A 60,948-nucleotide genomic window follows, 5' to 3' on the forward strand; every position below is an offset into this window, starting at 1 on the left:
CAGATTGCTAGAGTCTATACTAGAGTCCAAAGTGATGTTGAGTACGTTTGGAAAGATATCATTTTTATGATAATACACTCATTCGAACATGGAGATGAATACCCACTTGTGAAAAGAATTGGTTGATATATCAAAGATAGAGCATTCCTTACAATGAAGTTATTCAATCTATTGGTTTTAAGGCGCTTCAAAATTCTATTTGCATTCATGATAAGTGTTTGAATTTTGTCTTTATTCATGTTGTTGTTTCTTTTAAAAATCAAGTCTGAGTTTCTCTAGCTTGATAGAAACGATTCATGTCGAGTTTTCCTTTTAAAGTTTTTAATAAAATGGCGCTGAGTAGTTTTAAAAAAAAATGATGGTATACTTTCAAAATTCAAACATATATTAATATTTCATTTGATAAAATAAAAATATGTTAGAAAAATATTAAAATTAACCAATAATATAACTACTTACCTGGGGAGAGGAAGACCATAACATATATGATGTTACCTAAAAAAACACAACATCATTATTAATTAATTAATTAGTTAAAAAAAACCACAAAAATATTTACAAATAAAAATACATATGATACAAAGGCAAAAGGAAGTGGGTACGAAGCTCGAGCCATGAGAAGTTTCGTCGTCACACTTATATATAAAAACATAAACGTACAAATAAAAAGATAAATGAAGAATAATTTAAAATAAAACTAAACTATCATTTATTCATATTTAATACATTATTTATTTTTATCTATTCTAGGAAGTTATTTATTGTGTGAAGAATAGATAGAGTACAATATCAAAATATTCTTACTTATTAAAATATATATAGAAAGATGGATCCCAAACAAATATCTACTTATTAAAATATATATATATATATATATATATAAAGAGAAACAACTCATAATCCTTTATTAGATACACAAGATATGTCTATAAACTTTAAATCATAAAACTTTGCAAAATATTTAGTTGACTAGTGGTGTCTAGTTGTGCTTAATATTAATATTTATTACCATTGCATCAGTGCATCAATGATGTATTATTTATAGATCATAATATCCAAAGTAAAAAAAAATGAAACTCACTGAACATGTTTAGTTGCAGGTGCTGCTGGAGTGGGTTCGGCTACTTTCTTAATTGGTCCCTGTATAAAAAAAAGTTGAATAATTAATAACTAATGAATAAACCTGAGTTAGACGATCTTCCCTGTATAATGGGTTTCTTTATAAATGATTATTGATATGGGTAAAGATCTCGATTATAGAGATATAAATATGGCTAGGAAAAAAAATGTTAATAAAACTTCAATATGCAGTAACTGGAACTAGCTGGATTTGAAAAATGAAGACCAACACTATTGATCACTAAACCTCCAACTGATACATTTCTAATGAACTCCTTCAGCTTCTTGTTTATATAAAATGCATCTTACAAGACTCTTAATCTACAACCAAACATAAACAGATAGAAGAAGAAACTATAGTACCATACACTTACAAATTAAATATCATCATCATAACAATTTTAAACTTTTTTAATTTCAATTTTCATTCAACCAAAACTCAACAATCTTTCAATTTTCACTTACTACTAATAATAAAAGCACAATCTTTGTAGCTCAACAACTATAAATGTTTGCAAAACCAAATGCAGGATGATACTTCTGTTTCATGGAGGAAAAGAAATAAACACATTTTTTCTATGGCAACCTGGCGAAACCAGTCCCATTAGATGCATTATAAGATGGTATTGTCAGAAAGATCAAGAAATAGGAGGTCATCATGATAGTTATAGGGAAGGATAAACATAATTTGGTAACAGTTATCACATTAATATATAAACACATGGAATTTTACCTGCAATTGGACCTACTGGGATCAAAGGTTTCCATTGCTTTGGAACTTCTGAGGAATTGAAGGTCTTAACACCTTCAGAGGGCTTTAGGCTAAGTGAAAGATTGGTATCAGATTCAGAGTTGGTACAAAGTTAAGGATTGACCTGTCAAGTATCAATTTCTGTATTTTTTTTCTTTTCACTTCGAGAGAGAAACGCACCAAAGAACATAGCAGCTTGGTAAAGAATTTACATATGTTACTGCGGAAATAACTTTTCAATTTTAGACAAATCAACATCACATGACAAAAGAAGACATTTTTTAATGAATGTTAATAGATTAGCATATACATACAATAAGATCTGATAGGCAAACCTAGCTCAAACAAAACAGTTAATACCACTTATTACATTTGTCGCATATGGATGACGTGGTACTGACAACTTGACAAGTAACGACAAATTTTCAAGTCGAATTTGTTCACAAGACAGTAATTAATGGGCGAACTGCGGGATCTTACAGGACAATTATAAAGTCTTGCATCCTAAAGAATTGGATTACAAAATCAAAAATCTGAATTGGAGCACAATATTTGATCAAATGATTCATCAACTAGCTAGCATTTCAAACTCTTCTAAGATAACAAAAAAGCATAGTAAGATACTCAAGTGTATAGTGCAGTCTAGGCATGAGCAGTCATTGAGTCCTATAGCAATCTTCATTTGTGTAACAATAAGCTAATTTTTATCTCCCCGACAAATACTCAATGAGATAGGTAGCTTGAACATGAATTTGTATGAAAATAATGAAACAAGCAAGAAAAAAGTTGATATGGACAAATTAACAAAGCCAAGCTACTTTTATTCCTATCATAGCTCAATATACAGATTTAATAGAAATCCATATCCAACACAAATGTCCAAGATGAGGGATTTATGTTTGTTTGATGTTTACCCTTTTATCACATTAGGTTGAATCACCATGCAACAATGTTCAAATGCGATTATATTCACAAAACCCTTAAGATGTAAAAAAGAAAAATTAGATATCTTGTTAGTGATCACATATTCTTAAATCCTTCTAGCTAGCAGGTCATAATCCCTAGAAGACGATCAAATATCTGGAAACTGAAAAGCTAGATATATACAAAAGAAAGAAAACATAGTCGGAGGTGGAGCTAACCGGCGAGTTATTGAAACCCGGATGTGGTTCTACGGATAAGAGATCTGTGCGTGAGGAGGGATAGTCATTGGAGATTTGGAGGGTTTGGGGGATGAAATCACAGATGAAGATGAATGGGAAGTTTGTAAGTAGAAAGGGAGAGATTGACTGGAAGCGGAAGGTGTACAGAGTTGATATCGCGGATGGAAGACTGGATCTATCCATCTGAATTTGAGAGAGAAAGGGGAGCGGTTTCTAAGAGGGGAAAGAACAGACATGTTAATTAAACTATTTTTTTTATAGTGTTATTTATTTATTATTAATTTAATACTTAAATATATATATATAAGTGATTAATTCATAAATATATATATATATATATTTAAATCATATAAAATAAACTAATAATAATGTACTTATAAAATAAACTTTTACGATTTCATCGATTCATAAAAACAAAATACTTAAATCATATAAAAAAAAACTAATAATAATGTCCTTATAAAGTAAAAAACTAATAATAATGTCCTTATAAAAGTAAACTTTTATGATTTTATCGATTCTTTACGATATTATAATTGAACAACGATATTAAGTAAATAATTGATTTTCATTGTTTTGATCAAAATTGTTACTTCTTGTTTAATTCAGAAGTTTTCGGTTAAAAATAAAACTTAAAATCTTAAAAATTAATAATAAATAAATAAAAGAGACTTTAAAAAAGGCAGACCTCCTCACTTCTTTATCTCACTCTCCACTTCATGTCAGACCTCCTCACTTCTAAGTGTTGAATCACATTTTATTTTTGTAAGTTTCTCTTAAAAAAATTGTTTAATTAATTCTTCTTTGAATAATAATCATAATGGGTGTCTTTAAATATTTTTTAGATTGAATGTGTTTGTTCTTAATAAAATTGTTTACAAAGATTAGATTATTAAAATATATCATAATTAATGTTAATATTTTTCATTTTAAGGAGGTCAACCCAAGGGTTCCAAGTGATCCTTTACGCTGTAAGACTAATTAGTGCAATGTTACTATTGTATTACCCGTGGCTAAAGACAAATAATTTAATACTCTTGATTATAATAAATGCAGTCGAATGTTTGGTGGAGTCGATCTACATTAGCATTTACATCTTTTATGCACTCACAAAGATAATATTTAAGTTAATGGAGTTTCAATAATTTTTTATAAAATATTTTTATTACTAATTAAATATTGTTAAATACTCTCATACCACAGCTATGAAATTCGTTATAGTTAGAACTTGGGTGAGCATAACTATGACCCCAAATGCTTCCAAAGTCCTTCCTTCTAACGCATTTTATAGTTATGGCCTACATTGAATATTCAAAAATCTTTAATTTGTAACATAAACATTTTATAAACAAATTTATGAAACTCCATTAACTTAAATAATATATTTGTAGAATAAAAAAATGTAAATGCAAATATAGATAGACTCCAATCATTCGAATGAATTTATTGTAATTAGAAATATCACATTGTCTATCTTTAACACCCGTAATACAATAGTAACATCACACTCATTAACCTAACAACGTAAGGGATCACTTGGAACCCTTAAATCGACTTCATGTTTTTAACTGTAAAAACGTGGAGTTGTTGAAATGAAAATAATTAACATTAATTATGATATATTTTAATTAATCTAATGCTAAGAACTAACCCATTCAACATACAAAATATTTAAAGACATTATAAATACTGGATGAGACCAGAAGGTAGTAAGCGAGCTATCCCTATCCATTCCGCTTTGTTAGTTCGTGATATTACCCTGTCTACTGCATTGACCGTGTTCCATCCGCTGACCCGAGGCAAAGAACTTTCCATTTGGAGGAACCATGCTCTTAGTCGAACTGCTGTATCAAACAATCTTTTAATATTTTAAAAAATATGATTGCAAAATAGTCAACCGAAGTAATTTTGATAAAAAAAATTGAAATAAAAACAATAAAATTGCTCCAACCAATCAAAATAATTTTATAGACAGTTTTTAATATATATTGGTGCAGCAAACTTATAACCTAATTAAGTTGATTATAAATGTGAGATAGGTAGAGATAAAAATGGTGTATTTTTAAAATTCAAATATATATTAATATTTTATTTGATAAAATAAGAATGTATGGAGTGTTAAATTGCTTAATCTTATCCCGGAGAACTTCACACCCGAAAAGATTCAAGATTTCTATCTCATTTCATTTTATAATACGATTTATAAAATTATTTCCAAAATTATTTTTGAACACTTTAAAACTGTCATTTAACATCTGATTAGTCCTGGGCAATCTACTTTTATTCCTGGTAGATTGATTTCACATAATACTCTACTTGTGCAAGGATTGTTAAAGGGTTACGGTAAAAAGTCAATCTCACCCTCAGGTGACTTTCAAGGTTGATATCCAAAAGGTTTTTTATTCCATTAGATGGAACGCTATTAATTTTTTTTTAACTATTTCCTTTATCCAAATGCATCTTTATTGAGTGGATAATGTAGTGTGTTTCGACTCCTCATTTTATTGTTAGCATAAATGTTATTCACGATGGATTTTTCAAGAGTGAAAACACAAGATTCTCTTTAGGTTCGTTGGGTGCATTCGAGATTCGTAAGGAATGAGATCAAAATTTGGACGTGTAAAATCAAAATGATAATAACATGGTCTTTGACTTTTTTTTGAAACTCAAGGAAAATTCTTGTAAGATGCTCAAAATTCTCAAGATTCGTAATGACAACGGCAAATGAACTTTGTTTTGACATGACCCTTAGTTCGAGAATCAACCAATCATCTATAATCAAGAATTCACTCTTACTCGAATCAGGCAGGAATGTTAATTGGCTTCTATTTATGAAGTCAAGAACGAGAATTGGAACACTCATCTGAGGAGTATGCTAAAAGGTTTGAGAATCCTCAATTACTTAGAATCTATCCATTTCTTTGATAGTGAGGATTCTCGGGTTTGAAATGTTGAATGTGATAGCAAATTTACCTCAAGTTTAGTATGGGATATTATGCGGACTAGAGGGGATACAGTTTCATGGTTTCATATTATGTGGTCTACGAGAGTAATTCCTAAACATCAATTCATCTTATGGTTGGTGTTTCGAGAAATGTTGAATACGAGAATTAAGAAGTATATGAATATTTCAAACTCTAAGTGTCTCTTGTGAAGGAAATGAGGAAATCATTGATCATTTTTTGGAGGCTGCCCATTTGCTTCATTACTTTGGGATAGGTTGTTGGGATCTAGATCGACGATAGTGGACCGGGGTCCGGCTAAAGGATAATCTCTGACAACACTCAACAGTTGGCGCTAATCCGGTTAAGAATTAACATCGGTTTTAATACTACACAAACTGTCACAAACCCTTGAACCGAGTTCAAGTGCGGAAGTGGTTTGTTTCAGATTGAAGCAACACACACACAGGATGGATAGAGATGAGATTTGGAGAATATCGGTTTGAAGATTAGTGAGGCGGTTAGGATGATATGAGTCGGTTCGGATATGGAGCCGATAGGAAATAGAGCACAAGACACAGATTTTTATGGATGTTCGAAGATAAAACTCCTACGTCACCCCTTCTTCTCAAACAACGAGAAGGATATTCACTAAGGAATATTCACACATAATACACGATCAAGTCTTATTTACTGCTCGATAATCACTCTTACAACTCTCACAGGAATTGTAATACACTTCACAAATGCACACTTAAGCTTTGAATCTTTTAGAGAGATAAGGGCTTTTGATCACTTTGTAACTTCGTAACTTGTTCGCTCATAACTCTACTCTTCAGCTTCTCCTTTTATAGGTGAAATGTGCCCGAGTAGCCAGTTACTGGTGAAGGCCGTGTTGATGGAGCAGGAGGTGCTTGAGAGACCGGAGTTCGTTGAGAAATAGGACTTGGAGGAATTGTTCGCAGTGGAATCACATTGATCGGAGGAATCCGTGTTCTTTTCAGCGGTTGAACATTCTCCTCAATTTCATCAGAGTCTGATTGTTCCAAGTTGATTGGTGGTACACCGGTTGGTTCAGCATAATTGTCCATCAACTTTTGAACCTTTTTAGTCGCTGCCTTTTCGACATGTTTTCTCTTTTTCGTTTCGTGTTGTAGGGACAACCGGAGTAGAGGATGTTTTAGGTCTTTCATTTAATTCTTCCTCTATCAATGTCTGTTAATTAATGTAGTCGCTTCCTTATTTTTCTGTTCCGTCAATTTCGGATCGGCATTCTCTGCTTCATCAACCTGTCGAGGCGGATGCAAATAAACCTATTGGGCCAGATTTGCATCCGCATGTTCCATTTCTTTTAAAACTCGCAGTCTTTCACTTTCGTCCTCTTGGACCTTTAAGGCTACTATCTCATTCTGTTTGATTTGTGCTTCGTCGGCTGCCATCTTAGCCGCGATCATTTCTCCAAGTTGTACTGATACTGCTTGCATTGAAGATTCGGTTTGAGCATGTCCCTCTTCAAGGGTTGCAATCCTTTGATCCGTTGAACTAAGCTGTTGGTTCGTAGACTCAACCATTCGATGAGTTGTTTTTGTCCGTTCCTCCAACTTTGCCTGCCACGGTGCGATGGTGTCGCGGAAGAGTTCTTCGAGGTATGCTTTGATTCTTTCTTCGGATATTGTCATAGCAGACGCCATCGATTGATCTTTATGTGGGGACTCATTCTGACTAGATATCTGAGTATCTGTCCCGGTTTTAATATTTTGTCGGTCAAAAGACTTACCCAAAGAAGTCTTGACCGGGGATTTTGGTTGAAGAGAGGCGCTGTCGGCCTTCTTTGAAGTTTGTCTAGCTTCAAACTTTGATCTTCGTGAAAGTTTGAAGCCGAACAAATTTCAAAATTCAAAATTGAGTAAAAAAACAGGAACTCTTAAAAGAGAGAAAAATATCAAAATTTTTAACAGAGTAAAATGTTATCCTTTAATTTAAAGATGAGAAATAAAATATTTTAAAAATCACGATGTACAAGCCTTTCATTGAAAGAGGCTTATCAAAAACAAAAATACTCATTATCCTGAATATAAATGTTAGAAAAAATAATTTTTATTTTGTAAAAACTAAAGTAAAATGCATGTTGTAAATGGGGTCACTTTGATGATTGATTAATTAATGGCCTTGAGAATTGCATATTATTTAATCTTGAAACTAAATGATAAACAAATAGCAAATAACAACAAAATAATAATGCAGTGGGAAAAGCTTAAAAGGTTCTTTACTTCTTTTTATGGATATTTTATAAGAAAAATACTGAAATCTAATAAGTCAATAATACATTCCTAAATATATTATGCTATTTATTTATATAAATTGGGTTGTGTTTGTTCAAATTTTAAAACATTTTAAACAAATTAATTGGATTGTTCTTAAAGCCTATGTTTGTTGGGGCTTGGAAATATAATAGAAGTGAACCAATTCTCAATCATTGAAAGGAGAATATTAAAATAATTATCAAATATTTTATTATATTTGGGTTACAATCTAGGCCTAGCCCAAACATTTATTTGTGAGATGGATGACAACGAATCCATAAGTTTGCAGGCCCAGTTTAAACTAGGTCAGACAGAAAAACAAGACAGCAGCCAGGGCCCAAAAAAATGTCAATAATTAATAATAATAAAAAAATTAAATAAATAAAACAATAATATATATATATATATATATATATTTATATATATATATATATATTTATATATATATATATATTTAACCATCTATATAGATAATGATGATTAATTTTTAAAGTGTCCGGATTGTCAGGTCGAGAGTTATGATTAATTTGGATATATGTGAGAGTAAATTGATACTTTGGTCGGATTATGGGTTGACCTGCCCATAAAAATTTTACCGTAATATTTTTTTCACGATTTTTTATATTATTATTACTCATGAAAATACACGGGACATATGCTAGTGTGATTAATAATAAATCATAATGATAATAACATAAATTCCACAAATAAAATAATATAAATATATATATATATTTGTATTAATTTTGCAAAAACAAAGGATTCCAAACATGTTCCTGTCCCAAAATTGAGCTGGCCATGTGGATGGCAATAATAGACAACCAAACAGGACCTAACAAAAATCAATGTCTCGTCCATTTTTTAGTTATTGTTTACCAAGGAACGGTTAATTAATTCCCTTTTCAAATAATTCAGTAACAAAGCTCTACATTTTTTAATCTCTTAAATTGATCCATACAAGTTTTAAATCGATACATTTGTAGATGTATCGATTTAATTGACTTGAGAGTCGTCGCTTTAGTTTTCTTTCCAAAGAAACTAAAGAAAAGAAAATCAGTGATTCGTTTAAAATTCGGTGTTTGGTTACGTATCGGGAAAGGGCTCATAGCGGTATGTCTCATACACCTGTTTTTACAAACAGTCTCTACTCCTAAATAATTGGACATATGATGTTTGAAGAATTATTACGTTTTCGTTATTGTGTGAGAAAATTTAATCATTTTGCGAAGGTTTAGTCCTATTCATGAGGTGTTTGACGAGGATAAAACAATGAAAATCATGTAGCACGATTCCCGGGGGAGAACGAATGAGCGTAAGGATGAGAATGAGGATTTAAATCAAGGATTAGAAGTTTTTTTTAAGTTTTAAATCAAAATAAAAGGAAAAGAAAGTCCAGGGTCCCAATTGAAAGGAGGGAAGGAGTTCAGGGACTACTTTAATTTCGAATTAATAAATTAATTCGAAATTAAAGTTTTCAGGTTATTTTAAAAATAAAAGAAACCTAGGGGCCTCTTTGCAACTTCGACAGAAGTTTGAGGAAATGAATATAACAGAATTAGAAAGAAAAAAAAGTTTGCTGGCTCCCCGCCCGTCTCCGGCGACTCCTCCGGCGATGGCGATTTCCGGCAACAACAACCTCTGAAGCAATGCGTCGCCCGAGTGCCCAACACGACGCATCTTCACGGAGTTCTTCATCTTTATCGCCGCCTGTTCGATTCCTCAACCTCAACAGAATCTCAACCACCGAAGAACAGAATCAAGATTATTCCCCCATATCGCAGGGTCTTCGAACGGGCGTTGTCCTGCACCTCTTCTGCCTATGGATCGCGAAGTCCCCAGCCACGATGGTTCGTCTCGTTGACTGGGAACTCTTCTGCACTTTGGAGCTACGCTTACACTCACACAATCGAAGAACACTTTACAGAACGACTGAAGAAAACAGTCTGTACTTTCTTTCTTTTGTCGAATACATGCCGGTTCAACCGAAATGAATCAACCGTTTAACATGTCGGTTCATGTACCAGCTTCACTGGCGACCTAAGCAGAGCCGGCCCCGAGGTTTGGGCTGCCCCAGCCCCGGTAGAAAAAGTTCGATATACTTTTTTTTGTTTCCCTAAGTCTAGTTTTTAAAATTGATAAAAAAAAATTGTTTTTAATGAGATTTGAACACATAATCATATTTATATGAATTTCTCTATTTATGAGCGGATTTTTCGACAAGAATGATATTTTTGTCACATGTACCATCTCACCCGATTCTACCCTATCTAAACACTAATAAACAACAATAAATATACTATCTAAATTTTTTATTCTACCATATCTTGAACACTAATAAACAACAATAAATATACTATATAAATTTTTATGTGTTGCACAATATAAAAATAAACATCTCAATATTACACAACTAATATAAATGCAATTATATATAATCATCAAATAAAAGTTGACAGTGATGGATAACCAATTTTTAATAAGTTAATAAATAAAATTTTATAATTTAGGATATCAATTTTATTAATAAATAAAAATGGAATAAATTTATAACTAATGAGAGAATAAATTATTTAGTCTTATTAACAAAAACTAGCATTTAGCCCGTGCAATTTGCACGATTAATAATATAAATCTAGCATTTTTAATTTTATTTCTAACCGTTTTAAATTTAAAGGCGGGTTAACCCACAATCCGACCCAAATATTCAAATTAACCACAGCTCTCGACCCGACAATCCGGATATTTTAAAAATTAAGCATCATTATATATATATATAGAGAGAGATTAGTTAGTTAAAAAGTTGAACTTATATTAATATTAAGACGTCCCGCGTTTATCAAATTTGGTGTTGAATTTAAAATATAAAGTCTTTGTAGCCTAGTTGGTTAAAGAGTTGTACTTGTTTTGTTAGGTTGCAAGTTCGAAACATACCTTTAGCATTTTTAATTTTATTTTTAACCGTTTTAAATTTAAAGGCCACAATTCGACCCAAATATCCAAATTAACCACAGCTCTCGACCCGGCAATCCGGATAATTTAAAAATTAAGCATCATTATATATATATATAGATTAGTTAGTTAAAAAGTTGAACTTATATTAATATTAAAACGTCCCGCGTTTATCAAATTTAGTGTTGAATTTAAAATATAAAGTCTTTGTAGTCTAGTTGGTTAAAGAGCTGTACTTGTTTTGTTAGGTTGCAAGTTCGAAACATACCTTTAACATTTTTAATTTTATTTTTAACCGTTTTAAATTTAAAGACGGGTCAACCCACAATTCGACCCAAGTATCCAAATTAACCACGGCTCTCGACCCGACAATCCGGACACTTTAAAAATTAAGCATCATTATATATATATATATATATATATATATATATATATATATATATATATATATATATATATATATATATATATATATATATATATATATATATATATATATATATATATATATATATATATATATATATATATATATATATATATATATTACAAAATCTATCCATTTTCTTTTGTTCACGTTCCTTCTAAAAATCACACAATTTTATTATATATATTAATATATATCTTTCATTATCTATTATTATCTACCTATTTTAGTCCTTGTTTAAATTTTTTAATTATTTTTGAATCCAAACTATATTTAATCTAATCTAAGTTGTATATCTCTCGTTAGCCTAGCTAATAAACATCCTAATCCTAATTAATATGTCATTGTTATCAATATAATAGTAATTTATTTTTTAAACTTACAACTTAATATATTTACACGTCAATATTACACATTATTATCTACCTATTTTAGTCCTTGTTTAAATTTTTTAATTATTTTTGAATCCAAACTATATTTAATCTAATCTAAGTTGTATATCTCTCGTTAGCCTAGCTAATAAACATCCTAATCCTAATTAATATGTCATTGTTATCAATATAATAGTAATTTATTTTTTAAACTTACAACTTAATATATTTACACGTCAATATTACACGTATCTCTTTTATGTATGCCATCCAACTGAGATATCAATCTTCAATCTAATCTTTTATGTATCATATAACTTGGGTGAGCATAGTTTGGGTACCCAAGTCCTAACCTAAATCCAAAATTTTATATTTACTTTTCAAATCTAATTAATTGGAAAACGTATAATTATATATAAATACTCAATCTATTGTTGGTTAAGTTTGCACAATTTTTTGTTTGTTTAATTATACAATATTTTGTATGAACTTTGCAGCATTATATAGTTCAATTTAAGGGTGGTCAAAAAATCCGATCTGAAATATCCGAATCATTGATCCGGCTAATCCGATTCGAAAAAATCTGAATCCAATGGATCGAATTCGGATATCGATCCGATCCAATATTTTTACCGAATTTCCGAATCGGATGCGGATCGGACAAAAAAATCGGATACCCGAAGTCAATCCGGTGATTTTTAAAATTTAAAAATAAAATAACATATCTATATATATAATGATGCTTAATTTTGAAAGTGTCCGGATTGCCGGGTCGAGAGTTGTGGTTAATTTGGATATATATGTGAAAATAAATTGATACTTGGGTCGGATTCTGAGTTGACCCGCCCATAAACTTAAAACGGTTAAAAATAAAATGAAAAATGTTATAAGTATGTTTTAAACTCGCAACCTAAAAAAATAAGTACAACTTTTTAACCAATTAGACTAATAACACTTTATATTTTAAATTCAATAACAAATTTGATAAACGCGGAACATTTTTAACTAACTAATATATATATATATATATATATATATATAATGATGCTTAATTTTGAAAGTGTCTGGATTGCCGGGTCGAGAGCTGTGGTTAATTTGTATATATATGTGTGAAAATAAATTGATACTTGGGTAGGATTCTAGGTTGACCCACCCATAAACTTAAAACGGTTAAAAATAAAATTAAAAATATTATAGGTATGTTTTGAACCCGCAACCTAACAAAACAAGTACAACTCTTTAACCAACTAGAATAATAACACTTTATATTTTAAATTTAATACCAAATTTGATGAACGCGGGACATTTTTAACTAACTAACTATATATATATATATATATATATATATATAATGATGCTTAATTTTGAAAGTGTCCGGATTGCCGGGTCGAGAGCTGTAGTTAATTTGGATATATATGTGAGAGTAAATGAATATTTGGGTCGGATTCTAGGTTGACCCGCCATAAACTTAAAACGGTTTAAAATAAAATAAAAAATGATATAGGTATGTTTCGAACTCGCAACTTAACAAAACAAGTATAAATCTTTAACCAACTAGGCTAATAATACTTTATATTTTAAAATCAACACCAATTTTGATTAACGCGGAATGTTGTAACAATATATTTTTATCTGTGTGCATCGCATGGGGATCTTCCTAGTTTATAATAATTTCAAACCCAAACAAAAATCTATCTTTTCTTTTAGTTTTCTTCATTTTCCCTTTATAAACCAAAACAAAAATATTATTAAATAATTACAAACCCAACAAAAAAAAAACTCTTTCTTTTATTTTCTTCTGTTTTCCTTTACAAATCCAAACAAAAAATATATCTCTTCCTTTGGTTGTTTTTCCCGTTTCCCTTTAGTTCTGTTTGTGAATTTGGTCTCTTTATATGGAGACCTAATTTTATAGCTCAAATCGTCTTTAATTATTGGATGCGTAGAGGATGGAGTATATGAAAAAAATTAGAAATATAAAAAAAAAATCGGATCGGCGGGTATCTTGCTTGCCGATCCGATCCGGTATTTTCGGATCGGATAGTGATCGGATACCGGGTTTAAAAAAATAGAGCGAATATCCGATTTAAAATACCGTATCGGATCGGATCGGATTGGGAGGTATGTCCACCCCTAAATGTTATAAACCAAAATTAATGTTATCTAAAGATGGGTTAAACCCTAGCTAATTATCTACATTAGATAAATCATTATGTAATAATCAGGACTAAACCCTAGCAAGCTAATTAATGATCTACATTACATTGGATAAAACCTTTATATAATTTCCAAATTAACAAGACTTACAAAAGTAATTAATGTTATCTAAAAATGGACTAAACCCTAGCAAGCTAATGAATGATCTACATTGGATAAATCCTTTATATAATTTCCAAATTAACAAGACTTACAAAAGTAATTAATTACTTTATATAAAGCTATAAACCAAAATTAATGTTATCTAAAGATGGACTAAAGCCTAGCTAATTATCTACATTATTGATACTTCTTATTACACGAGTTTTGATAGAACTAAAGAGATATCCTTAATTTAAGGTTTGTTTTTGGTATAAAGAGTTCAGTAACCCTTTCTCAAATAAAAATTTAAGTTGCAGTTCGGATCTTAAAGCTCTCTGGATCTCTCTCTAGATCTCGATCGGAAAGGGAACCGTGATCCGGCGAGGATTTCTTACCCCTCTCATATTGAAACGAGGTAATGAGAGGCAGAAGGAAGAAGGAGGAGTCCAGGCATGACGAACGGACCGGAGGGGAGTCGTCTTCGAGCAGCCTTCGGTCTCAGGTGCAAGGGTCGCCAGCCGGAAATTGCCTTGGCCGGAGGGAGGACGGAAGGCAGCCAGAGACGGGAAGGAATTTTTCATTTACGAATTCCCCAACTTCTGTGGAAGTTGAAAAGAGGCCCATGGGACTTTTTAATTTTTAAATAGGTCCATGCATTTTCATTTCGAATTAAATATTGAATTCCAAATTAAAATGGATCTTGAACTTTCCTTTTCTTTTTAATTGAATCCCTGAATTTTCATTCCCTTTTATTTTGATTTAAAACTTAAAAAAATCAAAAATAAAATAAACTTTAAAGTTATGTTTGTTTCCCAAATTTAACAAACAACTTTAAAACGATGATTCAAACATTCAAACCACTTTCAAATTTTTCTAAAAATTCAAAACAATATTATTTTCTTAAAAAATAATTTTTTTGAAATTTTTAGGTCCCGTTTGGCAAAATTCGAAACTTTAAAAATTTATAACTTGAATTTAATTAGTCCTAAAATCATGAAATTATAATGTACATTCTTAAACATATTTTCCATGCCCATAAATTTTTTATAATTTTTGGAATCCATTTGAAAAAATGTCTATCTTTATAGTATCATATTTGGAGTTCTATAACTCCAAAAATTCCAAACTCCTTCTTTTAAGCTTCTAAAAATATTTTTGACCATCATGTGAAGTTTAGAGAGTTTTGGGAATTATTTTTAAAAATGAGACGTTTTATTGTGTTATATTCGGAGCTTTCTTAACTTCAAAAATTTCGAAAGACATTTAGTACTTTGGATTAATTTATTCTCTTCTTTTCAAATGAATAAATTTCTAATCTATTATCTGAATCATTGTCCTCCTCGTTTACACTCATTTGTTCTCCCTCGGGAATCATGATTATGTTCTTCCTTATGAATTGTGCTACATGTTTTTTATTACTTCATCCTTACCAAATACCTCATGAATAGGGTTAGTCCTTTTGTAAAATAATTAAGATTTGTTCATACAAACAAAAGAGTTCTGAACTCAGAACGAAAACGTAACAGTCCTTCAAACATCAATTGACCAATTACTTAGGAGTAGAGACTGTCTATTAAGACAAGCGTTGTAGGTCATTTCTTAATACGTAACCAAACACCGATCTCTCAAAACAAATATCTGATTTTCTTTTTTTTTATTTTCTTTGAGAAAAAACTAAAGTGATGACTCTAAAGTCAATTAAATCGATACATCCGCGAGTGGATCGATTTAAAACCTGTACGGGCCATTCTAAAAGGCATATGCTAGAGAACTCTATTTTTGGTTCCTCATCCTTTCCACTTATTGCGGGATGCAGTGGAAGGTAAGTCAATGGATTCTTTAACATATCTCGTCTTAACACACAAAAAATTGTTTTCTCTTAAAAAACGGTGCACATGTTAAACCTACCATAAAAATCATTCGTCTACATAATGAAGAGTAATACCAAAAAATTTGATGGGAAATTCGAGCTCCAATAGATTTGGTTGTTTATTGGAGGAAAATTTTCATCAAAATTGGCGATTTTCGACCTAAGAGAGTTTAATTTGTCGTAGATATGGAATCCCTTACAAAAAAAAGTTTTAGGAAGAAAGATTTATAAAATATATAATATGAATTTACAAAAATAATATATATATATATATATAATTTTGTTATATGATATTATAAATATTATTTTTTAAATTAATTTTAATAAATTTAAGTAAAATAAATTTTTTAAGTATATATATATGGTATTATATATTTTAAATAATAATAAAATTTATTAATTTTGTGAATAGTTTAGTTGTTAAAGATTGACCAAACTTTTTTTTTTCTCGTTATTATATATGAACATAATTATAAGATCATGAATAATTGCAGCATATTTTTAAGTTAGGGATAAATTTAATAGATGACTACAACTTCAAGGGGTAGAATCCTATTATCCTTTAATAGGATCACGCCCGTTTTCAGTTTTTTCAATAGTTTTCTCTTAATTAATCATACATAGATGGTTTGATTGAATATGAATTGACTAATTTTGAAAAATAATTTTTAGATTTAATTAGTTAAAATTTAATTAATCCATAAAACTTGGTTTTGAGGTTTTGAATTAATTATATGAAAAATTAATTAATTAATTAATATTAATTAACTTGTTGAAAAATAAATTTAATATTAATTAATTCACGAAAATATAATTTTTCTTAAATTTTTTTAAATGCATACAAATGAATTAATTTTTAAGAAATTTTTTAATGCGTCCATCAACATAGTCAGCGTGTAATTTATACATGTTAAAATCAAAATAATTTCCAAAATCCCAATTAACTCAATAAATAACACAACAAAATACATTGAAAAAATTATATAATGTTTGATTTAAATACTAAATTTATTAATATATAGTACGTATTTATAAATGATATTGATTATTTTAAAATAATTAAATCTTTCAAATTAGACAATATAAAAAGTATTTAAAACTAATATGTTTTAAGTAATAAAATCCATTTTATTTGGTATAACCAAAATTGGGCTCGTTAAGAATTACAGCAGACAAATAGTTGGAATTGAAATTGGGTTATCCTTAAGTATCAAACGAACCAGCTCAGTAGTCTAAATTACTGGGCCGAAAAATAAATATTTGATCGGACCTGGGCTTTTAAGTATCAGATGTATAAGCCCTGTAATTAAATTGGGCTGCTCTAGATTATATTGGGCCGGTAACAAATAGTTGGAATTGTAATTGGCCTATGACTCCAGATCGTTTGTAGGAGAAAATAAAAAGAAACGTTTTCCTATATTTTTTTATTATTATTCCACTAATAATTTAAGCAACAATTTTTAAAAATTGAAAATATAATATATTCGCATTAGTGTAGGCATTTAAATTTCACACAAATCTAATGATAGTGTAGATATTTAAATTCCACTTATTATCCGAAGAGATTTTCGATATATTTTCACAATTATGTTGCGATACTTTCAGTTGGTTGGATTATTCCAAACTTTATTTTATTGTTAAAAACCGATTATGTTATTTACTATCTATACTAACTATATATTTTATTTATTAAATTTCCAATTACACTTGACATACTATAAAATTTTCTTCAAAAAATCAGTAATAAAACTAATGTGAATAACATCTCATTAATATAGCTGATAAAATATTGATATAATATCTAAACATATGTTAATTCCTCATAAATTGGTCAGGCACAAGTTGGTGAAATTAAAAAGTTTTATTTTCATAAAACATTCTCTATTCACATGTGTCTTTAAATTTATCTAAAATTTATTATACCAACCTTATTTCAACACATATCGATTCAAAATATTTATTATATATTTATCTATTCTTTTATGTTACATCGTAACACAATAATTTTTTCTTATCAATAACCATTGATATTAATGTAAGGGCAAGAAAATGAATTCCCACCTATCTTCATATATATATATATATATATATATTATTGAAAACAACCCAATTCACATAAAGTCATGAACTAAATACCCATCTGAAAATTTTATGGGAAAAAAACATATCAAAATTTGTAAGTAAGCTATTTAACAAAAATGATAATACCCACTTATTAGTTTGTATAAAAATTGACTTTTTTTTATTGCATTTTAAAACATTAATAATTTATCATGTATATAAGTATATACATTTATTTTATTCATACATAATTTTAGTATCAGTGTATATTATATCGAATTTCATGGTATATCAAAAAAATCAATATTTTGTCGTATACTTTTTTGGTATATCAAAAAATTGAAAAAGTTAAATAAGAAAAATAATTTTGTATAGGAGCTAATTAATATATATATCATAATTACAAATCTTATCAAATATTGATTACTGTCTAGATTTTTTTTTTTTTTCAAATCTACTTATCATTTTCATAATTTATTTATATATAGATATATGAAATAAATACATGACTTAATTATATATTTGGGATTTGGATATACTAACAATTCGGATATACTGGATCATGTACCAAAGCCCAGCAATTAAGTAAACCATGAGATTTTACCTTATTGAGAGGTGATGTTATAACTCTCTTCATCCGACTTGTTTTTGTCAAGATTAAACTTTGTTTCTCCTTGAATGTTTAATGGATGATTTAAAATATTAATAATAGTTGAAGAAATTATTAATTGGTTTTGATCCTTAGTTAATTTTATTAATTATAATATAAAGGAAAATGTAATTATTTTGAGAACAACTTTTATAATATAATTTCCAGTTTACATCATTCTTTTCAAAATTTTAACATATATATATATATATATATAATTGCATTTGATGAGGCGATAAATATAATAAATTAGCCCCACTTGTTATTGGGTCGAAGCTTCTCTCCTAGAAACAAGATTATTTTCCTTCTGGCCCAATGACTTCTCGCAGGTTTATTTAAAATTAGAAATATACCATGTGTTAAAATTTGTATTTGTCAACTATCTTATATTAAAAAAAATAAAAACATGAAGTTGTGTCAAGGGTTTCAAACCTTTGTCTTCTCCAATGCAACGATACCATGTGATATTAAACCTTTATTTTAATTTGGATGTTTTAAATTAGTAGAAATTTGATTTTAGAGTTTTGTTTCTTCACGAGGACAAATGTATTTTCTTTTTTTTTTGGTATTACAAATAAATATTTAATGAATTAAATGAAAACTAAAGTGTTTTAAAGGGATGGAATGCATTAATTTAGTGATTTAGTTAATTAAAATTGTTTTAAATAATTAATATGAATTAATACTAACTTGTATCATTATTGAGTGTGTCAAGACACGATTGTGTTGACACGATGATAAAATATAGTAGGAATAACACGTAACACGAATTTAAACACGAGTTAGCACGACACAAATAAACTCGTGGACACGAATAACACGACACGAAAGAGTCCGTGAATCATAATATTTTGAGTGGGTCAAAACATGATACGACACACATAAGATTGAGACACACAAAAACACGACACGATCCAACACGATATTTGTACGAAATAATACGATACAATATTATCTCACTCGGGTCTTGGGTTGACACGATATAAACACGAGACGACACAGTCACCACACGATTATGAGTTTATACGATCGAAACACGGTTACGAGTCGACACGGACACGACACAAGTATATACACGATACAATTACTAAAATATTGTTGTTAAATATATATTATTAAGCAGGCTTTTAAGGAATGGGGATTGTCATGTCCCTCTTAATCAATTTACTTAGAAGAAATGCAAATATTAGGTATTTATAAAGATGAATGGATCTATTAGTAAAATCAATTGATTTCTATTCTTCTTAATCCATCAGCACAAGGCATCAATCAGAAAAAATACAAATATTAGGTATAAAGCTAAAGATGAATGGATCTACAGTTCATTAATAAAATCAATTGATTTCTATTTTTCTTCATCCATCATCAGCACAAAGGTATCAGAAGAAATGCGTACGTACCTGGTTGAAGGTTGAAGCTATGCATCTCTTCCTTGTTCAAACAGGCATTTGCTGTTGCTGCTTTTTTTTCTCTTCCAACTTCATCATCTTACTTTATGAGACTGAACTTTGCCATAAAAAGCATGTTGATAACTTAAAAACTTAATTAAAAATTTTAATTGCAAAAAGAAAAATTCACCTATGGAAGGCTGAACATAATTAAGATTCGTATGAAGAAGACGTACTGGCTGAACTTGAGAGCGTCGTGTTGCTTGCCTAAGAGTTGGAGATTTCCACTAACGAAGAAGACAATCATTCCACCAGCGGGACCAGAAGGCTGAGTATCGCGACCAGTAGTGGTCTTACTGTTCTAATCTACATTAATAATATATATTTAACAACAATATTTTAGTAAAATAAAAAAGTGTCGAAAGTTAATATTACGTAATTTTTTGTTAAAATAAAATAAATTAAATGTACCTTTCAAGGTGCGTAAAAGATGTAGAGTCCGATATAAATCGACTTTATAAAACAACCAAACACGTTTATAGTGATTAAGAGTATCTGGTTGTATGTTTTCAACTTATAAGCGTAGTTAAATAACAAGATAGTACTGAAAAGACTACGAAACGTGGGTTTGTAAAAATTAAAAAAAATCATATTTATGTTAGTAAGAATGAGTTAAACAAATAATTAAGTAAACACAAATTAACTTACATGAGTGTAGAGATGGGCATCGTACATAAACGTTCGTATTTGACTCAGGCAAGTCGTGTTAGACTCTCAATCGTGTCGTGTCTAAATCTTATGTGTGTCGTATCGTGTCTTGACCCACTCAAAATATTATGATTCACGGACTCTTTCGTGTCGTGTTATTCGTGTCCACGAGTTTATTCGTGTTGTACTAACTTGTGTTTAAATTCGTGTTTCGTGTTATTTTGACTAGATTTTGTTATCGTGTCAAGACAATCGTGTCTTGACACACTTATGTTAATTAATTATTTATTTATATATATATTAAATTATATATTGTTAGTAAAACTTATAAAATATTATTATATTATCAAAGTTAAATTATTATCATATATTTTATTTGAATGTTTTAATAATAATTAAAATTTTAAAATAATTTAAAATTTTAAAAATAATATGTAAATTAATAAAAGTAGTATGTGAGATAATTATTATGAGATTCAAATTTCTATTCATATAATTTATTTAATATTTATATTTTATTTTAATATTTTAGTATATTTAATTTTAATTATACATATTACATTTATAAAATTAAATAATTTATAAATTTAATGAAAATGTAAATAAATTTAGAGAGACGTGCTCATTTGATAATGTTAATGTAAAAGCGGGTAGTTTGAAGAAAAAAATGAGAGAAAAAGTGGGAAAGGTGGGTAAAATTTATAAATATATATTATTATATTATTAAAATTAAAATTAAAATATTATCATATATTTATTATTTAATGTATTAATAATAATTGAAATTATAATTAATTAAAAAATTAATAAGTAATTAATAAAATAATATCGAAGAGAATTATTAATAGATTCACATTTTTATTCATATAATTCATTTTTTATTTATATTTTATTTTAATTTATATTATTTAAGTTAGTATTTTATTTTAATATTATTATTTAGTGTCTTTTATTTTAATTATAAATATTACATTTATGAAATTAAATAATTTATTAATTGAATAAAAATGTAATAGGTTCAGAGAATGTTAATTTATACTTGTGCTCGTGTCTATACTTGTGTCGTGTCTATACTCGTGTCCGTGTCGACTCGTAACCGTGTTTCGATCGTATAAACTCATAATCGTGTCGTGACCGTGTCGTCTCGTGCTTGTATCGTGTCAACCCAAGACCCGAGTGAGATAATATTGTATCGTATCATTCCGTACAAATATCGTGTTGAATCGTGTCGATTCGTATTTAGCTAATCCATTTCCCAACTCTAATCCTCCTTATCTTTACAACTTCCTCCAGTAAGGTCAAGAAGAATGATGAGATTGATGGTGGTATTTCTTTTACTCCGGAAGGACATGTATATGTCATTAATATCGTTTCGGATGTTCCAGCACCATTGAAGGTGAGATGTAAATCAGGCAATAATGACTTGGGTCTAAAGACATTGAATAAAGGACAATATTTCTTTTGGAGATTCCACGAAAATGTTTTCGGACCGCACTCTACTTTTGTCATTTTTATTGGAATGAAAAAGACACAAAGTTTAACGTTTATGACGATCGTATCAAGTCATATTGTCAAGTCAAAAGTGAAATTGAATTATATGTATGTTATTGGATGACGAATATAGATGGTTTCTATGTTGGGCAATATATCGTTTGCTAAAATAAATAATTGGTAATTAACTAATTATAATGGATTTATAATAGATGCTATTACATTTCATCTATTGGCAAGGTTGTAATGTTTACCTAATAAAAGATGTATGGTCATTTGTTTTCTACCATAAAAAATTCTAATAAAATATTTATATGTAATCTACATGTTAGTAATTTAGTATATGTATAGGTTGGCTCTGATACTAAATTTCCTCAATAGAATATATAATTACTCTTCATTTATGCGAGCCACAAAAATACTTATCTAAAAATAGAAAAGTAAAAAAATAACAACTATATTTTCATCAGCATGAATTTGAAAACTTTAATAACATAAGGTTATCATTGCATAAATAAACAAATAATATATCTTTATAAAGTTGCATAAAATAAACCCAACAACCTATTAGTGAAAAAATGAAATCACCAAAATGTTCAATACCCAACCAAGAACCTCTTTTATAAAATAAGAAGAATCACAAATACAAACAAGTATGCAAATTATGAATTAGGCCTATATAAATAGCATGAAATTAGATAGAAACAACATTAATTAACTTTGTAAATGAGAATATAGATACTCATTTTTACACCATAATTTTATAATAATTACAAGTCAAACGAATTATTTTAGAAAATATAATATGTGTGTTCATTGTACTAGATTAAAATAAGTATTTTTCTAAAAGAAAAAACCGCAGTGAACAAATGATATATATCTTTATAAGGAAACACCTCTATAAATATGCAAAAATGACCTAAAAATATTATAAAGTTACAAAATAGTTATTATTCTTAATTTAATTTAAAAAAAACAAACTAATTTATGTTGTTAATTATTAGGGATCCGCGTTTAACTATTAGCGTTTTTTCGATGAAAAGTTTGGGAGAAATGTTCTACTTAATAGGGATAATATTTCTATCTATTTGGCTTTGGGTTTGGAGGCTGGTAACAAAAAAAACAGAATAATTCTTATTTAGACTAGTAATTATTTTAAAAATTATAGTATAAAAATTAGTGTATATAGTCTCGTTTACAAAGTAAATGTTATTACTATCTAATTGGATGCTATGTATATATGCTAATTCATAACTTGCTTACAACATAATTGTTGTCGTTGGTTCGTGATTTTTTTCTTATTTTAGTTTTAAACATTGTTGTTCATGTTTGTGATTCTTCTTATTTTAGTTCAAGTTCAAGTTGGTTGGATATTGAACATTTTGATAATTCTTTTTTGGGAAAACAACAATTTGGTGTTATCATTTTTGCACTAATAGGTTATTGGTTTTTTTATGCAACTTTTAAAAGATATTTTGTTTGTTTATTTATGCAATGATAACCCTATGTTATTCAATTTTTAAAATTCATGCTAATTAAACTAAGTTGTTATTTTTTACTTAATAAGTTTTCATTCTATTCTATTTTTGGATAGGTTTTGTGAGTCACATAACATAGAAGTAAATGTAATTATTCCATTGTTATTTTTTCATTTTCATTATTGTAATTAAATCTTGAAGGTAATCAATTTAATATCAGAACCAACATATTTATATACTAAATTACTAACATATAGATATATGAAATTAAATTCTTATAAATATTTCACTATTTTTTTTTATGAAACAAAACAAAAGACAATAAAGAGCACACATATTAGTGATTATGCATTTTTTATTAGGTAAACAATAAACTTTATCACTTGATAGCATGCATTATAATTACCAATAATTTATTTTAGTAAATGACTTATTCCCACCCAATAACGTAAATATAATTCAATTTTGCTTTTGACTTGAGAACATTACTGGATATATAGTATTGTCATAAACGTTAAACTTGTCTCTTCCATTCCAATAAAAATAACAAAAGTAAAGTGTGCTTTCAAAAGTATTTTCGTGAAATCTCATGAAAAAATATTGTCCTTAACTCAATATTTTTTTAGTAATCGTTAATTAAGAAAATCTTAAAAAATCATCAAAAATTGATTAACGTAAACAACGTTAATTAAAAACGAAGAAAAAAACAACACATATCACAAGATAAAATATAAGATCAGCTTTTTTTTTTTTTGCAAGATTAAAGGTTAACTCAAAACCTTGATGACATAGAAGATTACCCTAAACCCTAATGGAGTAAATGAACATTTTATAAACTCAAAATTGAGTAAAAAAATAGGAACTCTTAAAAGAGGGAAAAAATATCAAAAACATTAAAAGAGTAAAATGTTATCCTTTAATTCAAATAAGAAAAATTAAAGATTTTTAAAAATCATGATGTACGAGCCTTCTATGGGGCTTATCAAAAACAAAAATACCCATTATCCTGAATATAAATATTAGAAAAAATAATTTTTGTTTTCCAAAATTTAAAGTAAAAAGCATGTTCTAAATGGGTCACTTTGATGATTGATTAATTAATGCTTTGAGGATTGCATATTATCTAGTCTTGAAACTAAATGATAAAACAAAGAGCAAATAACAACAAAATAATAATGCAGTGGGAAAACCAAATAAAAGGTTCTTTACTTCTTTTGTATGGATATCTTATAATAAATCAATGATACATTCCTAAAATATTGAGCCCATTTTATGAAAGGGTATTTTCTATCTTTTTCATCAGATAAATATATTGTGCTATTTATTTATATAAATTGAGTTGTTTTTGTTCAATTTGTAAAACATTTTAAACAAATTAATTGGATTGTTCTTAAAGCCTATGTTTGTTGGGGTTTGGAAATATATAATAGAAGTGAACCGAGAATATAAAAATAATTATCAAATATTTTATTATTTTTGGGTTACAATGCGGCCTAGCCCAAATATTTATTTGTGAGATGGATGACAATGAATCCATAAGTTTGCAAGCCCAGTTTAAACTAGGTCGGGCAGAAAAACAAGACACTAAGCAGCCAGAGCAGAAAAAAATGTCATTAATATTAATAATAATAAAAATAAATAAATAAAATAAAACAAGAGTATATATATATATATATATATATATATATAACAATGTTATTAATAATAAATTGATAATAACATAAATCCTACAAATAAAATAATATAAATATATATACATTTGCATTAATTTTGTAAAAACAAAGGATTCCAAACATGTTCCTGTCCCAAAATGGAGCTGGCCATGTGGATGGCAATAATAGACAACCAAACAGGACCTATCAAAAATCAATGTCCCGCCCATTTTTTAGTTACTGTTCACCAAGGAATAGTTAATTAATTCCCTTCAATTGGAATCTACAGTGGCCGTACAAGCTTTTGAAAAAATGTTTGCAATTTGAGAAATATTTCTTTGAACTATAACAATTCATTTACAAGTGTTTAGTTCACTAATTGTAAGCGTTTTTTTTTCCGCTTTTGTTTACATTAGAAAATACTCCATCTTTAAGGACAGTTTGTGCGATCCGAAAATTATCGACCCCATGCCTTACCTTCCTCACGTGCTCCCACTGTCGGGAGACGATGTTTTTTTAGAGAAAACATTTTTCGTGTGTTAAGGCGAACTTTGTTAAAGTACCTCTTGGCTTACCTTCCTCTGCATATCGTAAAAAGTGGAAAAGGATGAGGACCGAAAATAGTGTTCTTTAGCATAGGCCTCTTGAATTGACACGCAAATGTTTTAAATTGATACATTTGTGGATGTATCGATTTAATTGACTTGAGAGTCGCCACTTTAGTTTTCTTCCCAAAGAAACTAAAGAAAAGTAAATCAGATATTCGTTTTAAGAATTCAATGTTTGGTTACGTATCGGGAAAGGGCTCACAGCGCTATGTCCCATACGCCTATTTTTACAGACAGTCTCTACTCCTAAATAATTGGTCATATGATGTTTAAAGGATTATTACGTTTTCGTTTTGAGTTCAGAACCATTTTACTTGTGTGAGAAAATCTTAATCATTTTGCAAAGGTCTAGTCCTATTCATGGTGCTTGACAAGGATAAAACAATGAAAATCATGTAGCACGATTCACGAGGGAGAACGAATGAGCGTAAGGATGAGAATGAGGATTTAAATCAAGGACTAAAAGTTTTTTTTTTTAAGTTTTAAATTAAAATAAAAGGAAAAAAAAGCCCAGGACCCAACTGAAAGGAGGGAAGGAGTTCAGGGACTACTTTAATTTCAAATTAATAAATTAATTCAAAATTAAAGTTTTCAGGTTATTTTAAAAATAAAAGAGACCCAGGGGCCTCTTTGCAATTTCGACAAAAGTTGGAGGAAATGAATATAACAGAATTAGAAAGAAAAAAAAGTCTGCTGGCTCTCCTCTCGTCTCCGGCGACTCCTCCGGCGATGGCGATTTCCGGCAACAACAACCTCTGAAGCAATGCGTCGCCTGAGTGCCCAACACGACGCATCTCCACAGAGTTCTTCATCTTTATCGCCGCCTGTTCGATTCCTCAACCTCAACAGAATCTCAACCACCGAAGAACAGAATCAAGATTATTCCCCCATATCGGAGAGTCTTCTGCCTCTGGATCGCGAAGTCCTTAGCCGCGACGGTTCGTCTCGTTGCCTGGGAACTCTTCTGCACTTTGGAGCTACGCTTACACTCACACAATGGAAGAACACTTTACAGAACGAATGAAGAAAACAGTCTGTACTTTCTTTCTTTTGTCGAATACATGCCGGCTCAACCGAAATGAATCAACCGTTTAACATGCCGGTTCATGTACCAGCTTCACTACGGGCGACCTAAGATGAGCTCCGTGGCGACTGGGAGGGCTACTTGACATAAATGGAAAGATAACTCAAAGAACTTTCCAATGGTAGCTCATACACTCGAAATGAATATGTGGTTTAAAAGATTTGATTTTTAGAAGAGAAACGTATCCCCAGTTAGCTCCTGGGATTTGAATTCATAATGTTGCTTCTCTTTTTCTGATCGGAAGAGTGCCTTAAATGTCGAATCACGGTTCGAGACCAGTGCCATTTGCAAGGTATGTTAATCAGCTTCTCAACTCAACTTGAATCACCCAAAACCATCAACCATAGCTCATGTTACGTATTTTTAAGTGAAAGAGTGTTAAGATTAAATCTCTCAAGAACACCTTTCATTTATGACGATCTTTCACTTAGATCGAGGACATCATCGGAAAATCGGACTGAACACAATAAAAGGGAACCCATTTCTCTTTTCAAAACATCTGAGATCATCGAATTCCATCAAGTATTGGAGTCCTAATGAATTTATGAAGCTTAAGAACTCATGCAATTTGAGAGGGTTCCAAAGGTGGAAATTACTCATTTTCTTTTCAAATAATTCCTATTTTCAAATAATCCAATTCTTCAACTTCAGAAGACCGGTCAACCACTTCATCCATTAGGTTGACTTGTGTTTGACCCGCCTTTGACCCGGGTTGACTCGTCGATTGACGAGTTGACTCGGGTCCGCCCCGTTCTTTTGTTTTCTCCTCTTTTGAGCACAAATTTGTAAACAACAATACTATACTCAAAATTCAAGATTTTTCGTGCCGATTATTCTAAAGGTATGAAGGGACTCGGGACTTGAGAATTTTTGAAACTTGTCATTTGAATCATCGTTTTTTAGACTTTTTTGGGTTGGTTTTTAAATTTTTTTTTAGATATCTAAGGTGTAAAAATGGAGTGTCTACACTAATGAAACACTTTATTATCGAAAATATGTATTCGGCTTGATTATCACACTTTACAAAATTGGTCATTGAAGACAAACGTCATAATTAGTTAAGATATAAGTAACTCAATGTCATTCACATATTAAAAACAACCATACTCCTATATTTGACTTCAATAGATGACACAATATTTTGTTTTTAATTTTCCAAGAGATTAGGGAATCACCACCTAAACTAGTAAGAGATTACCGTGAGTCTAAACATGAAGCACAATTAACATCATAATAAATCTGTAATTTAATAGAATTAAAATCACAATAAAAAAATCAAAGAATAAAGTGCTTTTAAGACATTTTACCAATCTAAGAGTTACTTCCCAATGAGATAATGATGGAGTATGCATGGTCTAGTAAAACCAAAACCAAGGTATATAAGTCGACAAACTAGCTTCTATATCTATTTGGAGCGTAAAAATTTATCATTTTGTCATTGCACACCATTTAAGAACCTTGGTCGATCGTAATAGTTCTAGTAGATTATTTTATGCTTATTTATTGTTCCATCAACATTTAACTTTAACTTATATACCCATTTCAGTCAAAAATCCAAGTATTATTTTTGTCAAATGCATCTAGCTATTCTTGCATTGCATCAATCAATTCTTGAGATTTGCATGCCTAATCAAATGTGACTGGTTTTGTAAAATAGACATGTACGAATGATCTAAAATGAAAAAACAATATATGGATACGTGGTTGGTGTATGACTAGAGATAAATCTTGTATAATTAGAATGAAACTGTTTCGGTTTCTGTCTTAGAGACAATTTAATTTGTCAATCAATGATTATTAATGTAAAATTTATAATCATTCACACCCAAGTTGGTGTTTTCTTCATTATAGTACTTTGTCTTACTGTGTCATTCAACTCAATAGACAGACTAGATAGTAAAGACGAATTTTCAGGAATTGGTGAATTTCGAGACAAAGATAAATAATTATCTATAGGAAGATTGAATGGTAAATAACTAATTATGTAGTATTTGACAAACTAGATTGATCATAATTGTGAATGAAAAGTGGCCTAAGAGTTATTTTTTATTCAGATTTGGATTAAACAAAAAAAAAAAAACACATCTTCATACAAAATAATACTGATGGTTACAATTATTTTATCCGTATGCTTTATATCTATTTTTTCCATCATTATAACTTAGTTGTTTATTTTAAGTTATATTGAAATAAACTCAATGATCATCTTGCTGCCTCTCAGCACTCTTCCTCCTCGTCCTCAAGCATTCAGGTGCATCATTTTTGTCTCTGTTATGTAATTATACATTTATGTATAAATCTGGTAATAGCGGAGTGTACTAGTATAGACGAAGCCAACACAAAATCTAGTGATGTCGAAGAACAAGAGCAGAAGCTGCTACAAACAAAGCCGACTCCCGATTTGAGATCCAGTCGCCTTCATTGTTGTTGGTTAGGGATCGAGTCGTATGTTGCTAGTCCTCTTCTCCGTCAAGTAGTGTTCTTCCTCTTTTGATGAGCTTATGCAGGCCATACAACTATTCTCATATTACAGCCTCTTATTTCCTATATTGGTTCGAGATTTTTAATCTAGGTGGGTAGTTTCTTCTCAATTAATTTTCTATTAGCTGCTTACCAGTGTTGGTTCGGTAAGGAAATTGAAAAAGAGGAGAAGAAAAATCAACACTCTACAACTGACAAGGACAAACTCTAAGTATTACAAGAATGAAGGTTATAATCAGATTTTTTCAAACAAATATAGTGTTTGTCCTTTATTCAAAATATTCAATAACTTGATTTTTAATAATGAGGTTGATATTTTATTGATTATTTTGAAAGGTGTCATTGGGTTTTAGATAGCATCACCTACTCATGATAGCTCAAATGGTTGAGATCTCAAGTTTCATTTCCACTTATTGAAGTAGAGAGTTGGGCTAGCCTCTCAAATAAAAACAATTGTCTCAAACTAAAAAAGAAACTTATGTAGCCTATTACTTTTTTTTTTTTTTTTTTTTTTGTATTCTTTTAATTTGTATTGACATGGACACAGTGAATATACAAGTTATATGGGTAGTTATTGCCAATATTTTGTATCAACTCTATCAATATCCATACCGCCATAAATGGGCTTGAAGTTGGAAAAACAATTGTTATTGCATTTGCGGTAAATGACCCATGTTTTTTGGATGATTATTTATTTGTTGTTGGTTAATAATAATATATAGAAAAAATATTTGAGATGTTTTAGAGTCTTTCCAGATGTTGATAAACGATGGTATGCAAATATGCAAATTGGATTATCTTCTAATTTTGAATACAAATCAGCACGTGTATTCTCAATTACCCACAATTTTCTTGACTCTACTTTCTTTTTCTTTCCACTAGTAATAATAATTAATGATGCATATTTTTTCTATTAATAATTTTGAACTCCAATCTTTAAAATTTTATTTAATTATAGGTATCTTTCCTCTGTTTTTGTAGGCAACACTTGTACATACTTTGCTGGAATAACAATGACTGTAGCGGTTATTTTTAATCCCTTTGGTAAGGTTTTTTCAACCCTTATATAATAACATAATTCCTACCTTTTGTGTTGTATTGAAACCCATATTATTCCCCAAGTTTGAACTTCCTCCGTTACTCAGGTTAGTAATAAATTTATCTCAGTTCATTAATTTTTCAAATTTTTGCTGAGTTATACCTAATTGTCCGATCAATGTGAGTTTTTTTTCATGACTTAGGTTTCAACTCAATCATTTTCATTTGAGCATTCTTAAAACAAATATGTAATATTGATGTTCCTCTTGTATCATACATCAAACAATGTAGATACATATCTTTCATATCTACATAGTTTAAATATTTGTTATCTCATAGAAATTGATGTGTCTTCAATATAAATTTCAAAGGATAAGTTATCTTGTATATATATTTTTAAAAAAAAATCTGTATTCATTACTCAAAATAGATTACTCACTTTGAGGCCTCGAACTAGAGCCAAACGATCCCAAGAGTATTAACAAAACATTAGTAAGATAAATAATAGAACAATGATTCTGAACAAACAATGATTCCCATATATGTCTGCGGTAAAAAGACTAACTCTACAAACTAAGTTCTATATAAACAACCAAAATCTGATAATTATGTCATAAAAGACCTCTCAAACTTCAAAGAAACAGAGTCATTAAAAAACGGTCCTCAAATTGGACTTCAATTAATAATCATACTATACTATAGACAAAAAGGTCACACTGTTTTTCATACCATGCGATCCATCAACGTGTTGCTGAAATTTGCACATGAATATTCATTTAACGTGCACACAAACTCATGAGAATCAACTAATTTTAAGTTGAATCTGATTTTTTGAGTTTACAAATAAAACAATGCATATAAAGTACCGGTAAAATTGACATTGAATTTAACTATTTTCTCCATGTATTTATCAGCACTCTCTCGTGTCTGCAAATGTGAAATTTATTAATTCGTAAAATATTAATATCGTAAATTTAAAACAGTTAAAATTTAACTAATCAAAATTTTATTTAAATAAACTAATTAATTATTTTAAATGGTCAAGAATTCAAAATTTTAAGGGGAGATTTTAAGTGTATTGTGAACAAAATTTTAATATTAAAACCATTTTATATTATCCGATAAACCCACAAATGTTCCTAATGTAATAATATTTTAATCTTTTTTTGGCAATATTTTGTACTAAAAAAAATAGCTTCCTCGGCTCAAATATGATATCATATATTCAATTTGATGTGGACAAAATAGCCAAGAAACTAACATGAACATATATAATATCTTAATATATATAAATTAAAAATAATAATTTAATTTGTTATAGCTAGCAATAGACTCTTTCTTTTTGCAGTTGAAAACTTTAATTTATCTACAGGTGCTTTTTATAATTAACTTCAGTATCATCAAGAAAGAAGATGAAGACCCATTTGTTTGAAGAATGAAGGATTTGGGAGAAACTTAGACGTTTGAAGAAGGAAGAGAAAGTTGTTTTCTTCTTCTCCTTCGATACAAAGCTTTGATACCTTTTATATAGGTAGCCTTTACAAGAAGAAGAGGAGGAGGAAGAGGAAGAGGAAGAGGAAGAGGAAGAGGAAGAGGAAGAGGAAGAGGAAGAGGAAGAGGAAGAGGAAGAGGAAGAGGAAGAGGAAGAGGAGGAAGAAGAGGAAGAAGAGGAGGAGGAAGAAGAATACAAATCCTAAACCTCTAGGTACATACATTACAACCGTTGTTCCAGTGCAGAAAACTTCATTAGCATTAAAACAACTCTTCTACACATACCAGTGTTCCTCAATCTATATTTTGTTGACATATTGGTAAAGTGGGAAAAAAGTCAGAGAGAATGAAAAAGCACCATAAATATACATGTTAGGTATTACAACCAAACTTACAACCAAACTTACAACCAAACTCAACAAAACTCAAAATGATGCAGTGGAATAATATCATAATATAACATAAGTTCAGGTAATTCTTAACAACTACAATGATTAGTTCAGATAATTCTTAACAACTACAATGATCAGTTCAGAAAATAAAACAGGAAATTATACCATCTCTTTAATATTATTCCCTACAACCACAGGTAAATTAACCGATCCAACTCCTCCAGCAGCAACAACATTATTGGACGAGACAAGCCTATATATCCAATAAACTATCATATGAATAATCCCAAATGATACCCCCAAAATATTTGGGAACTAAAAGTAAAAAAATCAAACAAAGAAATCATGAGTTAGTCATTTTATATATATATATATACATACATATATTTGTCTAAATTAATTAAGCTACTTACCGAGATGATAACATTCTTCATAAATAGTCCATAAAAAACCAAATGACATTCTTCATAAATAGTCCATACTTACCGAGGTGAGTGTAAGAGTCAAGGTGAGGGGCATAAACTCCACGCTGCCCGTCTATATCACCTGTTTCTGTAAATTAAATACAATAATAAAGATTGTTGAGATTTAAAATTATAACATATATTAAAAAAAAGAACATATGAATTATAATCATATATTACCAGGATAAGAAGGGGTGATGCAAAAAGGCAAACGGAAAAGCCTAAGCATATCCATTCAACAACTCTCAGTTGAAAGAAGTGTTCTTTTACCAGAACTTGTGTTAGCATAACAATAACTCCAAATCCTCCCAAAGTCCCTATAACACATCCCACAGAGGTGGCCTGCACAGAAAGTATTCAACAAATATTTTATAAACAATTTTTATGAAACGTCATTAACTTAAGAGAAATGAATGGGAGATGGAATTTGAGGGAGGGAATGATGTGGCAAATTTTGATTATAAAAAAAATAACAAAATTTCTCTCACTTCTCTCTTTCCTCACCTTTTATCCTTTTTCCAACTAGTGATGTAGTGACACATCATTCCCTCCCCCATTCTCTCCTTCAAATTACATCCCTTTATCACTCCTCTTAACTTAAATAATACCTTTCTGGGTGCATAAAATATGTAGATGCCGATGTAGATTGACACCAAACATCCAAATGCGTTAATCGTAATCAAAAGTATTACGTCGTCGGTCTTTAGCCATGCGTAATAGAATAGAAGCATTTCACTAATCAGTCCTACGACATAAGGGACCACTTGGAACCCTTGCGTAGACTTTCTATTTCTAATAGTAAGAAAAGTGTGGTTAAAAACAATTTCAATACACATTCAACAAAAAAGACATATTATTATTATTATTATATCAAACAAACTTTTGATATTTAAAAAAATGGAGAAAAAGAAGAAGGAGAAGGAGGAGGAGGAGGAGGAGGAGGAGGAGGAGGAGGAGGAGGAGGAGGAGGAGGAGGAGGAAGAAGAAGAGGAAGAAGAAGAAGGAGGAGGAGGAGGAGGAGGAGAAGGAAAAGGAGGAGGAGGAGGAGGAGGAGGAAGAAGAGGAGGAAGAAGAAGAAGAGCGGGCTGCGGCGGGTGGCGACAAATGGATCCAGATGCGATTTCGAAGGCGTTGGTTGAGCACTACTATTCCACATTCGATATGAATCGATCTAGTCTCACAAACCTCTATGATCAGGATTGGTCTATGTTAACCTTTGAAGGTCAGAAGATTCAGGATTGATTTTACTAATAAACTGTAGAAACATTCATCTTTATACATTTATCTGCTTTTTACTTAATATTTGCATTTCTTCTGATGACTTTGTGCTGATGATGGATGAAGAACAATAGAAATCAATTGATTTTACTAATGAACTGTAGATCCATTCATCTTTATACATTCATCTTCTTTATACCTAATATTTGTATTTCTTCTGATGCCTTTGTGTTGATGATGGATGAAGAAGAATAGAAATCAATTAATTTTACTAATGAACTGTAGATCCATTCATCCTTATACATTTATCTGCTTTATACATAATATTTGCATTTTTTTGATGCCTGAGGAAGAGGAAGAGGAAGAGGAAGAGGAAGAGGAAGAGGAAGAGGAAGAGGAAGAGGAAGAGGAAGAGGAAGAGGAAGAGGAAGAAGAATACAAATCCTAAACCTCTAGGTACATACGTTACAACAGTTGTTCCAGTGCAGAAAACTTCATTAGCATTAAAACAACTCTTCTACACATAACAATGTTCCTCAATCTACATTTTGTTGACATATTGGTAAAAGGGGAAAAAAATTAGAGAGAATGAAAACGCACCATAAATATACATGTTAAGTATTAAAGCCAAACTCAACCAAACTCAAAATGATGCAGTGGAATAATATCATAATATAACATCAGTTCAGGTAATTCTTAACAACTACAATAATCAGTTCAAATAATTCTTAACAACTACAATGATCAGTTCAGAAAATAAAACAGGAAATTATACAATCTCTTCAATATTATCCCCTACAACCATGGGTAAATTAACCGATCCAACTCCTCTAGCAGTAACAACATTATTGGACGAGACAAGCCTATATATCCAATAAACTATCATCTGAATAATCCCAAATGATACCCCCAAAATATTTGGGAACTAAAAGTAAAAAAATCAAACAAAGAAATCATGAGTTAGTCATTATATATATATACATATTTTTCTAAGTTAATTAAACTACTTACCGAGATGATAACATTCTTCATAAATATTTCATAAAAAAACCAAACGACATTCTTCATAAGTAGTCCATACTTACCGAGGTGAGTGTAAGAGTCAAGGTGAGGGGCATAAAATCCACGCTGCCCGTCTGTATCACCTGTTTCTATAAATTAAATACAATAATAAATATTATTGAGATTTAAAATTATAACATATATTAAAAAAAAGAACATATGAATGATAATCATATATTATCAGGATAAGAAGGGGTGCATAACTTAAATAATACCTTTCTGGGTGCATAAAATATGTAGATGCCGATGTAGATCGACTCCACCAAACATCCAAATGCGTTAATCGTAATCAAAAGTATTACGTCGTCGGCCATTAGCCATGCGTAATAGAATAGAAGCATTTCACTAATCAGTTCTACGACGTAAGGGACCACTTGGAACCCTTGCGTAGACTTTCTATTTCTAATTGTAAGAAAAGTGTGGTTGAAAACAATTTCAATACACATTCAACATAAAAGACACATTATTATTTTTATTATTATATCAAACAAACTTTTAATATTTAAAAAAAGGAGAAAAAGAAGAAGGAGAAGGAGGAGGAGAAGGAGGAGGAGAAGGAGGAGGAAAAGAAAAAGGACAAGAAGGAGAGGAAGAAGGAAGAGAAGAAGAAAGGAGGAGAAGAAGGAGAAGAAGGAGAGGAGGAAGAAGGAAAGGAAGAAGAAGAGGAGGAAGAAGAAGGAGGAGGAGGAGGAGGAGGAAGAAGAAGAAGGAGGAGGAAGAAGAGGAGGAAGAAGAAGAAGAGCGGGATGCGGCGACAAATGGATCCAGATGCGATTTCGAAGGCGTTGGTTGAGCACTACTATTCCACATTCGATACGAATCGATCTAGTCTCGCAAACCTCTATGATCAGGATTGGTCTATGTTGACCTTTGAAGGTCAGAAGATTCATGATTGATTTTACTAATGAACTATATATATCCATTCATTTTTATATATTTATCTGCTTTTTACTTAATATTTGCATATCTTCTGATGCTTTTTTGCTGATGATGGATGAAGAAGAATATAAATCAATTGATTTTACTAATGTACTGTAGATCCATTCATCTTTATACATTTATCTGCTTTATACTTAATATTTGCATTTTTTCTGATGTCTTTGTGTTGATAATGGATGAAGAAGAATAGAAATCAATTGATTTGACTAATGAATTGTAGATTCATTCATCTTTATACATTTATCTACTTTATACATAATATTTGAATTTCTTTTGATGCGTTTGTGTTAATAACGGATGAAGAGGAAGAGGAAGAGGAGGAGAAAGATTAGGAGGAAGAGGAAGAGGAAGAGGAAGAGGAAGAGGAAGAGGAAGAGGAAGAGGAAGAGGAAGAGGAAGAGGAAGAGGAAGAGGAAGAGGAAGAGGAGGAGGAGGAGGAGGAGGAAGAGGAGTAGGAAGAGGGAGGAGAGGAGAAGGAGAAGGAAAAGAAAAAGAAAAAGGAGAAGAAGGAGAGGAAGAAGGAAGAGAAGAAGAAAGGAGGAGAAGAAAGAGAAGGAGAAGAAGGAGAGGAAGAAGAAGAAGAGGAGGAAGAAGAAGGAGGAGGAGGAAGAGGATGAGGAGGAAGAGGAAGAAGAAGAAGAAAAGGAGGAAGAAGAGCGGACGTCGATAAATGGATCCATATGCGATTTCAAAGGCGTTGGTTGAGCACTACTATTCCACATTCGATACGAATCGATCTAGTCTTGCAAACCTCTATGATTAGGATTGGTCTATGTTAACCTTTGAAGGTCAGAAGATTTAGTATTGATTTTACTAATGAACTGTAGATCCATTTATCTTTATACATTTATCTGATTTTTACCTAATATTTGCATTTTTTCTAATGCCTTTGTACTGATGATGGATGAAAAAGAATAGAAATCAATTGATTTTTCTAATGAATTGTAGATCCATTCATCTGCTTTATACCTAATATTTGTATTTTTTTTGATGCCTTTGTGTTGATGATGGATGAAGAAGAATAGAAATCAATTGATTTTACTAATGAACTGTAGATCCATTCATCTTTATACATTTATTTGTTTTATACATAATATTTGCATTTTTTTTGATGCCCTTGTGTTGATGATGGATAAAGAAGAAGAGAAAGAGGAGGAGGAAGAAGAGGAGGAATAGGAAGAAGAAGAGGAGGAGGAGGAGGAAGAGGAGAAGAGGAGTAAGAGGAAGAAGAGGAAGAGGAGAAGGAAGAGGAAGAGGAAGAGGAAGAGGAAGAGGAAGAGGAAGAGGAAGAGGAAGAGGAAGAGGAAGAGGAAGAGGAAGAGGAAGAGGAAGAGGAAGAGGAAGAGGAGGAGGAGGAGGAAGAGGAGAAAAAAGAGGAGGAGGAGGAGGAGAAGGAAGAGGAGGAAGAGGAAGAAGAGAAGAGGAGAAATAAGAATACAAATCCCAAAGCTCTAAGTACATATGTTACAACAGTTGTTCTAGTGCAGAAAACTTCATCAGCATTAAAACAACTCTTCTACATATACCAGTGTTCCTCAATCTACATTTTGTTGACATATTGGTAAAGGGGAAAAAATAGAGAGAACGAAAATGCACCATAAATATACATGTTAGGTATTACAGCCAAACTCAACCAAACTTAAAATGATGTAGTGGAATAATATCATAATATAACATCAGTTCAGATAACTCTTAACAACTACAATGATCAGTTTAGATAATTCTTAACAATTACAATGATCAGTTCAAAAAATTAAACAGGAAATTATACCATCTCTTCAATATTATCCCCTACAACCACGGGTAAATTAACCGATTCAACTCCTCCAGCAGCAGCAACATTATTGGACGAGACAGACCTATATATCCAATAAACTATCATCTGAATAATTCCAAATGATACCCACAAAATATTTAGGAACTAAAAGTAAAAAAATCAAACAAAGAAATTATGAGTTAGTCATTTTATATATATATATATATATATATATATATATATATATATATATATATATTTGTCTAAGTTAATTAAGTTACTTATCGAGATTATAATATTTTTCATAAAAATAGTATAATTTTTTAATAATTAGTCATTTATTTTTTTTCTATATCAACGGTGATCTAATTTGAATTTGTACTGCAATATTTTCCTATATTCATCATATCCCTTTCAACCAATTTATGTTGTATAATGGATGACGGTATGATTAAGTTGCAACATCGATCCAATGGAACCATTTATATAACCATATAACACTCTTGGCCTGTGCTTAGCTTCAGTAGAGAGAAATAGAGGTTATTTCATTTCAAATAATATGTTTAATCATTATTTCAAGTCAATTAGTTTGTCGTTTAACACTATAATTTTTTGAAAAATTATTCAATAAAATGAGTATTGCTTATAGCTGAATTCATTATTTATTAACTTGCTCATAAACATTGGAGGAATAATTGTTAATGAATTATGATTTTTTTTCATATCTGTTGAGAATTAATCCCTTAAATATTGATTCCCTAGATGATGTTTTCTCAGGTATTATGATTAATATATATATACAGTTAATTTTTCTTGTTATTTGTTTTTGTCTTACTGGTTAATGGTTAATTATAATATTTTAATGTGAAAAATAGAGCAAATATTTTGGATCAATATTTTGGATCAATATGAGTTAAAATCAAGAAGGGTACAATATATTTCTCCTATCTATTTGTTTATCCTAGTTTTGAGATTAGATTGTTGTATGCATGCAACATCAATGTTTGGGACCATTTTTCTATATATATTTTAATAAAAAAGAATATTTTGATAGTGTACTCTATTTATTCCTCTAAATAAATAACCTCCTAGAATAGATAAAAGTAAATAATGTATTAAATATGAATAAATGATAGTTTAGTTTTTAAATTATTATTTAAAGTGTATGTTGCAAAATCTTAAATACCTATTATCAGCTCTAACTTTCTTTATCTCACTCTCCACTACAGGACAAACCTCCTCACTTTTACCCAATGGATCACATTTTTTTTAAAGTTTCTCTTAAAAAAAAATGTTCAATTAATTCTTCTTTGACTCCTAAGTTTGTATGATATAATTTTTAAATAATAATAATTATAATGTCTCTTTAAATATTTGTAAATATTTTTATATTGAATGTATTTGTTCTTATTGAAATTGTTTACAAGTGATTAAGGGCATCTCCAACCGGACGTCAAACGCAAACGCAAATTTTGCTCCAACCAGACACCAAACGCAATCCCATAATGAGAATTCACACTCTCTCCAAAAAAACCCATATATGCAATATTACTATTCATTTACACCATTTTTTGTCATTTTTAAAAAATGACCCTTAAACTTTTTTTTAATAACTTTTAATTTCTATTCATATAAATTAATTCTTAAACTTATATTTTTTTTATTTTTAACATAGAAAATTATAATATTTTTTAAATGTATAATTAAATTATTAAATTTATTATACTTGAAATTTTATCTAATTTATTTTATATTTTTACGTTATATTTGATAACTTAAATTTTATAAATTATACAAATAAACATAGAAAATACTTAATATGTTTGTTTTAATATAATATGTTTGTTTATTTAATTGTATTATTGAATTATTTTGTTGTTTATGAATTATTGATATATATACTTAATTTTATTTTATTATTATTAAATGAATGAAAAAAGATTGGGGTTAAATATGTAAAATTGATAAATATATAGATAATATTAATAAGGTTAAAAAATTAGTGTAAGAAAAGAATATTCTAAGAATATTCTTTTAGTTTGAAAATGGGTTTTTGGGTTGGAGATGAATTACTATTTGATGTGACGTTTACTGCATTTTGGGTTTGAAAATGAGTTTGTGGATTGGAGATGGTCTAAATGGATTAAAATATATCATAATTAATGTTAAATTTTTTCATTTCTACCGTCCACTTTCCTACGATTAAAAATAGGAAGTCGACTCAAGGATTCCAAATGGTCCCTTACATTGTGGGGCTAATCAGTGCGATGTTACTCTTGTATTACGTGTGGCTAAATGCAAACGATTTAACACTCTTAATTACAATGCATTCGAATATTTGATCGAGTCAATCTACATTAGCAGTTGCATCTTCTATGCACCCACAAAGGTAATAGAATTTTATAAAATTATTTATAAAATATTATTATTTTTAATTAAAATATTATTGAATACTTTTTATGCAGACTCGAATATTCAATGTAGACCACAATTATAAAATGCGTTAAAAGGATTTTGGAAACATTCGGGGTCATAGTTATTATGCTCACACAAGTTCTAGCTATAACGTATTTCATTAAATTCGTTATAGCTAGAACTTGGGTGAGCATAACTATAACTCAAAATGCTTCTAAAGTCTTTCTAACACATTTTATAATTGTAGTTGTGGTCTATATTGAATATTCAACAATATTTAATTAGTAACAAAAATATTTTATAAATAAATTTATGAAATTCCATTAAATTAAATAATATATTTGTGGGTGGATAAAAAAATGAAAATGCAAATGTAGATGGATTCTACCAATCGTTCGAATGAATTTATTGTAATTAAGAATATCACATTGTCTATCTATAACCACCCTATTACATGAGGAACATCACACTTATTAACCCCACAATGTAAGGGATCACTTGGAACCCTTGAGTCGACTTCCTGTTTTTAATCACAGTTAACGTGGAGAAGCCAAGGGCGAGGAGGCAAGAAGGTGAGGTGGGCTGATGTGTATGCCGAAAAAAAAGGTATTAGGCTGAAAAAATGTGTTGAATGGAACAAAACTCTCACATATAAACACTTTTGAGTGTTAGATAAAACACAAGATTCTCTTTGGATTCGTTGGGTGCATTAGAGATTCATAAGGATCTAACCAGATCTCTTTGGGTTCGTTGGGTTCATTCGAAATTCATAAGGAAAGAGATCAAAATTTGGACGTGTAAAATCAAAATGGAAATGACAAGGTCTTTGAATCTTTTTTTGAAACTAATGAAAGTTCTTGTAAGATGCTCAAGATTCGTAATGACAACAACAAAGAAACTATGTTTTGACATGACCCTTAGTTCGAAAATCAACCAATCATCTATAATCAAGAATTCACTCTTACTCAAATCAGGCGACGAGAATGTTAATTGATTTTTATTTATGAAGTCAAGAACGTGAAATGAAACACTCTTCTGAGAAGTATGCTAAAAGGTTTGAGAATCCTCAATTACTTACAATCTATTCAATTCTCCAATCGTGAGGATTCTCGAGTTTAAAATGTTGAATGTGAAGGCAAATTTAGGTCAAGTTTAACATGTGATATTATGCAGGTTAGAGGGGATACGGTTCCATGATTTCATATTGTGTGGTCTACGAGAGTAATTCTTAGACATCAATTAAACTTATGATTGATGTTTCAAGAAATATTGAATACGAGGGATTATATGGATATTCCAGACTCTACGTGCCTCTCTTGGGAAGGAAATGAATGAAAGAAATGAGGAAACTATTGATCATCTTTTTTGAGGCTACCCATTTGCTTTCTTTACTATAGGATATGTTTTCCACATCTATGGGTCTTCCTAGGTTTCCAAATGAATGAGTTTACATTAAAGAAAAGGATAATGTATTTACTTCAAACATCTTTAAGTGTTTCTTTGTCGTTATTGCATACGTTTGGAAAGAAATCATTTTTATGATAATACACTCATTCGAACATGGAGGTGAATACCCACTTGTGAAAAGAATTGGTTGATATATCAAAGATAGAGCATTCCTTACAATGAAGTTATTCAATCTATTAGTTTTAAGGCGCTTCAAAATTCTATTTGCGTTTGTATTCACGATAAGTGTTTGAATTTTGTCTTTATTCATGTTGTTTCTTTTAAAAATCAAGTCTAGAGTTTCTCTAGCTTGATACAAACGATTCATGTCAAGTTTTCCTTTTAAAGTTTTTAATAAAATGGTGCTGAGTAGTTTTTAAAAAAAATGATGGTATACTTTCAAAATTCAAACATATATTAATATTTCATTTGATAAAATAAAAACATGTTAGAAAAATATTAAACTTAACCAATAATATAACTACTTAACTGGGAGAGGAAGACCATAACATATATGATGTTACCTAAAAAAACACATCATTATTAATTAATTAATTAGTTAAAAAAAACCACGAAAATATTTATAAATAAAAATACATATGATACCAAAGACAAAAGGAAGTGGGTACGAAGCTCGAGCCATGAGAAGTTTCGTCGTCTCACTTATATATAAAAACATAAACGTACAAATGAAAAGATAAATAAAAAATAATTTAAAATAAAACTAAACTATCATTTACTCATATTTAATACATTATTTATTTTTATCTATTCTAGGAGGTTATTTATTGTGTGAAGAATAGATAGAGTACAATATCAAAATATTCTTAATTCTTACTTATTAAAATATATATAGAAAGATGGATCCCAAACAAATATCTACTTATTAAATATATATATATATATATATATATATATATATATATATATATATATATATATATATATATATATATATATATATATATATATATATATATATATATATATATATATATATATAAAATGAAAAACAACTCATAATCCTTTATTAGATACACAAGATATGTCCATAAACTTTAAATCATAAAACTTTACAAAATATTTAGTTGACTAGGGGTGTCTAGTTGTGCTTAATATTAATATTTATTACCATTGCATCAGTGCATCAATGATGTATTATTTATAAATCATAATATCCAAAGTAAAAAAAAGAAAAGAATGAAACTCACTGAACAGGTTTAGTTGTAGGTGCTGCTGGAGTGGGTTCGGCTACTTTCTTAATTGGTCCCTGTATAAAAAAAGTTGAATAAACCTGAGTTAGACGATCTTCCTTGTATAATGGGTTTCTTTATAAATGATCATCGATATGGGTAAAGATCTCGATTATAGAGATATAGATATGGCTAGGACAAAAAATGTTAATAAAACTTCAATATGCAGTAACTGGAACTAGCTGGATTCAAAAAATGAAGACCAACACTATTGATCACTAAACCTCCAACTCATACATTTCTAATGAACTCCTTCAGCTTCTTGTTTATATAAAATGCATCTTACAAGACTCTCAATCTACAACCAAACATAAACAGATAGAAGAAGAAACTATAGTACCATACACTTACAAATTTAATATCATCATCATAACAATTTTAAACTTTTTAAATTTCAATTTTCATTCAGCCAAAACTCTACTACTAATAATAATAAAAGCACAATCTTTGTAGCTCAACAACTATAAATGTTTGCAAAACCAAATGCAGGATGATACTTCTGTTTCATGGAGGAAAAGAAATAAACACATTTTCTCTATGGCAACCTGGCAAAACCAGTCCCATTAGATGCATTATAAGATGGTATTGGCGGAAATATCAAGAAATAGGAGGTCATCATGATAGTTATAGCGAAGGATAAACATAATTTGGTAACAGTTATCACGTTAATATATAAACACATGGAATTTTCCCTGCAATTGGACCTGCTGGGATAAAAGGTTTCCATTGCTTTGGAACTTCTGAGGAATTGAAGGTCTTAGCACCTTCAGAGGGCTTTAGACTAAGTGAAAGATTGGTATCAGATTCAGCGTTGGTACAAAGTTAAGGATTGACCTGTCAAGTGTCAAGTATCAATTTCTGTATTTATTTCTTTTCACTTCGAGAGAGAAACGCACCAAAGAACATAGCAGCTCAGTAAAGAATTTACATATGTTACTGCTTAAATAACTTTTCAATTTTAGAAAAATCAACGTCACATGACAAAAGAAGACATATTTTAATGAATGTTAATAAATTAGCATATACATACAATAAGATCTGATAGGCAAATCTAGCTCAAACAAAACAGTTAAGACCACTTATTACATTTGTCACATATGGATGACGTGGTACTGACAACTTGACAAGTAACGACAAATTTTCAAATCGAATTTGTTCACAAGACAATAATTATTGGGCGAACTGCGGGATCTTACAGGACAGTTATAAAGTCTTGCATCCTAAAGATTTGGATTACAAAATCAAAAATCTGAATTGGAGCACAATATTTGATCAAATGATTCATCAACTAGCTAGCATTTCAAACTCTTCTAAGATAACAAAAAAGCATAGTAAGATACTCAAATGCATTATAAGATGGTATTGGCAGAAATATCAAGAAATAGGAGGTCATCATGATAGTTATAGCGAAGGATAAACATAATTTGGTAACAGTTATCACGTTAATATATAAACACATGGAATTTTACCTGCAATTGGACCTGCTGGGATCAAAGGTTTCCATTGCTTTGGAACTTCTGAGGAATTGAAGGTCTTAGCACCTTCAGAGGGCTTTAGACTAAGTGAAAGATTGGTATCAGATTCAGCGTTGGTCCAAAGTTAAGGATTGACCTGTCAAGTATCAATTTCTGTATTTATTTCTTTTCACTTCGAGAGAGAAACGCACCAAAGAACATAGCAGCTCAGTAAAGAATTTACATATGTTACTGCTTAAATAACTTTTCAATTTTAGACAAATCAACGTCACATGACAAAAGAAGACATATTTTAATGAATGTTAATAAATTAGCATATACATACAATAAGATCTGATAGGCAAATCTAGCTCAAACAAAACAGTTAAGACCACTTATTACATTTGTCGCATATGGATGACGTGGTATTGACAACTTGACAAGTAACGACAAATTTTCAAGTCGAATTTGTTCACAAGACAATAATTAATGGGCGAACTGCGGGATCTTACAGGACAGTTATAAAGTCTTGCATCCTAAAGATTTGGATTACAAAATCAAAAATCTGAATTGGAGCACAATATTTGATCAAATGATTCATCAACTAGCTAGCATTTCAAACTCTTCTAAGATAACAAAAAAGCATAGTAAGATACTCAAGTGTATAGTGTAGTCTAGGCATGAGCAGTCATTCAGTCCTATAGCAATCTTCATTTGTTTAACAATAAGCTAGATCCAAATTCAGAATTTTTTATCTCCCTGGCAAATACTCAATGAGATAGGTAGATTGAACATGAATTTGTATGGAAATAATGAAACAGGCAAGGAAAAAGCTGATATGGACAAATTAACAAAGCCAAGTCATCTATTTCCCTACTTTTATTCCTATCATAGCTCAATATACAGATTTAATAGAAATCCATATCCAACACAAATGTCCAAGATGGGGGCTTTATGTTTGTTTGGTGTTTACCCTTTTATCACATTAGGTTGAATCATCATGCAACAATGTTAAAATGGATTATATTCACAAAACCCTTAAGATGTAAAAAAGAAAAATTAGATATCTTGTTAGTGATCACATGTTCTTAAATCCTTCTAGCTAGCAGGTCATAATCCCCAGAAGACGATCAAATATCTGGAAACTAAAAAGCTAGATATATACAAAAGAAAGAAAACATAGTTGGAGGTGGAGCTAACCGGCGAGTTATTGAAACTCGGATGTGGTTCTACGGATAGTCATTGGAGGTTTTGGGGGATGAAATCACAGATGAAGATGAATGGGAAGTTTGTAAGTAGAAAGGGAGAGATTGACTGGAAGCGGAAGGTGTACAGAGTTGATATCGCGGATGGAAGACTGAATCTATCTATCTGAATTTTAGAGAGATTCCTAAGCGTATGATGAGAGAGATTTCTAAGCGTATGATGAGAGAGAGAAAGGGGAGCGGTTTCTAAGAGGGGAAAGAACAGACAGGTTAATTAAACTATTTTTTTATAGTGTTATTTATTTATTATTAATTTAATATATATATATATATATATATATATATATATATATATATATATATATATATATATATATATATATATATATATATATATATGATGAATTCATAAAAAAAATATATATATACTTAAATCATATATAAAAAAAAACTAATAATAATGTACTTATAAAGTAAACTTTTACATATAAAAAAAACCTAGCTAGTTGCTTTTCCCATAAATCATATATGTTTGGGGATGTGATTAGATAAATGTAGAACTCATACTAAGATTTTTCCCTCGCTATTGACTAAACCATAAACCTAGCTAGTTGCTTTTTCCATGAATCGGGTGTCTATTTTCTCCTAACTAATCTTTTCAAATAAGTGTAAGTATTGAGGTTTTAGGAAGATTGTTGAGAGAGCACTAGTAAAATTACTAACGTTTACCAATCGGTACTTCCATGGTTACCAATCAGTATTTCCCTATATCAATTGATTTTGTTCCAATCGATCCCAATCGATAGAAGAGGAAGAGGAAGAGGAAGAGGAAGAGGAAGAGGAAGAGGAAGAGGAAGAGGAAGAGGAAGAAGGAAGGAGAAAGAGGGAGAAGAAGGAGAAGGAGAAAAAGGAGAAGGAGAAAAATGAGGAGAAGAAGGAGAGGAAGAAGGAGAGGAGGAGGAGGAGGAGGAGGAGGAGGGAGAGGAGGAGGAGGAGGAGGAGGGAGAGGAAGAGGAAGAGGAAGAGGAAGAGGAAGAGGAAGAGGAAGAGGAAGAGGAAGAGGAAGAGGAAGAGGAGGAAAAAGAAGAAGAAGAGCGGGCGGCGACAAATGGATCAGATACGATTTCGAAGGCGTTGGTTGAGCACTACTATTCCACATTCGATACGAATCGATCCAGTCTCGCTAACCTCTATGATTAGGATTGGTCCATGTTAACCTTTCAAGGTCAGAAGATTCAGGATTGATTTTACTAATGAACTGTAAATTCATTCATCTTTATACATTTATCTGTTTTTTAACTAATATTTGCATTTCTTCTGATGTCTTTGTGCTGATGATGGATGAAGAAGAATAGAAATCAATTGATTTTACTAATGAATTGTAGATTTATTCATCTTTATACATTTATCTGATTTAATATTTGCATTTCTTCTTATTCCTTTGTGCTGATGATGGATGAAGAAGAATAGAAATCAATTGATTTTACTAATGAACTGTTGATCCATTCATCTTTATACATTTATTTGCTTTATACCTAATATTTGAATTTCTTCTGATGCCTTTGTGTTGATGATGGATGAAGAAGAATAGAAATCAATTGATTTTACTAATGAACTGTAGATCCATTCATCTTTATACATTTATCTGCTTTATACCTAATATTTGCATTTCTTTTAATGCCTTTGTGTTGATGATGGATGAAGAAGAAGAGGAGGAAGAAGAAGAGAAGGAGGAAGAAGAAGGGGAAGAGGAGGAGGAGGAAGAGGAGGAAGAAGAAGAAAAGAAGAGGAAGAGGAAGAGGAAGAGGAAGAGGAAGAGGAAGAGGAAGAGGAAGAGAAGAGGAAGAGGAAGAGAAGAGAAGAGGAAGAGGAAGAGGAAGAGGAAGAGGAAGAGGAAGAAGAAGAAGAAGAAGAAGAGGATGAGGAGAATGAAGAGGAAGAGGATGAAGAGGAAGAGGAAGAGGAAGAGGAGGAAGAAGAGGAGGAAGAAGAGGAAGAAGAAGAGGAGGAGGAGGAGGAGGAGGAAGAGAAAGATGAAGAAGAGGAGGAGGAGGAAGAAGAAGAAGAAAAGGAAGAAGAGGAAGAAGAAAAAGAATACAAATCCTAAACCTCTAGGTACATGCGTTACAACAGTTTTTCTAGTGCAAAAACTTCATCAGCATTAAAACAACTCTTCTACACATATCTACATTTTATTGACATATTGGTAAACGGGGAAAAATTAGAGGGAATGAAAACGCACCATAAATATACATGTTAGGTATTGTAGCCAAACTCAACCAAAATCAAAATGATGCAGTGGAATAATATCATAATATAACATCAGTTCAGATAACTCTTAACAACTACAATGATAAGTTTAGAAAATAAAACAGGAAATTATACCATCTCTTCAATATTATCCCCTACAACCACGGGTAAATTAACCGATCCAACTCCTCCAGCAGCAACAACATTATTGGACGAGGCAGGCCTATATATCCAATAAACTATCATCTTAATAATCTCAAATGCTACCCCCAAAATATTTGGGAACTAAAAGTAAAAAAATCAAACAAAAAAATCATGAGTTAGTCATTTTATATATATATATATATATATTTGTCTAAGTTAATTAAGCTACTTACCGAGATTATAGCATTCTTCATAAATAGTCCATAAAAAACCAAACAACATTCTTTATAAATAGTCCATACTTACCGAGGTGAGTGTAAGAATCAAGGTGAGGAGCATAAACTCCATGCTGCCCGTCTGTATCACCTGTTTCTGTAAATTAAATACAATAATAAAGATTGTTGAGATTTAAAATTATAACATATATTAAAAAAAAGAACATATGAATGATAATTATATATTACCAGGATAAGAAGGGGTGATGCAAAAAGGCAAACGGAAAAGCCTAAGCATATCCACCCAACAACTCTTAGTTGAAAGAAGTGTTCTTTTACCAGAACATGTGTTAGCATAACAATAACCCCAAATCCTCTTAAACTCCCTATAACACATCCCACAGAGGTGGCCTGCACAGAAAGTATTCAACAAACATTTTATAAACAATTTTTATGAAACGTCATTAACTTAAATAATACCTTTCAGGGTGCATAAAATATGTAGATGTCGATGTAAATCGACTCCACCAAACATCCAAATTCGTTAATCGTAATCAAAAGTATTACGTCGTCGGCCTTTAGCCACGCGTAATACAATAGAAGCATGTCTTTAATCAGTCCTACGACGTAAGAGACCACTTTTGCTTCTTCTTCCAGGCTTTCTCGAAGCGTTCGAAGAATGAGTCAGTCGAATCTCCTGTCATAAGCTGAGATGGGCTCAATCCCAAGCCCGGACAGAGGGGAACACCAAGATCTAGAAGAAGAGAGCTTATCTGGGGAATATAACCGATGTGACGAGTGAAGATCATCCAGATTAGGTTGTCAAAGAGCAACCATGACCAGTTAACCGGAACATCATTTGTGATGGCGGTCATGATATCAAAGGTTTTGGTACAGAAGACATTGGTAACATCCTTTCTAAGGATGAACTTACCAACAATATCGTTGAGCAACTGATATTCAGCCCTCAACGAGGATCTTGCCCCGTGATCATCAACAGGGAGAGGAGAGCGAGAAAAGTACTGAAACATTGCAGCCTTTTGTTCCGCCGAAGGAGAAAAGTCGGTGAGACCTTCTCTAGGTAGTTCATAGCACCGAGCAAAGTCTTTCTCGGTCAACTCAAAAATTGTACCTCTCACCTTGGACTGGATGCGAGTGTCATAGAAGGGAGTACCGCGGAAGATTCTTGCATTTTAGAAAAACTCCATAACGGTATCTGGAAAGATGATGTGTCAGTCATCAAGGAAAGTCCGTAGGCCGGAACTTTCAATTGATTTGATCATCTTATAGATTTCAAAGTGGTTTGTTCCTAGAATTGAGTCAAACTCGATTTGAAGAATGTTTTGAAATGAGGATTGAGACATTTTGCTCTAGTGGGATGAGAGAGATTTTTAAGAAGTGTTGAATAATTTAAGAGTGTGATTATATGTTGATGTTCATCTAACTTATATATTAGATTGTAAGATGACAGATGATGGTATTGTCTAGTGGATGATGCATGATGTATGTTATTAACCGTCAGATAAAAGGTCTTACTAGGATTGGGTGTGGTTATAGCCTAAGGATGTGAGTCATTGGCCTAGACGGTGAGAGATAACTTATAGTCTATGGAAGAATATGAAAACTCCAGTAATTATTCGACGGTTAACTGGTTAAGAGTGTGAGTCATGAAACAAGATGGGTATTCATAAATAAGCTTAATGAAAACGGTTTGGTTACGAGGATGGGTTTAAGTCCAGTAATTACTGGTGTTTTCATATTCTTCCAACAAGGCCAAGAGTTACGAGGATGGGATATGAAAGAGGAGTTTTCATATTCTTCCAGTAATTGTTGCATAGTTTGGATGGGTTTAACCGCCCACTTGTTTCATGGTACAGCAAGAAGCAAACATCGGTTGCTACGTCAACCGCAGAAGCTGAATACCTGACAGCTGGAAGTTGTTGTGCTCAACTTCTATGGATTCAACAACAACTAAGAGATTTCGGTGTCATCGCCGACGAATCACCAATATTCTGTGACAACACAAGTGTCATAGCAATCACGTACAATCCGGTTCTACATTCAAGAACTAAACATATCGACATAAGACATTATTTCATCCGGGAACATGTCCAGTAGAAGCACATCCGGTTGGAATATGTATCAACCGATCAACAAGTAGCCGACATATTCACAAAGCCTCTGCAGGAAGCTAAGTTCTATTTTTCAGAAATATTCTTGGTCTTGCCGATATAAATCAACTTATTTCTTAAACTGAAATGTTATTCACTTAAAAAGAAACATCGGCTTGAACAGACAAAACCATCAGCTCTTCTTAAAATATCGGAAAATTAAAATTACCACTATACTTATTGAAAAACCGCATTGCTTATCAGTTGTAATAAACCGACCAGTTATTTAGTACCTCACCAAATAACTGCATCGGGACTAATAACTGAAAACCAACCGGTTTCGATATACTTTACTTTGGAATATTTGGTTTTCCAACAAAAGGGAATAACTGATTGTGTTTGGACGTATCTGTTCTGAAAAGATTCCTTTTCAAAACAAAGCAGTCATGCCTCAAAAGACGTGAAGATACGATATCTCTCACCGTCTAGGCCTATGACTTACATCCATAGGGTATCAACCACCCCAAATCTTGGAAAGATCTCTTAGCCAACGGTTAATAGAATACAACGTGCATTATCCACCAGTTAACACCATCTACTGCCTAATATATAAGTTAGATGCACATCAACACATAATCACACATCTAAAATACTCAACACCTCTCAGAAACATCTCATCCTACTAGAGCAAAATGTCTCACATCTCTTTCCAAAACATCCTTCAAATTGAGTTTGATTCCGCCCTAGGGACAAACCATTTTGAGATCTACAAAATGATCAAATCAATTGAGAACTCCGGTCTAAGGAATTTTCTGAATGACCGACACATCATATTTCCCGATACCGTTGTGGAATTTTTCCAAAATGCAAGAGTTTTCCATGGTACCCCCTTTTTCGACACTCTCATCCAATCCAAGGTGAGAGGCACTGTCTTTAAGTTCACCGAAAAAGATCTTGCTCGGTGTTACGACCTACCAAGAAAAGGTCTCACCGACCTAACTCCTTCGGCTAAACAGAAGGCTGTCATGTTCCATCATTTTTCTCGCTCTCCTATTCCTGTTGATGATCACGGGGCAAGATTCTCGTTGAGGGCTGAATATCAGCTGCTTAACGATATAGTTGGTAAATCCATCCTTGGAAAGGATGTTACCAATGTTTCTATATCAAGTCTTTCAATATCATGACCGCCATCACCAATGAAGTTTCAGTCAACTGGTCAAGGTTGCTTTTTGACAACCTCATCTGGATGATCTCCACTCGTCACACCGACTTCATTCCCCAAATTAGCACTCTCCTTTTCGATCTCGGTGTTCCTCTCTGTCCAGGCGTAGGATTAAGCCCACTTCAAATCATGACAGGAGACTCGGCCGACGCATTCTTCGACCGCTTTGAGAAAGCTTGGAAGAAGAAACAGAGAGGCAGCTCCTCCTCCAGCCGCTAAGGAACCATCTCTTCGGACAACCGGTCGTTTTGCTGCATGCACCGATTGTATATTAATTATGTTGATCTTTTGTGTGTTTCTCTTGATTTCCTGTGGCACTACTTCACATCGGTCTAATATATTTCCTACTTTTATCTTATCCATTTTTGGCATATTAAATTCTAATTGCATGGAAACCACAAAACATTAAATTCAGTTAGTTCCCAACTAGATTCTCTACCTCGGACAAATTAAAATTATCACTTTCCAAGAAAATATGTCTTGAAAACATAAATATTCCTCTAAACCTTAAAGCATTGATAGGACATCTCATAAATGACAAAATCCTATAATAAATTCTCTTATTTTATCCTTCCCTCTTCTACATCCTATTTAAGGAGCCTCACACTTTCCTTCACAGATCACAATACACCTTGCAAGCATCGATTCAACCTTCTTCTCTCTAATCACATTTTGAAAATGTCTTACCCAACACTTCGAAACTTTCTATGTGTTAACTTTGAATCGATGCTCTCTTCTGATGACATTGAAACAAAAGAGATCGTGTTTGATTCACTCGTTAATACCGTCCTTCACGGATTTTTGGAAGTATCCGAACCCATTCTTCTTCCTGAGGTATTGGAGTTCGTCTCCAATGCTTCCATGCTTGACGACGATCTCATCGTCTCCATCATCAACGATACCAATATCATTCAAATCTCGGAAGATACCATTGCTGAAATGTTCAACCTCCCGACTGAGGGATTTTTGGATTTCCTCCCGGGTGAACGGAACGCATGATGAGTATGCTGACCTATTCTCCATTTCTGAAACTCCGGTTCCAAACAACGGCCTCAAATCCCAACTTGCCCCTCACATTCAATTACTTCATGAGATCGTCAACCGATCTATTCTATGCCAGGTTCCAAATCAGAACTACACCAAAAAGGCTTTCGATATGATGACCTATATCGTAGGTCCAACTCCAATCAACTGGGCCTCAATCATTTTTGAAAACATGAAAACAATGGATGTAACCAAGAAAAGGCTCGATTACGCTCCTCAGCTAAGCAAATCATTCGATCAACCGATCCAAGTCTTGGACCGGGATCACCGGTGAATTCAACGAATGTCCTCACCAAGTAATCGGCGGAAGAAAAGATGACCAGGATGGTTAATAGGTTGTTTGACTAGGTTCTTTCCAAAACGGTTTCCTTATTAAACCGCTCATGTTTTTCCAACCGATCTTATATCGGTTTTAATTTTATTATGTCTGTGTAATTTCTCTTTTATAATTATAAATCTTTGCCGATTAAATCATTAAACCTGTCATCAAAATTTTACCGCTCAAAGTTACCGCCAATAATTTTGGAGAGAAACTTTTGCGCCTTTTCCTTGATGTGACAGCTCACATCTTTCAATGCGTCGGTTCGCATTCTGAGACGCGTCCCATGCGGTCTATAAATACATCACATCTCTCACAAACTCATTTTTACGCTCTCTTTCAATGCGCCGGTCTATAAATGATCAAGGAATGTCTTGAAGAACTCTTCCGAGACACTATTGCACCATGGCAGGCTAAGATGGAAGAACAGACAGAATCATTGCACCAGATGATTGACTCTACGAATCAACGAATTGAAACCCTTGAAGAGGGAAATGCTCAAACCGACTCCTCATTAAAAGCGGTTTCAGCACAACTTGAAGAGTTAATCGCGGCTAAGTTGGCAGCCGACAAGGCAAGAATCAAAGAAAATGAGATGGCAGCTTTGAAGATCCAAGAAGAGGAAAATGAAAAACTAAGGGTTTTGAAGGAAAGGGAACAATTAGATGCGGAAATGGCACGACAGGTTAATGAAGAAGAAAATGTCGAGCCGGCACAGAACGCAGCCACATCTTCTATTCTGGCTATCCACGCAACAAGAGCTGAGGCGAAGAAAAGAAAACAAGCTGAAAGGGCAGCGGCTAAAAGAGCTCAATCGGTGATGGACGACTATGCTGACCCAACCGGTGTATCATAAGTCAACTTGGAACAATCGGACTCCAGTGAAGATGAGGAAAATGTTCCACCGCTGCAGAAAAGAACGCGTGTTGTTCCGATCAATGCGATGCCTTTTCAAATAGTTCCTCCAAGTTCCTTTCCTCACCAATCTCCGACCATCAAGCACCAACACGACGCTCACTAGCAACCGGTTACTCGGGCACTCGAGCATCCTCCTCTAGACCGGGTTACGATCCGTGCACTCCGAGAAAAGGATTGATGTCGGAATATCTCGGGGACATCATATACAGGGACAACAAGAAGAACGATAAGAAGAGGGAATAAATTTTCACCTATTTCCTTTATGTCCACTTTAGTCTATCCTATGTCTACTTCAGTTTATAAATATTCTCTATATATATAAGTATTTTTGAAAAACCGGCATATTTCTCACTTCTTGCATGGTTTTGAATATTTTAAATAAAATAATCAAAAATGGAGAAATTGATAGATAAAAGATAAATTTTTTCTCAAATAAAATAAAATTTTTCTCAAATAAAATAAAATTTTTCTCAAATTTTTCGCAAAAGTTTTCAAGTCTTTTCCAAAATATCTTTCAAAACAACAAACTCTTTAAACAATCACCGGACACATAATTTTGAATATTTTAAATAAAATAATCAAAAAGGGAAAAATTGTTAGATAAAATTGACCGGTTAATAAAACTTAACAAAATCAACTTACTGTGTAGGAACGGTCAAGAACCTCGAACGGTCAAGAATTACAACAAGTCAAGTAATCAAACCGGCTAGAAGAAGCAAGTGACAAATCCAAAACCTGAAGCTGTCTGGTTGAACTGATCAACCGGTCAACATGATCAGTTGGAATGAAGTATTCAATCTAAATACAAAGAACAAATCCAACGAGAAGACTATTTAAAGAAAGAAGTCAAGGATATCAAATAAAGAACATATTACAAATCGGTGCAAGTAAACACTTTGGGCATATGCAGAAGATGACATCAAAGACTTAGACTGTGACATTGCCATATTCATACAAGTCTGATGATATACTGCAGGCTGCAGAAGATTGCATGAAGAAAAGTTACCATTCTGGTATAAGTCAAATGAGCAATCTCCTAGGTGCAGGCAATTGTCCAACCGATAGTTGTTATAATCAAGTAAAGACAAATCAAAACCGGTCTGCTCTATGCCTTGGAAGTCTAAACCGCATTTAATGTTATGCTGATCCTCTGCTCAACCAATCAGATTCAAGGATTACTCTGAAGGTATCCGTTGAAGAAATGTGACCGTTGGCACATTTCACCTATAAAAGGAGAAGCTGAAGAAGTAGTGTTGTAAGAAGACACAAAACATAGAGAGAAACTACAATTATTGAGATTGTCTAAATGATAAAAAGCCTTTATCTCTCTAAAAGATTCAAAGCTTAAGTGTGTTTGTGAAGTGTATTACAATTTCTGTGAGAATTGTACGAGTGATTATCGAGCAGTAAATAAGACTCGATTGTGTATTGTGTGTGTATTCCTTAGTGAATATCCTTCTCGTAGTTTGAGAAGAAGGGGTGACGTAGGAGTTTTATCTCCGAACATCCATAAAAACCTGTCTCGTGCTTTACTTTCTGCCGGTTCCATTTTCTAACCGACTCATCTTTCTAACCATCTCATATCTTTCTAACCGTCTCATATATTTCTAACCGTCTCATATCTTTCTAACCGACTCACTAATCTTTAAACCAACTTTCTCCAAATCTCATCTCTATCCATCTTGTGTGTTGCTTCAATCTGAAACAAACCACTTCCGCACTTGAACTCGGTTCAAGGGTTTGTGACAGCTTGTGTAGTATTGAAACTTGTGTTAATTCTTAACCGGATTAGCGCCAACTGTTGAGTGTTGTCAGAGATTCTATTTTAGCCGGACCCCGGTCCACTATCGGCGATCTAAATCCTAACAATATATGTATGGAGCAGAATGTTATAGTCTTTACTAGAGTCCGAAGTGATGTTGAGCACATTTGGAAGGATATCATTTTTTATGGTAATGCACTCATTCGAACATGGAAGCGAAAACCCACTTGTGAAAAGAAATGGTCAATATATCATCTTGGGGATTCGATAAAATCCTCCTCCCAAAGATTTTTATTATCTCATTCCAGAAGGAAGACATAAGCAAATGATTTTTTATTATCTAATTCTAGAAGGAAGACAGAAGCAGTTACGGAAGATCAAGTTAAATACTATGAACAAGATAATCATGTTAATAAACATAAAAAAACATCAGCAGATCTAGAATCATGAATAAACAGAACTAACCAGCGATGGTGCGAACAAGTGTTACTCGTCCAGACAAATCTGTTACATGCTGAAATTTACATATGGAACTTATGAGTTTATGTTAAGAGAATCAACATACAAGTACAGAGGAAAAAATAGAACTGTACTCACAATGAAGGTATCATTAAAAGATTCGAAGATGTGTGCGACACCCTCACGAATAGCCAAGAGTCACAGTTTCTTCATTGCCTGTTCTTCCTATTCGACTACACAAACGGGGAATCAAATGAATCATTAAACCTAACAATACTAAGAAAACACAACAAACGGTGAAGTGAAGGATGAAGTAAAAAAAGCACCAAATGGCAAGCGAACCTGGATGCGGGAGGAGGTCGACATTATTGAAGGATAAGCGGAAGACGGAGGTACACATTGAAAGATCTCTGCGGCAGCACAAAATCGCAAGTTATAAACCCTACACTCTATGCGGTAGCACAAAATCAAGACAGAACTAAGCAGCAGGAGGGAATATAACAGATCCAGAACCCTATAAACTAGGAAGCATGGGTGCTTCGTTTCTGCAGCGCACTGCGCACCTGGTGCTTTGGGGGTGTGGGGTGCGGCTGGGAGTGCGTACGGGGTGCAACACGTGGCGTATTCTAGAATCGAATGTGAGGGGTGCGGGGGTGCGGGAATGGGGGTGCGGGAATGGTATTTTCAGTAAATATGAGTTTCAAAATATTAATAAAAACCCCAAATTAAAAAACCCCCCAAATATTAAATATGTCTATGAGCCGCCAGCCCCCAAATTAAAAAACATAATCTCTACGGTGCTTCTCTCTCGGTTGCCTGTCTTCCACTACCATTCTTCCACTATCAGGTTAGTTCTTCTTCTTCTATGTAAGAGAGAGAGAGATTATAGCAGATGGAATCAATGGCTTCCTCTAACTAAGCTTCAAGTACAACAGTCACTCCAAGCCAACAAAGTTCAGGCGATCTAAATCCTAACAATATATGTATGGAGCAGAATGTTATAGTCTTTACTAGAGTCCGAAGTGATGTTGAGCACATTTGGAAGGATATCGTTTTTTATGGTAATGCACTCATTCGAACATGGAAGCGAAAATCCACTTGTGAAAAGAAATGGTCGATATATCATCTTGGGGATGCGATTAGATAAATGTAGAACTCATAGCAAGATTTTTTCCTCAATCACGGGCTAAACCATAAACCTAGCTTGTTGTTTTTCCTATGAATCGGGTGTCTATTTTCCCCTAACTGATCTTTTCAAATAAGTGTAAGTATGGAGGTTTTAGAAAGATTAAGAAAATGCATAAAATTGGAATAAAGAAAGGCATGTGTTGATTGTTTAGAGAGAAGTAGTAAAAAAAAGGGCCTACACCAATTGGTTTACCAATTGGTACTGTCATGGTTACCAATCGGTATTACCCTATACCGATTTGATAATTTAACCAACTGGCATAGACCTTTTATCTTAAAAAAATGGAGATTGAATACTAACCTCTCTTATAACCAGCGGCAATAACAACTTCATTCTTACAACCCAAAGAGTTCTTCTCAGTCAGCACACCATCAACCTCACCAACATAATCTGACCTGATAACAGAAGAACAATTTCTTCAATTATTTTTAAACTGATTCGAGTTTAGAAAAATAAAATAGATCCAACCTTAATAACTTTGTCACTAGTTCATTATTAAAATTATGTATATCTGCCTTCTGGTGCATATTAACCTGTGAAACAAATGTATAAATTGGTAGAAGTAAAATAAATGTAAGGAAACAGAATCATCATTCTATTGAGAAAGTTTCTTAATGGAAGAAAGTTTCACTTTTTCACAAAATGGCAATGCTCAAAATGAACTCTTAACCAATTGCATAATTTGGGAGACTACAAGGCACATAGAAATACAAAGGCATAAACATGATTAGCAATTACAGGATTGACCGAGAATTGGTACTCCGAAGAAGTCAGCGATTCACAAATGGCCGTCAAAGGTAAAAAATGACGAAGATGGCAGACTCTTCCAAGCATTGAAACTCTATCTAAAGAAACAATTTAGAATGACGACAAGTTTAATAACAATCTTCACAAGGTTAAATAACGATCTTCACAAGGTTAAAGGCTGAACATTCCATCGAAACACAATCAAATATTTTTAGTCTAAGGTTGAATAATAGTACTACACTATCAACTTAATAGTACTGAGAGTCTAAATCAGAAAGCATAAAAAGACAGAAGAAACAGACGCAATACTGGCAGGTTGGTAATAAAATACTCCTCCCGAAGATTTTTATTATCTCATTCCAGAAGGAAGACAGAAGCAAATGATTTTTTATTATCTCATTCCAGAAGGAAGACATAAGCAGTTATGGAAGATCAAGTTAATACTATGAACAAAATAATCATGTTAATAAACATAAAAAAAACATCAGCAGATCTAGAATCGTGAATAAAAAGAACTAACCAGCGATGGTGCGAACAAGTGTTACTCGTCCAGACAAATCTGTTACATGCTGAAATATACATATGGAACTTATGAGTTTCTGTTAAGAGAATCAGCATACAAGTCAGAGAAACAAATAGAACTGTACTCACAATGAAGGTATCATTAAAAGATTCGAATATGTGTGCGACACCCTCACGAATAGCCAAGAGTCACAATTTCTTCATTGCCTGTTCTTCCTCTTCGACTACACAAACGGGGAATCAAATGAATCATTAAACCTAACAATACTAAGAAAACACAACAAACGGTGAAGTGAAGGATGAAGTAAAAAAAGCACCAAATGGCCAAGCGAACCTGGATGCGGGAGGAGGTCGACATTATTGAAGGATAAGCGGAGGACGGAGGTACACATTGAAAGATCTCTGCGGCAGCAAAAAATCGCAAGTTACAAACCCTACACTCTATGCGGAAATACAAAATCAAGACATAACTAAGCAGTAGGAGGGAATATAACAGATCCAGAACCCTATAAACTAGGAAGCATGGGTGCTTCGTTTCTATAGCGAACTGCGCACCGGGTGCTTTGGGGGTGCGGCTAGGAGTGCGTATGGGGTGCACCACGTGGCGTATCCCAGAATTGAAGGTGAGGGGTGCGGGGGGTGCGGGAATGGGGGTGCGGGAATGACATTTTCAGTAAATATGAGTTCCAAAATATTAAAAAAACCCAAATTAAAAAACCCACCAAATATTAAATATGACTATGAGCCCCCAGCCCCCAAATTAAAAAACCTAATCTTTACGGTGCTTCTCTCTCGGCTGTCTGTCTTCCACTACCATTCTTCCACTATCAGGTTAGTTCTTCTTCTTTTATGTGAGAGAGAGAGATTATAGCAGATGGAATCAATGACTTCCTCCAACTCAGCTTCAAGTACAACAGTCACTCCAAGCCAACAAAGTTCAAGCGATCTAAATCCTAACAATATATGTATGGAGCAGAATGTTATAATCTTTACTAGAGTCCGAAGTGATGTTGAGCACATTTGGAAGGATATCATTTTTTATGGTAATGCACTCATTCGAACATGGAAGCGAAAATCCACTTGTGAAAAGAAATGGTCGATATATCATCTTGGGGATAAGATTAGATAAATGTAGAACTCATAGCATGATTTTTTCCTCAATCACAGGCTAAACCATAAACCTAGCTTGTTGTTTTTCCTATGAATCGGGTGTCTATTTTCCCCTAACTGATCTTTTCAAATAAGTGTAAGTATGGAGGTTTTAGAAAGATTAAGAAAATGCATAAAATTTGAATAAAGAAAGGCATGTGTTGATTGTTTAGAGAGCACTAGTAAAAAAAAGGGCCTACACAAATTGGTTTACCAATTGGTACTATCATGGTTACCAATCGGTATTACCCTATACCGATTTGGTAATTTAACCAACTGGAATAGACCTTTTATCTTAAAAAAATGGAGATTGGATACTAACCTCTCTTATAACCAGCGATAATAACAACTTCCTTCTTACAACCCAAAGAGTTCTTCTCAGTCAACACAACATCAACCTCACCAACATAATCTGACCTGATAACAGAAGAACAATTTCATCAATTATTTTTAAACTTATTCGAGTTTAGAAAAATAAAATAGATCCAACCTTAATAACTTTGTCACTGATTCATTTTTAAAATTATGTATATCTGCCTTCTAGTGCATATTAACCTGTGAAACAAATGTATAAATTGGTAGAAGTAAAATTAATGTAAGGAAACAGAATCATCATTCTATTGAGAAAGTTTCTTAATGGAAGAAAGTTTCACTTTTTTACAAAATGGCAATGCTCAAAATGAACTCTTAACCAACTGCATAATTTGGGAGACTACAAGGCACAGAGAAATACAAAGGCATAAACATGTTTAGCAATTACAGGATTGACCGAGAATTGGTACTCCGAAAAAGTCAGCGATTCACAAATGGCCGTCAAAGGTTAAAAATGACGAAGATGGCAGACTCTTCCAAACATTGAAACTCTATCTAAAGAAACAATTTAGAATGACGACAAGTTTAATAACAATCTTCACAAGGTTAAATAATGATCTTCACAAGGTTAAAGGCTAAGGTTAAAGGCTGAACATTCC

At 31.8% G+C, this 60,948-nt stretch overlaps 1 pseudogene; it reads right to left on the minus strand.

Annotated features, from left to right (window-relative positions):
- Positions 1-32,873: 32,873 nt before the first annotated feature.
- Positions 32,874-49,141, minus strand: LOC124913071 (annotated as a pseudogene).
- Between the last annotated feature and the right edge of the window lie 11,807 nt (positions 49,142-60,948).

Source organism: Impatiens glandulifera, chromosome 1 (assembly GCF_907164915.1).
Source record: "Impatiens glandulifera chromosome 1, dImpGla2.1, whole genome shotgun sequence".
NCBI classification, from domain to species: Eukaryota; Viridiplantae; Streptophyta; class Magnoliopsida; order Ericales; family Balsaminaceae; genus Impatiens; species Impatiens glandulifera.